Here is a 72,089-nt window from a genome sequence, read left to right as displayed (position 1 = left end):
TTATCTTCTCTTAACACAAAATTACATGGTTCATAAAATGGCATCAATTAATTCAAAATACCTTGTATCCAATGTTGAGAAGAATAAACAGGACCACTCTTTCCTTTAAATTCATCCTGTACTGGAGTACTTGGAGTCCATAAAATAAGTCAAATTTTTTATGACTCCAAATAATTCTAAGCATTAAATCATGCCAGAACTTTATATAAAAGCAGATCTAAACTCACTGCCCAGGCCACGTTTCATACAAATAATTTTATTTTTTTGTGTACAATTTCCCCCTTGCTTATTTACCTTGGCAATGGTCCATATTTTATCCATCTATCTTGTTTTGCAGCATGTTTAGGAAATAGTTAAATTTACTGAATAAGCTTCCACTTTTTTGTTTCATTTATTTAATTTGTTTAATTGTGTTTTAATTGTATTTTCTTCTAAGTTGAAATATCCCTACATCTGTTTGTATCTCTCCTTTAATAGCCTCTCGATGCCTTATCTACATACTAATCTGTATAATAAACCATTTTATAAACCCTTATACTTTTGACTTTGACACACTTCTTTATTCTACTAATTTAACCACAAATGAGAGCTAAGGTGTCCATCCCCAACTCTTTTCATTTTCGTGGCTTCCTTTTTTTAAATCTTTACATTAAAGTCTTAAGGCAAATTAAAAATGTATAAAAACGGGCTTTAATTCTCATTTAAATCCATCCTAGAAAAAAAAAGCAATTAGAAAACTATGTTTTATCATAAACATTCTTATCTTAATAACGGAAGAACAATGACTCACATCAATTTCTAAACAGAATGGCTCTAACACTTATAACTAGCCAAAACAGTGGACATAACAGAATTCTGGATGTTGATGTAAGATCCCTGTGTGATTTTGGACAATCACTTCTGCATCCGATGAACTAATTCAGGCTGTGGCAAAGCTGTTGAAAAGGGGCAGAAAGTTAGGACAGTTTGCTCTAATTGCCGACTGCTGCTCTTGTGGTATCCCTCATTATTAAGTGGCCATATTCTAGCTTTGTGCATTATATAAAAATATGTCCAACACCACTAAGTAAGCAACACTGATCTACATAGGAGAGGTTTAGTTTGCAAGATTGTGCATTACTAATCCAACCAGATTGTCATGTTAATAGCATAGTGAACAAATAAATCACTCGTGAGAGTATGTTTGATACCTGAATTAGGTTAATTTAAATCTCCCCAAATTTTCCATTATATTTAGTAAAGCAAATACTGATTTCAGATTGAATTTAAAAACCTTAAAGATTTATAAAATGATTACTATAATACAAGGATGCGTGTCTCAAGTTTTTGAAAAATAGATGAAAAACCAAACAAGCATAATTGTGTAAATTAATGTGTCTATAAGGCAGTATTTAATTTTGTATTGTTGTGGCATGTTCAAATCTAAGACCCGCGGAACCAATTGAGATTAATTATGAGCCTTTATTAGCCAGCCAGTGACTGATTCCCTCCACCACGCAGGGTCGGAGAATCAGCCCTGAGCCTCCAGAGGAGGCAGCTTATGAAGTCCGAAACTATGTCCTGGTTGGCCTTGATCAAGCAAGCAAGCAGATTACAAAAGCAAAAGTTAGCTGTTAGCATCTAGCACAAAGAAATATGGTTTCTGGTGGACAGCTTTGTTATCTGTACTCCGGCTACAACATTGTTTTATTTTTCTTCTTGGGAGCCTTGAGAGCTATTTTCTCCTAGGCAGCTGGTGCCTGGAGATATCACTCTCTTCCCTGCCCTTGGGACTAACTTACTGAGGAATTGATACCAATAACCCATACCGACATATTTTCAACAGTGGTCATGGCCGGAATAATGAGGAGAGATGTGAACAAGAAAGATGTTATTGAAATGCACTTTAACATTTTTACAGTGTTAGAATATGAGGTGCATAATACAAGTGCTAGTGAAATTAAGAAACATAAAGAGTTATGAAGACACTACTAAAAAGTTGAAACTAAAGCTTTACTGGGCAAAGAAAAAAATGTATTCTGAAAAAAATTTAAGGTTTAGGCTTAATAACAATTAAATTTTGTCTGACTAGAGCAAAGGGTTTTTGCTAGTCATAGCGAGAGATAGGATGGGCAGGTTAGTGTATTAAGGGCTTTGAATACTAGACCAAGAAATATGGTCTTAATGTAATAAGTGATAAAGCAAATAAATACAGTCAAGCACCACATATAAACTTTTTGGTCAACAATTGACCACATATACAACAATAATCCCATAAAATTATTAAAAAGTTGAAAAATTCCTATCACCTAGTGACATTGTAACATCATAGCACAATTTATTACTCATATTTTTATCATGATGCTAGTGTAAACACACCTACTGCACTGGCAGTCATATAAAAAGATAGCACCTAGAATTAATACTTGATAATGAAAATATATTACTACATCACTGGTTTACGTATTTACTATACTCTACTTTTATCATTATCTGAGAGTATACTCTAATTACAAAAAATAAAGTTTTCTGTAAAACAATATACTGTGTTTTACCAGCAGAACCTTTGCACATCTTGTGTTTAACACATCCATTGATTTCATCATTTTTTTCTTGTGGGTTTGATTTGCATTTCCCTAAACTAAAGATGCCGAGCATCTTTTCTTATATTTGTTGGCCATATATTTGTATGTCTTCTAGGAAGAAATGTCTGTTCAGGTCCTCAGCCCATTTTTTGATTGCGCTGTTTGTTTTTTTGTTATTATAAAGTCATACGAGTTCTTTGTATATTTTGGATATTAGGCCTTAACAGAGGTGTTGCTAGTTAATATATGTGGATACTTGTCTCTTTACCTTGTTAAGAGTTCCTTTTGGTGAGCAGAAGCTTTTTAGTTTGATGTAGCCCCATTTGTTTATTTTGCTTTTACTTCCCTTGTCTTTGAGGTCAAATTCATAAAATCTTCTTTAAGTCCAAGGTCCTTGAGTTTAGTTCCTATGTTTCTTCTGTGCATTTTATTGTTTTAGTTTTTATATTCTGGTCCTTTATCCATTTTGAGTTAATTTTGGTGTGTGGTGAAAGATGACAGTGTAGTTTCATTCTTTTGCAGGTGGCTTTCCAGTTTTCCCAGCACCATTTATTGAAGAGGCTTTCGTTTCTCCACTCTTTGTTTTTGGCTTTTTGTTGAAAATAATGTGCCCATATAAATATGGGTTTGCTTCTGGACTTTTGATTCTATTTTAGTAATCCATATGTCTGTTTCGCTGGCAACACCATGCTGTTTTGATTACTCTTACTTTGTAGAATAATTTGAAGTCAGGTAAAGTGATGCCTCCAGCCTTGTACTTTTTTCTCAGGATGGCTTTGGCAATTCAGGGTCTTTTGTGCTTACATACAAATCTGATGATTTTTTGTTCTATTTCTTTAAAAAATGGAATTTTGATGGGGATAGCATTAAATCTGTATAATGCTTTAGGTAATATGGTCCTTTTAACTATGTTGATTCTTTCAACACAAGAACACTTAATATCTTTCTATTTCTTTGTATCTTCTTTGATTTTTTTTAGTTTTCATTATATAGGTCCTTCACATGTTTTATTAAATTTATTCCTAGATATTTTATTATTTTTTGTTGCTATTGCAAAACGAATTATTTTTTCCAATTATTTTTCTGACACTTCATTATTAAAGTATAGGAACACTATGGATTTTTGAATGTTGATTTTCAATCCAGAGATTTTGTTGATTTGCTTATTGTTTGTAGTAGTGTTCTTGTGGAGTCTTTAGGGTTTTATATATACAGAATCATGTCATCCACAAATAGTGACAGTTTGACGTCTTTGTTTCCTTTTTGGATGCCTTTGATATCTTTCTCTTGCATGATTGCACTCGCTAAGATCTCCAATGTTATATTGAATAACAGTGGCGATAGTGCACAGCCTTGCTTTGTTCATGATCTTAGAGAGAAGGTTTTTAGTTTTTCACCATTAAGTATAATGTTGGCTGAGGGCTTGTCATACATGACCTTTATTATATTAAGGTATTTTCCTTCTATACTAATTTTGTTAAGTGTTTTGATCATAAATGTGTGCTGTATCTTGTTGAAGGTTTTTTCTGCATCTGTTGATATGATCATATGGTTCTTGTTTTTTAATTTGTTTATGTAGTGTATCACATTAAATGATTTGCATATGTTGAACTATCCCTGTGCCTCCGGGATGAAGCCCACTTGATTATGGTGTATAATCTTTTTAATATGTTGCTATTTTCAGTTAGCTAGTATCTTACTTAGGATTTTTGCTTCTGTTTTCATGAGAGATATTGGTCTGTAGTTTTCTTTTTGCGTGTGTTATCTTTACTAGGTTTTGATATCAGGGTGATATTGGCCTCACAAAATGAGTTGGAAGTTTTGCCTCCTCTTTGATTTTTTGGAAGTGTTTGAGGAGAATACATATTAAATCTTTTTTGAATATTTGGTAGAATTCACTGGTGAAACCATCTGAGCCTGGACTTTGACTTTTTGGTAGGTTTTTGATGATTGTTTTAATTTCCATACTGCTGATCGGTTTATTTAGATGTTCCAATTCTTTCTGATTCAGTCTAGGAAGGTTGTATTTTACTAAGTAATGGTCCATTTCTTCTAGGTTATTCAATTTGGTGTTATATATTTTTCATAGTATTCTTGTATGATCCTTTATATTTCTGTAGTGTCTGTCATCATTTCTGATCTTTCACTCCTGATTTCATTTTCTTGTGTTCTTTCTCTTTTTTCTTTAGCGTGTCTAGCTAGGGGTTTGTCAATTTCATTAACCTTCTCAAAGAACCAGCCCTTTGTTGCATTCATTTTTTTCTATTGTTTTTTTTGTTTTGTTTTCAATTTCATTTATTTCTGCTATAATGTTGATTATTTCTTTCCTTTTACTATAGACTTAATTTGTTCTTCCTTTTCTAGTTTTTTTTAAGATGAAGTGTTAGATTGTTTATTTGGGCTCATTCTTGTTTTTTGAGATAGGCCTGTAATGACATAAACTTTCCTCTTATTACCACCTTTGCCGAGTCCAGAAAGTTTTGATATGTTGTATTATCATTATCATTCATTTCTATGTATCTCTTGATCTCTCTTTTTACTTCTTCTCTGACCCAGTTATTCTTCAGTAACATGTTGTTTAATCTCCAAGTGTTTTTAGTTCTTCCCACTTTCTTTTTACAGTTGATCTTTAGTTTCAGAGCATTATGATCAGAAACTATGGTTTGTATGATTTCAATCCTCATATTTGTTGAGGCTATCTCTGTGTCCCAGTGTGTGGCCAATCCTTGAGAATATTCAATGTGCACTAGAGAAGAATATATAAGCAGCTGTTTTGGGATGAAAGGCTCATTAAATGGCAATTATGTCTAGTTGGTCTCATTGTCATTTAAGGATGCTATTTTCTTATTGATTTCCTGTTTGGATGATTTGTTCATCTCTGATAGTGGAGTGTTTAGGTCCCCTACTATGATAGTGCTTTGATGTATTTCTCCCTTTAGTTCTTTTGTAATTGCTTTATATATTTCCGGGTTCCCTGATTGGAGGCATAGATATTAATAATGTTATGTCTTCTTGGTGCATAATTCCCTTTATTATTATGAAGTGTCCCTCAGTATCTTTCTTTACATTTTTTATTTTGAAATTTATTTCTTCTGATATTAGTTCCATTACTCCCACTTTTCTCTGAATGCCATTTGCTTGAAAGATCATTTTCCACCCTTTCACTCTGAGTCTATTTTTGTCTTTGGAACCGAGATGTGTCTCCTGGAGGCAGCATATGGTTGGGTTTTATTTTTTGATCCATTCTGAAAATCTATGCTTTTTTATTGGTAAGTTCAGTCCATTTACATTTAGGGTGATTATTGAAATATGAGGTCTTCGTATAGCCATTTTATCTTTTGCTTTCTGGTAGGTTAGTGTTTCCATTGCTTCCCTGTCTTTGTGTGTCTGTTTTTATTATTATTATTATTATCATTATTGTTGTTGTTGTTGTTGTTGTTGTTGTTGTTGTTGAAGTTTGTGGATTTTCTATCTGGTCCTTCTCATTTTATGTTATATACTTCGGTTCTGGATCATTGGCATGTGATTACTATTATGAATATGTAAAAGATAGTTACACACACACACACACACACACACACACAGTCATCCATTTTCTTCCATGTGTGTCTTATCTCATGATTGGCTCCTGGCTGGCCAATCTTCATAGTCAAGTAGCTTAAGGTTAAATGCTTCCCATTAACATGCAAACAGCAACCAAGGCTAACTACAATAGAAGGACACAAACAGCACACATGAGTGACATAGTTTGAGCTCTTGGATCAAGTACAAGGGAAGATGACACCACTGGACAACATAGGACACCTACTACATAAGGCCGTTCTACTAAACTGGGAGACTTAGGAGACCTTCCTAATACATAGAAAAAAAACTAAGGAGGGAGCTAAAATGGGGAGACAAAGAAACATGTCTCAAATGAGAGAACAGAACAAAGCTCCAGAAAAAAAAATAACAAAATGAAGATGAACAATCTACCAGATGCAGTGTACAAAAGAAATGGTTGTAAGGATGTTCAATAAACTTAGAGTAAGCGTACATAAACTCAATGAGAACTTTAATAAAGAGATACAAAACATAAAATTAGAGATGGAAAACATAAAAAGTAATAAATAAAGAATACAATATCTGAAATGAAGAGTACATTAAAAGGAATCAAAAGATTAGATGAAGCAGAGGATTGATCAGTGATTTAGAAGACAAGATAGCAGCAAACACTCAGACAGTACATCAACGACAACAAAAAAAGAATTTAAAAAAATGAGGATAATTTAAAGTGCCTTTGGAATAACAACATTCACATCATAAGGGTGCTAGAAGGAGAAGAGAAAGAATGAGAAATTGAAAACCTGTTCCAAGAATTAATGATGGAAGACTTTCCTAACCTGGTGAAGAAATTAGACATACAACCCCAGGAGCTCAGAGAGTCCTGAACAAGATGAATTCAAAGAGGTCCATATCAAGACATGTCATAATTAAAATGCCAAAAGTTAAAGATAAAGAAGAAAATTTAAAAGCTGTTAGTTCCTTACAAAGGAATTCCCTTAAGACTGTCAGTTCATTGCTCACCAGAAACTTTGCAGGCCAGAAGAGACCAACAGGAAATATTCAAAGTAATGAAAATCAAAAACTTACAACTACTCTACTCAGCAAAGCTATCATTTAGAATTGAAGAACAGACAGATAAGGACCTTCTCAGACAAGAAAAAGCCAAAGGAGGTCATCACCAGAAAACAAAAGATAAAATGGCTATAGTAAAACCTCATATTTCAATAATTGCCCTAAATGTAAATGGACTGAATTCACCAAAAACAGCACAGAGTAGCAGATTAGATCAAAAAAAAAAAAAGAAAGAAAGGAAAAGAAAAGGAAAAAGAAATCATAGAACCATATGCTTCCTTCAAGAGACACATCTCAGCTACAAAGACAAATATAGATTCAAAGTGAAGGGATCGAAAATGATACTTCAAGCAAATGGCATCTAGAGAAAAGCAGATGTAGCTGTACTTATATCTTACAAAATAAACTAAAAGATTCAAAAGGTAAAGAGAGACAATAATGGACACTTCACAATGATAAAAGGGACAAAACATCAATACACAATACTTGTCAATATATATGTTCCCAATCAGAGAGCACCAAAATATATAAAACAACTACTAGCAGAACTAAAGGGAGAAACTGACAAAAACACAATTTTAGTAGAGAACCTAAATTTTCCACTTTCAGTGTGGATAGATCATCCAAGAAGAAAACCAATAAGAAAATACTAACTTTAAATAACACATTAGGCTAATTGGATATAATCAACATTTACAGAGCCATTCATCCCCAAACACCGGATTTTACATTCTTCTCTAGTTCACATGGGGGCATTCTCTAGAATAAACCATATGTCGGAAAACAAAATGAGCCTAAACAAATTTAAGAAGATTGAATTTGTGCCAAATGCATTCTCTGACCACAAGATTTGAAACTGAAGATCAACTGGATAAAGTGGAAAAAAAACACACATTTGTGGACATTAAACAATTTGTTTCTAAAGAATGACAGATCAAAAAGAAACAAAAGGAGAGATAAAAAAATACACAAAAAAAAATTAAATGAAAGTACAACATATCAAAACTTTCCTATACAAGAAAAGCAGTACTAAGAGGAAAGTTTATATTATTTCAGGCCTTTCTCAAGAAATATGAAAAATTTTAAATAAATAATAAAATTAGAACAGAATTAAATAAAATTGAGAACAAAAACAATTGAAAAAAATTAATACTACAAACAGCTGGTTATCTGAGAAAATTAATAAAATTGACAAACCCTTGGCTAGATTCCCTAAGGAAAAAGGAAAAGAAACATAAGTAAAGAAAATAAAAAATGTGTGTTGAGAAATTCTGATACATACTACCAATAAAAAGATCATACAAGAATACTATGAAAGATTATATGCCACCAAAATCAACAACCTACAAGAAATGCACAAGTTCTTAGAAATAGACAACCTTCCTAGACTGAATCACAAAGAACAAAAAAATATAAATAGATCTATCAACAGTAAGGAAATTATTGAAGCAGTCATAGAAAACCTCCCCAAAAATAATAGTCCAGGATCAGATGGCTTCGCTATACCAAAAATATTCAAAAGTGATTTAATATCTGTTCTTCTTAAACTTCTCCAAAAAATTGTAGAAGAGTCAATACTTTCTAAATAATTTTATGAGACCAACATTACTGTGATAACAAAACAAGGTAAAGATAACACACAAACAAAATAAACTATAGACCAACATCTCTGATAAATACAGATACAAAAATCCTAAATAAAATATCAGCAAATATATATACAACAATACATCAAAAAAAAATCATGTTCAAATGAGGGTCATTATAGGGCACGAGGATGGTTCCACATATGCAAATTGTTCAATGTGATACACCACATAAATAAAATAAAGAATAAAAATCATACAATCATATCAATAGATGCAAAAAAAGTATTTGACAAGATACATCTATTTATCATTAACACATTTAATCAAATGGGTATAGAACTAAAGTATCTCAAAATAATAAAGGTCATATACAGCAAATCTTCAGCGAATCTCATATTCAATTGTGAGAAACTAAAAGCCTTTCCTCTGAGATCAGGAAAAAACAAAGTTGTCCTCTGTCAACACTCTTACTCAATATATTAGAAGTCCTATCTAGAGCAATCAGGCAAGAGAAATAAATAAAAAGCAATCAAATTGAAAATAAAGAAGACAATTTGTCACTTTTTGAAGATATCATTATTCTCCATAAGAAATCCCTAAAGACTCCACCAAAAAAAACCTCTTAGAAATAATAAACAAATATATTAAAGTTGCAGGATACAAAAATCAACATAAACATGCATAGCATTTATACACACTAACAAAATTTCGAGAAAAATTAAAAAAAAAATTTCCAATTGCAAAAAAAGAATAAAATACCTAGGAATAAACTTAATGAAGCATGTGAAGGACCCATACATTAAAAACTAAATGATATTATTAAAAGAAGTTGAGGAAGACAAAAAGAAATGGAAAGATATTCTGTGCTATTGGATTGGAATAATAACGATAGTTAAAATGGTTTTATTACCCAAAATAATGTATAGATTTAATGTAATTCCCATCAAAATACCAATGGCATTTTTTAACGAAATAGAACAAAAAAATCATCGAATTTGTATGGAAGCAAAAAAGTTTCTAAATAGCCACAATAATCTTTAGAAAAAAAGAATAAGCCTGGAGGTATCATATTGTGTGAGCTCAAATTATAATACAAAAGTGACAATAATCAAAACAGCCTAGTATTAAATTAACAGACACACAAACAAATGAAATAGAATTGAAAACCCAGAAAGAAACTCTTGCCTGTATGAGCAAATAATTTTTGACAAAGAGCCAAAAACATGCAATGAAGAAAAGAAAACCTCTTCAAAAACTAGTGCTGGGAAAATTAAAAGGACACATGTAAAAGAATGAAACTAGACTGTTATCTGTCACCATACAAAAAAATTAACTCAAAATGCATCAAAGACCTAAAGATAAGACCTGAAACAATAAATCACATAGAAGAAAACATGGGTACTAAATTCATGGACTTTGAATTGGGCAAGATTTTATGAATTTGACCTCAGAGTCAAGGAAAGTAAAAGCAAAAATGAACGGGACTACATCAAACTAAAAAGATTCTTCATGGCAAAAAAAAAGTTCTTCAACAAACAGAAAGGCGACCAACTAAATGGGAGAAGATATTTGCACACAGCACCTCTAGAATGTCTAATTCCAAAATATATAAAGATCTCATACAACAGAACAACAAAAACTCAAAAAATCCAATTAAAAATGGGCAGAAACCCTAAACAGATACATCTTTCAAAAAGACATCCAAACAGCCTATAGACGTATGAAAAGATTCTCAACTTCACTAGTTATTAGGAAAATGCAAATCAAAACCACAATGAGATATCACCTCACACCTCTTCGAAAGGCTATCATCAACAGGACAAGTAATAACAAGTGTTGAAGAAGTTTAAGGGTGAGGAAATCCTCATATACTACTGGTGAGAGTGTAAATTAATACAGCTACTATGGAAAACAGTATGGAGGTTCCTCGAAAAACTTAGAATTGAATTACCATATGATCCAGCAATCCCTCTTCTGGGTATTTACACAAAACTAAAAACATTTATGTGCAAAGCTTTATGCACCCCAATGTTCATAGCAGCATTATTCATGGTAGCCACAACATAGAGACAACTGAAGTACCCTTCAGTAGATGACTGCATAAAGAAAAGGTGGAAGCTATATATGTAATGGAATATTACTCAGCCATAAGAAAAGAAACACTGTCATTTATGACAACTTGAATAGATCTTGAGATCATGATGAAAAGCAAAATAAGTCAGACAGAAAAAGTCGAGAACTGTATGATTTTACTCAGATATGGAATATAAAACTAAAAACAACAAATGAGCAAGACAAACATACAAAGACTCATGAAAGGCAACAGTTTAAGGAACGGGGGTAGTGGGAGAAGTAGAAAAGGATAAAGGAGGTCAAATATATGGTGTTGGAAGTACATTTAATTTTGGGTGATGAACGAACAATGTAATATATATATAACATATTATTGAATTGTCCATTTGAAACCTATATAATTGTATTAACCAATGTCACCCCAATAAATTTAATTTAAAAAATGTTAGTCTTATTCTCTATGACATCACTTACATTTTAATTTTAAACATTTGTGTGAGGTAGAAGGCAAGGAACTTACAAGAGATGTAATCTTTAAAATGCTAAACTCTATTTAATACAACTGGCCCTGAGAGTAAACTAAGAAAAGTTGGCAGACTGACTTAGAGATGTTACTCCTACTTGAAAGAAATTTTTACGTTTAAAATTACCCCTTTTCTTTTCGGCTTAAGGTATTGGGAAAAAGACATTAATTTTTTTAAAAAAAATTTGTAGCAATTATATACAACAGTTTTTCCTATCCATGAATTTTATCATACCTTGTTATCATAAATTGAAATACAGGATTATTTGGGTAGAAGTGTCTGTCCAGGTTCTCTGCCTATTTTTTAATTAGATTATTGTTGTTGTTGTCGTTGTTGAATTGTATGAGTTTTTTTTTTTAATTTTGCATATTAGCCCCTTATCGCTGGCATTGTTTGTAAATATCTCGCATTCAGATGGTTGCCTCTCTGTATTGTCAATGGTTTCTTTTGCTGTGCAGAGGTTGTTTAGTCCCATTCATTTATTTTTGCTTTTACTTCCCTTGACTTTGAGGTCAAATTCATAAAATTGTCTCTAAATACAAGGTCCATGAGTTTGGTACCTATCTTTTCTTCTATGCAATTTATAACATATCTGGATCTTGAAATTATCATGCTAAGCAGAATAAGTCAGACAGAGGAGTTGAGGATCATACGATTTTACTTACATATGGGATATAAAACTTAAAATAAGAAACAAACAAGAAAAACAAAGAAAACTCACAGACACAGATAATAGTTTATTGATTACAAGAGGGAAAGGTGAAAGGGACGATTTAGATAAGGGTAAAGGGGTCAAATATATAGTGACAAAAGGAAATATAACATTTAGTTGTGAATACATAATGTAATTTGCATATGATATATTATTGGATTTTACACTTGAAACCTATTTAATTGTATTAACCAATGTGACCCCAACAAATTTAATTAAAAAAATACAAGTTCTTTTCACTTAAATAAGTAATTAAACATCAATAGAGAAGTTAAAATACTTCTAGCAAAATAAAGGAAATTATTCACATTTAAAATGGTGTACTTTTCATTTATTAGCAGAACTTGTTTCTACCAGGACATACAGAGACAATGAAAAAGTCATATTGCTCTAAAATAGCTTTTTTACAAGAGAAATGCAAGGATATGTTTTTTGTTGTTGTTGTTGTTTTCTTTTTTTTTTTGTTTTTTGTTTTACAATAAGTCAGAGGGTATCCTTAATTAGGCAGCTTCAAACATTTCCCGATCTAGTCTTATATGTTTTCTTGTAATGATTTCAGAAGAAGACGATTAATGTTTACCAAAAGCAGTAGATGTTAAGTTAAACAATACCAAATAAAGGGCTTTAGGCCAAGGCAAATTAAAGATTCAACGAGTTTACCAACTGAGTTTTCGCAATCTCATTTTTTTTTTCTACAAAGCAAAAGGACAAGACGGTAAATGCAATGGAAATGCTTAAACGTTGGTCAAATTTTCTGTAGCTGGTATAGACTTTGTCTTGTAAAGTGGATTTCCCAATCCCTATGGGATTTTGTGGGGATTTTTCAAGCAGGGAAACGCTTTCCGAATGTATTTTAGTAACTATTGTGACCATAGCCTTTAGATATGGGAGAGCTTCTATTCATTGAGAATACATAGAAATCATCACTAGTATATTTTTATCCTTGAAAAGGGAACAATTAGATAAAAATCTTTCAAAACCTTAAATAAGCCTAATTAGTTTTATCTCACTCTTGTAAAAAGAAATTTTCTTACTTTAGCTATCTATTTAATCATGCTAACAATTAAAAATAATGACAAGCAATTATAGAAATTTAAATAGAAGAAAAATATAACTTTTTTAATATCAAGAATATTTAGTTTACCTGAGCAATTAAAGACCTGATGATACAGATCATAAGAAATAATTTTAACAAAATATGAAATTTTTAGTTTTTGTTTATAGTCTCTTATTACGAGCATACCAATAGTACAAGGAAAACTGTCCTTTTAACAGAGAAAGAACCAAACTCTAATTTTGCATCAGCTTACTTTTTAAATTCAAATTCACTTAATAAAATTCTTTTTAACCTTATGTAGCTTGACCTTATGTGAAATTAATTTCTCAAGATTCCTTTTATCAAATCTTCTATAATTTTTTGTTCCCTTTATATTTTATTCTTCTACTCACTCAGAAAACAAACCAAAAAACCTATCTTAAGACAAACCATTTTTCTCTAATTCCTTCAAAAATGAATTTCCATGCCTTATATCCTCCTTCACTTAAAACACACTTTTTCTTTTACATTAATTAGAATTCTTAACCCTTAGCAATCTTAACTTCTACTGACAACTAAAAAGTAAATAATCAGCATTCTTTAGATTGGTAAATTTATGAATGTATTTAACAAGCCCTAGAAACATAGGTTCTTTTAGTGACAGATATTGTTCATAATTTTTAAAAACATGCTTTCTTAACAAAACAGAAAATATTTTATTAACATTCAAAATTATATTTTCGCGTCTCTGTAACAAGTCAAAAGATAATAAACTTAGACATTTTAATTTTATCCTCTTTTGACTTTTTATTACAAAGAAACTGAAAGAACATTTTAAATTTTAATGTTTAGTGGTTACCAGAGGGGAGGAAAGAAGAGATAGGTAATGGTAAAGAGGGTGAAATATATGGTGACAGGAAAAAATTTAACTAAGTTTTCAAGTTACCAAAACATTATGAAAACTATTTGCTAAAAAGTTTACTTAGCAATTCTTATCTCATTCATGTCTAGTTAAACTATCGTTAACAAATATATTTAGATTACTCCTGAAGTGTTCATGAGACATTAAAGCAATTACCCATTATCTTGTTACTTTTATTACTGAAAAACTTTGAAACATAGAAAATGTGAGCTCATATGACTAATATACCCAAGAAACATGAAAGTTGCCATGTCTATATTATTTTTTTATTGCTGATAACTAAAGACATGGTTCTTTTAATTAAATCAACAATATTAAGCTAGCTTTTATTTACTAAAGATCGATCTTAGATCATGTGTACTTAAAAAGCAATGAGTTAGTTTCTGTTATTTCTCCAGTTCATATGAGTACCCATTTGTTTAAATCAATTGAATAAATCTCCTTTATAACAACAGAAAAGGAAGGATAAAAAGAATGCTCAAATAAAGGCCACAATCTTGACCAAGGAGCTGGGTTCGGATTTAGGTGGACTTACCACCCATAGCCCGAACCACCATAGAGAACAATGGTCTCCTGTTGATACCTTGCAAGAATCTGCAGCAGCACTGGGGATCAGAAAACAGTCATTGTAGAATCCCACTATTGCCACCATTGCTGTAAATGGAAGTTAATTTTAGACTATAAATAATATAAGCATTTACTTTAGCAAAAGGAGCTGCAGTATGGGAGACATAGATTCAAGTAACAACTTAAATCATCATCCACTGAGGCAAAGAGGAGACCACTTTTTAGAATGAAAGTTCCCACCCAGATTCTGAATTAAGTCTGTTTTATGTAAATGAGGTATCCAGTTGTGCAGTTCTGATTTGATGAAGCAAGTCTCAGTCTGTTGGTAGAATGATAAAACCAGGGTTTCTCTGCAGTTGTTGACTCAGGTTGCATAAACTAGCAAGGAATAGTGCAGAAATCCAAGAGTTCGGTCTAAATTTCTTCCCAGTTACAGAGTATGTGAGAAGCCTTTGTCAGCAATTGGCCATTAGACTGTTACTATTTATAAAATTTGGGCCCTTGGTTGGCCATGAAGAGTCTATCTCAGCAGATAAATTTCATTTTGGTACACATCAAATTAATCTTTCTTCTTGTGGTCCACATTATATATTTATAAATATATATTTTACATATTTTATGTATTTTATATGTTTCATATATTTATAAATATATATAAATATGAATATCTATTTAGCCAGTAGCTAGCTATCATACACTGTATATCCATTCATTTGGATATCAGGGTTTTAATGTTACAAAGTTTAAATATTTTGAAATAAATGTTTGTCGTATTAAAAGAAAAATACCCAGTGAAATGTGATATATAAACTTTTAGACTCATTTAATAATATTGATTGTATGTAGACATAGTGACCTATACTACCATGAAAGAGAAAGTTTTAATTTAATAAAATTATACAACATATTTTCTATCAAAGTGTGTGTGTGTATATATAATTAGCATTACACATATGTGCATATAATAAACATATAAAATATATATTCATAAATATATAATATGCACATTGAAATGAGTAATTCTTATGGTAGTTCAAAACCATGATGTTTAGAGTCATTATTATGGTAAATGTAATTGTGCAACATTAATACCATTATATATTAGAAATCCAGGCACATACTTTTGTATCTCTTTATCAATCTATAAGATGTTACAAAAGACTTGGTGAAAATAAAAGAGTAAAAAATATTTTATATAAGTTTATTTTAGAATATTTTGTCAGCCTTGATTATTTTATTAAGTATGTACTCTTTACGCATAAAAACCATGTAGAGTTAATTAAAAGAAACACAGATTGCTACAGTTGATATGAACTACATCATAATTTGTATACATTTAGAGTGCACCTGGAAAGAGAGTGAAAGTGAGTAAATTAATTTAGTTTTTTTTAATTAAAACCTAGAAAATGTTCAAAAATGAAAAATAACCTATTATTTTTTTTTTATCTTACTAGATTGTCTTTATAAAGGGAATTTGAAGTCAAAAGCTTTCATGCTACCAAAAAAGTCTTTCAAGTGCCTCTTTTAATCTTGTTTAAATGCAGTGAGTAGATTAACAAAATTTTGAGATCCCTTCTAGTTCCATCTTTCAATAAACATCTCTAAAAGAAGAAAAGGAGGAATAGGACAGTTTGATCTTCACTTATACATAAAATATTTTTCTAAAAATGCATGTAATATGAATAATTATATATGAAGTCATGTTTTCTCAGTTATAATTTTATATCTATGTTTTTCTGCAGAGAATATTTAGCTCTAACATATAATAAATACTGCAGTTAAAAATTCTAACATTAATTTTACATATCTTGATTTGTGTGAAGCCCACATTTTTAAATTTTAAGTCATAAAGGCATTTAAGTTGTAGATAATTTAGACCATATGTATTCTATTACTTAAATAAATTACTCCATAATTTATTCAAAAATTGGAGCTTTCATTAAATCCTAAGTTTTGCTAAGCATCATTGCTATAAGAATGTATAAGATTCAGTCACTGCCTAAGAGTGATTTCAGAAGTTAGGGGGAGTAAAGAGTCCTGAATCCTCCTTTCCCCCACAAACACATCAATTCAACAATAGTTCAGAAACAAATTATTTTTGTGAAAAATCTGGAAACTAATTGAAAGGCTCCTGCACCCTTGCATCCCATCATATTCCTGCAGGTGAATGTGAAATCAGAATCAGTGAAGCCAGTAAGAAGGTTTGGGACATGCTTTGCCATAATCCTTACCCATAACACAGTGTCTTATGATCAAGGGATCCCCTGTCAAGAAGACCAAAGGAGACCAAATATAATAAACTTAACAAAATCCACACTGTCATATTATAATCAAATTGTTGATAGTTAAAGATTGAGGTAGATTTTGATAGTAGCAAGAGAAAAGTGACTCATCACATGAAACAGAATCCCAATAAGTATATCACTGGGTATTTTTTTTTAGCAGAAACCTCTCAGGTTAGAAGACAATGAGATAAATATGTTCGAAGATTTGAAAAAAAGAATTACAATGAAGAATTCTATACTTGACAAAACTGTCCTTCAAAAATAAAAGGGAGATAAAGATTCTCCTATACAAACAAAAAAAGGAATTTATCACTACTAATCCAGCCAAGAAATGCTCAAGTGGATTTTTTAGGTTGACATCAAAATAAGTTAAACAGTAACATGATATCATGAAGAATTATGAAACTCATAGGTAAAAGTAAACATAGGCAAATGCATTATTCTGTATTATTGAATGATGGTGAGTAAAAATTTTAATTCTAGTACAAAAGTTGAAAGACAAATTTATTTAAACTATATAAAATATGTTAAATTATACAAAATAACAAGAAGTGAAAATTATGATAATAACATAAAATGTGAAGGGGACTGGTATACAGTTATTTTATGAAAATGACCATAAGTCGATATCAGTTTAAAACCGACTGTGATAACTTCAAGTCATCTTATGGAAGCTCTAAGATAACCATACAAAATGTACACATAAAACTTATACAAAAGAAAAAGAGAAATGATGAAAAACCTATCAACACACACACACACAAATTGACAAAATAAAAGACATCAAGGGAAAAAATATAAAGAAATAAAAAATGAATATAAAACCATTATAAAGTAGCAATACTAAATCATTTCCTATTAATAATTACCTCAAATACATATGGATTAAACTCTTCAGTTAAAAGACATAAAATGGCTGAATGGATAAAAAATAAGACACAACTATGTGCTGTCTATAACAAACTCACTTTAGATTTACAAACAAATATAGGCTTAAAATGAAAGGGTGAGCGAAAATATTTCATGCGAATGATAACCGAAGGAGAGCAGGAGTGGCTTTGCTTCTATCAGACAAAATGCACTTGAAGTCAAAAACTATCACAAGAGACAAAAAAAAAGGCATTATGTAATAATAAAAGTGTCAATATAAAAAAAAGTTGTAACAATTACAAATATATATGCACACAACTTTAGAACACCTAAACATATCAAGAAAACACTGACAGAAAGGAGTGGAAAAATAGATACCAATAAAATAATATTAGGGGACTTCAATATTCCACTTTCAATAATGTATACAACAACCAGACAAAACATCAATAAGAAAATAGTGGATTTGAACAACACTACAAACCAAATAGATTTAATAGATATGTACAAAACAGTCCACACAACAGCATAAATAAATATTTTCTCAGGTGCCCATGGAACTTGTCCCAAATAGATCACATGTTAAGTCACAAAACAAATCTGAAAATTTTAAAACAAAATACTATCAAATGTCTTTTCTGACCACAATGTATAATAAAACTTGAAATTAATAATAATAATAATAATAATACCTGAAAAATTCACAAATATGTGAAAATTAAACAACATACTATTGATCAACCATGGGGGGATCAAAAAAGAAAATCATAAAATCTCTTGAAACAAATGAAAATAAAAGTGCAACATATCAAAACTTATATGATAGAGCAAAAGTAGTACTATGAGAGAAATTTACTGTGATAAGCACCTACATTAAAAAGGGAAGGAAAAAGGTTCAAATGACCAACCTAACTTCATACCTTATGGACTTAGAAAGAAGGGAACAAACTGAGCCCAAAGTTACTAGAAAGAAAGAAATAGAGGTTAGAGCAGAAATTAGCAAAATTGAGAATAGAAGAAAGTGGAAAAAAATGAACAAAAGTAGAGCTGTATTTTTTGAAAATAGAAATAAAATTTATGTTTAGCTAGACTATTAGAAAAAAAAGGTAAAACTTAAATTTAAAAAAGTCTCAAAGAAGAAACATTCATTATGTCTTATGCCGCAGAAATAATAAGGATTGTAAGAGACTACTTTGAACAATTATATGTTAACAAGTAATAAAAACATCCCAATAAACAAAGCCTAACATGGTTTTACTAGTAAATTCTAACAAATATTTAAAAATAATTTAACACCAATTCTCAAAATCTTTTAAAATATGAAAAAGAGGAAATACTTTCAAACTTATTTTGCATAGCTAGCATTACACTGGTACTAAAGACAAATAAATACAAAAAGGAAAAAAAAACTATAGGCAAATATCCCTGATGAATATAGATGCAAAAATTAACAAAATATTAACAAACCAAATCCAATAGTACATAAAAAGGATTATGCACCATGACCGAGTGAGACATATCTCAGGATACAAGGATGGTGCAACATAAGAAAATCAATTAATGTGATACACCACACGAAAAGAATGAATGATAAAAATCACATTATTGTCTCAATAGATGCAGAGAAAGCATTTAACAAAATTCAATACTTTTTTGTGATAAAAATTCTCAACATACTAGAAATTGAAGGAAAGTACTTCTACATAATAAAAGCCATCAATGAAAAGGCAACAACTAATATCATAGTCAATGTTAAAAAAACTAAAAAAGTTTCCTCTGAGGAAAAAAAAAGGCAAAGATGTCCAATTTTTCACTTTTATTCAACATAAAACTGGAAGACAGAACAATTAGGCAATTAAAAAGCAGTACAATGCGTGTAAATCAGAAAGAAAGAAATATAATTGCCCAGTTTGTAGATGACATAATCATATATAGAAAACTCCAAAGACTCCATAAAAAACTATTAGAACTAATAACATTAAACTAATATTAATTCAGGAAAGTAGTGCAGGCTATAAAATCAACATACAAATTTCATTTGCTTTTTTATACATTATCAATGAACTAATAAAAAAACTAGAAAAAAAGCCAATTTGCAATAGCACCACAAAGAACAAAATAATGAGGAATGAATATAACTATAAAGGTAAAAGATTTGTATACTTAAAGTTACAAAAAACTGATGAAAAAATTAAAGAAGACATAAACAAATGGAAAGGCATCCTGTGTTCATAAATTGATATAATCTGTGTTGTTAAAATGTCCATACTACCCCAAGCAATCAATCAATTTAAGGCAATCACTATCAAAATGCCAATGATATTTTTTTACAAAAATAAAAACAAAATAAAATTAATATGGAGCCATAAAACCTCATAAATAGCCAAAGCAATCTTGAGGAAAAAAAATAAAGCTGGGGGCATCATGTATACTGATATTAAAATTTATTATAAGATTACAGTAATCAAAAGAACATTGTACTGGCATAAACATAGATATGTGTACCAATAAAACATAATAGGGATTTCAGAAATTATCCATACATATACAATTAACTGATCTTCGACAAAGTACCTAGAATTCACACTGGGGAAAGAATAGTCCTATCAGCCAGTGGTGTTGGGAAAACTGGATATCTAAATGGAAAACAATGGAAATAGACTCTTAAGCCATACACAAAAATCAGCTCAAAATTAATTAAAAACTTAAATGTAAGACCCAAAACTATAAATATTCTAAAAAAAAACAACTTAGAAGGAAATCTTCATGACATTGGGCTTGGCAATAATTTCATGGATATGATATTGAAACACAGGCAAAAAAATTAAAAATAAAGAAGTGAAACTGCATCTAACTAAAAAGTTTCTACACAGCAAATTTAACAATCAAGATCTTACAGAATGAGAAAAATTATTTGCAGTTCATATATTTGATGACGGTTAATCTTTAAAATATATAGCAAGTCTTCCAAGTCAATAGCAAAAGAAAACTAACCATGGTAAAATTTGGAATAAAGGCTTGAATAGGCATTTCTTCAAAGAAGACATGAAACTGGTGAACAGGTATATTAAACATACTAATTATCAAGAAAATGAAAATCAAAACTGTAATGAGAAATCACCTTACACCAGACAGGATAACTACTAGCAAAAAATTATTAACACTCCCGTGATCGTTGAAGTATCATTCATAATAGCCAAGATGTAGGAAAAAATCTAAATGCCCATTGATTGATGAATGGATAAAGAAAATGTTGTTTATACATTCAACAGAATAGTACTTTGCCTTAAATAAATATATCCTGCAATATGTAAAAACGTAGATGAACCTTGAGGAGATATTGATAAGTGAAATAAGCCTGTCACAGAAGTACAAATACTGCATGATTCCACTTATATTAGGTATCTAAAATAGTCAATATATTGAATCAAAGTGTAGAATTGTAGTTACTAGGTGTTGGATTTATAGGAATATAGGGAGCTTCTAATAAAATGAAATAAAGTTTCAGTTAAGCAAGATGAATAATTTCTAGAGATCTGCTGTATAACATTGTTCCTTTAGTCAAAAAAAAAAAACTCTACATTCTACACTTAAAATTTTAAGAGTGTAGATCTCATGTTTACTTTCTTTACCACAATAAAACAAATAATTTTTAAAAAGACTCAAATCACTGCCCTTGAAAAGTTCATAGTCTAATATACACTAAAATATGTCATTTTGATTATTTTTTTTGTGTTATTAGAGATCTTTCTGTTGTAGAGAAAGTTCAATTTTAATATGACTATTGTGTTTATTCCTCGTGGTAATGTAATTTTTGGAAAACATACATAGATATATTTTTCCTTTTTTTAAGATAAAATAAATTCACTTAATCATCTAATACAGATTTTTCAAGTTCTCCATATAAAATACAAGCAATTGAGAAAAATAAATGGTTATAATTAATCTCATTATATAAATGACATTCACTTTATTAAGAGCTTACTGACTTTCTCAGAAAATGTTCGAGGTCCAAAATATAATCTGGGTTTCTTCTGTAGCAGCTTTCAAATATTACTGTGACTTTAATGCAATTATTTATAGGTAAGACATTGACATTTAAACCCAATCAGTGCTTTAATTGCTTCAGTGTGTAAAAGCAAAGTATTTAAAAAGTACACATTCAGAGTGATGTTTAAAAAATAATAGACAAGACAGTGTAATGTATTAGGAAGCATATTACTTTGATAGAACTGAGTCCTGGCTTTGCGGTTCTATGGTTCCAGTTTTATTTTAAACATCTTTCAATTTTATAGTTAACCTAAATTTTTATTAATTTCAAATAAATATGGCCAGTTAAAATTTGAAACAATTTAGTGATAAAGGAATCAACATTGGATAGGGTACGAGAAGTTGTATATTTTCATCCTGTTTAGGTCATTCTAATGTCTCAGAGGATATCAATTCATTTATTTGAATCTTTTGAAAGGATTTCATGTAAGAGGCTTTGATTAGTTCTGCATTTCCCAAATAGTGTAACATGGAATACAAGACACATAAGATCTAATTACAATAAAAGCCTCCATACTCTCTGTATATCTGGGAAATGCTACACAGTATATTTCCATCTCGAAGAACCGGAAACACGATAGTTCTCTTAAAGGCTCAGAGAAGATCTGCAAGGGAAAAGTTTTTTGTTGTTGTTGTTTGTTTGTTTTTTTGTTTGTTTTTTAAAGCAAACAAGAAAACCATTTAACTTTGTCTGATTCAGAACTTTCTATATTTGACAGGATTTTTCAAGGCAAGACCCACATTAATCCAATATAAGTGTTTTAAGGAATACACATTAGAAAACTTTAGTCTAAATGATCCCCACCTTGTTTACATTTTTTATGTAGACAGATAATTATATTTTTTAAAACAATGTCACATAAAGTTACAAAGCAAACTAGATAAATATAGCATATATGACTTCATTTTCATACTTTACAAAATGTTTTATTTTCCAAATTATAATTGGCATTCAATATTATATTAGTTTCAGATGTACAGCATAGTGGTTAGATATTTATATAATTTATGAAGTAATCCCCTCAGTAAGTCTAAAACTTATCTGACACCATATATAGTTATTACAATAGTATTGATTTTATTTCCTATGGTATAGTTTACAGCCCCATGACTATTTTGCAACTACCAATTTGTACTTCTTAATCCCTTAGCTTTTTCACCTATCCCTCCAACACACTTCCCATCTGTCAGCCAACAAAATGTTTTGTGTCTATGAGTTTTTTTGTTTGATTATTTTTTCTCTGTCTATGAGTTTGTTTTGTTTATTTATTTTGTTCTTTAGATTCCTCATCTAAGCGAAATCATATGGTATTTGTCTTTCTGTGTCTGACATATATCACTTAGCATAATACCTTCTATGTACATCTATGTTGTTGCAAATGGTAAAATTTTATTTTTTAAACCTGAGTAATATTCCATTGTATATATGCGCCAAATCTTTATCCAATTATGTATTGAAGAACATATATTGTTTTCATATTTTGACTACTGTATATAATGCTGCAATGAACATAGGGTTGCGTAATGCTTTTTTAATTAATGTTTTGGATTTCTTTGGATAAATACCTGGAAATGAAATTTCTGAGTCATAAAGTAGTTTTATTTTTAAATTTTTTGAGAAACTCCAAACCATTTTCCATAGAGATCTTGCCAATTTTCAATCCCACCAACAGTTCATGAGGGCTTCTTTTTCTCCACATTCTCAAAATAAACAAATGGAATTACATCGAACTAAAAACTTTTTGCACATCAAAGGAAACAATCAAAAAATGAAAAGACAACTTACTGAATAGAAGTTATTCACGAATGATATATATAATAAAGGGTTAATATCCAAAATATGTAAATTACTCATAAACTTAACACAAAAAAGTCCCCACAAAAAATACAATTAAAAAAAATAAGCAGAAGACCTAAATAGATATTTCTCCAAAGAAGACATACAGATTGCCAATAGACATATGAAAATATGTTCAACATTAATACTCACCAGAGAAATGGACATTAAAACCACAATGAGATATCACCTCATACCTGTCAGAATGGCTATCATCAATACATCAAATAAATATATTCTTAATATTTGTGATTTTATAATTACCCTAATAATCTGTTAATTATTTTACATGGTGGAATTTTCATTATTGAATGTCTTTGACAATGTCATCACTCCATTTGAGAGGTGAAGGCAATTATTGCAAAGTTAACAAATACCCATGATTTGGGGGATTTATAAACTATAGTATTATTCAAAGATTTAAGAGAAAAAATAGCTTTTGCATGATACTTCTATTCTGTGTTAAATGTTAGATCCAAATATTTTCACTATTTAATTTCAGAGAAAGAAATATTTATGTGATTATCATAAATTCTGTTTTCATCTAATTTGATTTACAAAGTCTTAGCAATGGTTATTTCATGTGTATTGCCGACTCTGAGTTTGCAAGTATCAGTCACAGTTGTGTACTTCATAGTATGTTTGCACTATTTTGAAGAACTCAGTTCCTTGACTGTTCCAAGTACATTCTGTCCAAACTATTTTTTTTTTTGCGTATGATACTAGGTATGTTCTCAGATTTATGAGAGAAAAAAAAAAACACTCTGATTCAGAGTTTAAAGTATTAAATGAGGAAAGGTTGTTCTTTGCTAAATCACAAATTAAATTCATTATTTCCTAAATCATCCAAGGTTGCCCAGTAGCAATTTGTTTTTCAGAGTATATTAAACAATGTATGAAATGGTATAAACACTTTGAGGTTGCAAGGGTATCATTTGGGTACTGAAAGAGTAAGAAATTATAGCAGTTAATTAATTTTTCAAGAATGCTTTATTTTCTGCCAATGTATAGAATAAACACTAGAAGGACCTGGTTCAAAATTCTAAAGTTCACTCTTTTATTCTATTTGTAATTTGGGGTTCTGTAGGTATTAAGAGGCAATGACATTCAAGCAGAAAATCTTTAAAGGAAAATAAACTTCTTTAGCTCATTGACCTTTCTCTCTCATTTGATGAGCATTTGGACATCTTTGGTTCTGAAGGTCAAAAATCTCATTATGTTTATCCATAGTCTAACTAGATGACAATGCCAATAATCTATTTAAAAAATGTGTTTGGCAATTTTATTATCTACCAACGTAAAGTGTTTCTAAATATAGTAAATTCTTCTTTCCTTTAATTTTTAAAATAAAATCAATTAAAGAATCCAAATTAAAACTATTTATTTGTATCATAAGTATTTAATATTAATGATTGCTATATTGTGATAAAAGGGTATTTTCTGTATAATCTTATTTGATTTGGTGTAATAAATCATCTCGGTTGTATATTCAAGATGTAATTAATTGAAAATGTTGCCATACTATTTTAATAGACAAAACATTATTTTAATATCAATTATTAAAATAAAGTTTTGGTTGAATTCTAAAGTTCTTTTCTATATATACTTTTTCAGTTACAGTTGCCATACATATTATATTACTTTCAGGTATCCAATATGGAGATCAGACATTTATATAACTTACAAAGTGATCACCCCGATAAATTTAGTTCTGATTTAACATCATAAATAGTTATTACAATATTATTGACTGTATTACATATGCTATATGTTACATCCCCATGACTATTCTGTAACTACCAATTTACACTTCTTAATCCCTTCCCTTTTATCACCTACCCTCTCACCCCCCTTCCCATCAGGCAACCATCTAAATATTCTGTGTATGAGTTTGTTTCTATTTTGTTTGTTTATTTATTTTGTTATTTAGATTTCACATGTAAGTGAGATCATATGGCATTTGTCTTTCTCTGTCTGACTTATTCCACTCAGCACAATACTGTCTAGGTTCATCCATGTTACTGCAGATGGCAAGATTTCATTTTTCTATAGCCAAGTAATATTTCATTGTGTGTGTGTGTGTGTGTGTGTGTGTGTCACCTGTTCTCCAGCCATTCATCTATTGATAGATGTCCAAGTGGCCTCCGTATCTTGGCTATTGTAAATAATGCTGCAATGAACATATAGAGTCACATGGCTCTTTGAAGTAGTGTTTTAGATTTATGTGAATAAATACCCAGAATATGGATTACTGAGAGGGTCCTTATTTGTCTCCTCTTATAGCTATTGCTTTAAAGTTTATTCTATCTGGTATTAGTACTGCTACCCAAGTTTTTTCTTTCTTGGTTTCCATTTTCATAAAAATATATTTTTCCATTTTTTTTACTTTTAGTCTTTGTGTGTCTTTTGAACTGAAGTGAGTCTCTTGTAGGAAGCATATGTAAAGATATTGTTTTCTTATTCATTCAGCCACACTATCTTTTGATTGGATAATCTAATCCACTTATATTCAAAGTTATTGACAGATATGTAGTTATTGTCATTCTATTATTAATATTAATATTTTTATCTTTTTTTCCTTTTTTATTTCTTTTAAAGAAATCTCTCTAGCATTTTTTTTAATACTGGTTTGGTGGTGATAAATTCCTTTAGTCTTTTTCTTATCTGGAAGGTTCTTTATATACCCTTTGATTATAGATGACAGCTTTGCTATGGGGAGTAATCTCAGTTGTAGATTTTTGCTTTTCATCATTTTTAATATTTTGTGGCAATTTCTTATGGTTTGTAAAGTTTCTGTTAAGAAATCAGCTGACAGTCTTATGGGAGCTTCCTTGTAAATAACTAACTACTTTTCTCCTGCTGTGCTGAAGAATTTCTCTTTCTCTTTAAACTTCAGCAATTTTATTATGATGTGTCTTAGTGTGGGCCTCTTTGAATTCAACTTGTTTTAGACTGCACACTGTTGACTTGTATGACTATATTTCTCACTGGGTTGTAGAATTTTTTTTGTCATTATTTTTTGAAATAGGGTTGCAATTCCTTGCTCCCTTCTTTTTCTGGTACTTCTATGATGGCAATGTTGTTATGCTTCATGTTGTCTAAGAAGTTCCTTAAACTATCATCATTTTTTGTCATATTTTTATATTTTTTAAATTATTTTTTATGGTGACATTGGATAACGAGATCCAGTAAGTTGTAGGTGTACAATTTAAGAGTAAGGCATATATATTGCATTGTGTGTACACTGTCCGTAGTTAGATTTCTTTCTGTCACCATATTTTTGACCTCTTTTACACTTCCTCCTCCACCCTTCACCATACCCCTGGTAACCACTAGTTTATTTTTCATGTTCATGAGTCTCTGTTTCTCTGTCCTGTTTGTTGCTTTTATGTTTATTTCCCATATATAAGTGATATCATGTGGTTTTCAACATTTTCTGTCTGGCTTATTTTGCTTAGCATGATTATCTCATGGTCCATCCATGTTGCCTCAAATGACAGCATTTCATTTCTTCTTATGGCTGAGTAATATTCAATTGAATATATGTACCACAACTTTTTTATTCAATCATCTATCTTAGGACACTTAGACCATAATGAATAATTCTGCTATGAACAGTGGTGTGCAAATATCGTTTTAGATATGTTTTCAAGTCTTTGCTAAAAATACCCAGTAAAGGCATTCCTGGATCATAAGGTAGATCAATTCGAAGTTGTTTGAAGACTCTCCATAATGTTTTCTATAGTGGCTGTACCAATTTTCAGTCCCACCAGAAGTGTATGAGGGTTCCTTTTTGTCCGCATCCTTTCCAACATTTGTTATTACTTGTCCTGTTGATAATAGCCATTTTAACAGGTGTGAGATGGTATCTCATTGTGGTTTTGATTTAAATTTCTCTAAAAGCTAGCAATTATGAGCATATTTTGATAATTTAGTTGGTTATTTGTATGTCTTCTTGGGAAAAGTGTTCAGATCTGCTGCCCATTTTATAGTTAGATAACTAGTTTATGATTGCTATTGAGATGTATAAGTTCTTTGTATATTTTGCGTATTAGGATTTTATCAAAGGTGTTGCTAGCAAATACATTTTCTCATTTGGATGGTTGTCTCTTTACCTTGTTGATGGTTTTTTTTTTGTTAGCAGAAGCTTTCTAATTTGATGTAGTTCCATTTATTCACTTAATTTTTTAAATTAAGTTTATTGGGGTAATATTGGTTAATACAATTATATAATTTTCAGGTGTACACTATAATTTGACATCTGTATATTCTACTGTGTGTTTACCACCCAAAGTCCAGTTTCCTTCAGCTACCATATATTTGATCCCCTATACCCACTTCACCCTCCCCCTACCCACCTATATTTGAACTACTTTAACCATCAACCTAACTCTCTTCCCATACACTCTACCCTCTGGTAACCAATATTCTATAGTCCATTTCCATGAATCTCTGTTTCTTTGTCCTGTTCATTTGTTGCTTTCAGTTTTATGTCCCACAAATAAGGAATATCATGTGATTTTCAACTTTTTTTGTCTTACTTATTTTTCTTACATGATTATCTTGAGATCCATCATGTTGTCGCATATGGTAGTATTTCATCCCTTTTTCTTATGGCTGAGTAATATTTCATTATACACACACACACACACACACACACACACACACACACTACAGTTTCTTTAGCCAATCATCAATCGTAGGATACTTAGATTGTTTTCATGTCCTGGCAACAGTGAATAATGCTGCTATGAATATCTGTGTGCAAATATCGTTTTGGATAGGGGTTTTCATGTCTTTGGGTAAATGCCCAGTTGAGGGATTGCTGGATCATATGGTAGATCAATTCTTAGTTTTTTGAGGAAGCTTCATACTGTTTTCCATAGTGGTTGTACCAATTTGCAGTCCCACTAGCAGTGTATGAGGGTTCCATTTTCTCCACATTCTCTCCAACACATTTTATTACTTGTCCTGTTGATAACAGCTATTCTAACAGGTGTGAGACAGTATCTCATTGTGATTTTGATTTGCATTTCCCTAAAAGCTATCTATGTTGAGCATCTTTTCAAATATTTGTTGGCCATTTCTATGTCCTCTGGGGAGAAGTGTCTGTTCAGGTCTTCTGCCCATTTTTTGATTGGATCATTTTTGTTGTTGTTGTTGTTATGGAGTTGTATGAGTTCTTTGTATACTTTGGATATTAGGCTCTTATCAAAGGTGATGCTTGAAAATATATATGTCCATTCAGATGGCTGACTCTTTACACTGTCGATGATTTCTTTTGCTGAGCAGAAGTTTATAGTTTGATGTAGTCTCAATTATTTATTTTAGCTTTTATTCTCTTGCTTTTGAGGTTAAATTCAAAAAATTCTCTTTAAATCCATGGTCCTTGAGTTTAGTTCCTATGTTTTCTTCTATGCATTTTATTGTTTCAGGTCTTATATTTAGGTCCTTAATCCACTTAGACTTAATTTTGGTGTGAGGTGATAGACAATCTCTTTTGCAGGTTTATTTTCCCTTCATATCTAAAGGAGAGTTTAGCTGGATACATTACTCTAGGTTAGTAGTTTTTTTTTTTCACTAAATAATTTAAATATTCCATTCCATTCCTTTCTGGTTTGTAAGGTTTATGCTGAGAAATCTGAGGATAATCTAATGTTTTTTTTTTTCTTTATAAGTTACTGTTTTCTTCTCCCTGGCTGCCCTAAGAATTCTATGTTTTGTTTGGTTTTTGATAACTTTAATACAAAGTGTATTAGTGAAGGACTTTTTGGATTGAGATAATTGGAATTTCTTTTGAATTCTTGAATTCCAATCTCCAGCTCATTCCTTAGATTTGGGAAATTCTCATTAACTGTTTGCCTGAACATGCTTTCTAGTCCCTTTTTCTTTTTCAATAATGCCCATTATTCTTATTTCCTCTCCTGATGATATCAGCTAGCTCTTGAATTTCTCTTTCATTATTTTTCATTCTTTAGTTTCTCTCTTTTTCTAATTTACTTCTAGATTTCTGTCTTCGATATCACTGATTCTTTCCTCCATTTTGTTGACTTTATTTCCCAAGCTTGCAATTTTATTTTTAAACTCATGCAGTGTGTTCTTCATCTCCTGAAGTTCTATTTGGTTCTCTTTGAGGGTGGCAATCCTTGCTTTGCTCATCTAGGTGTTTTTTTCAATTCCCGAAATTGCTAATATTACTTGTTTCAGAATTCACTGAGTTTTTTTTTCAGAAATACCATTCTGAATTCTCTATCATTTAAATTACCTACTTCTATGTCTGCAAGCTTATTTTCTGGAAATTTTCTCTCTTTCTGAGATGGCTTGTCATCTTGGTTGTTCATGGTGTTTAATGAACTATTTTTCCACCTGAGCATTAATGGAAATGAATTCTGCTTTTTTTTTCAAGAAATATTTATTATATAAAGGTCCCTATTTGTCCTGCTGCAAAGAAGGCACTTTTCTTTTGGTTTTCAGTAGGTGATATGTAAGCCTCTTGAATCTCTGCTTTATATAAAGCCTTAAAAATGCCTTTTTATTTTCTGATAGATATTCAATCACACTTGCTACCTTCAATATCAATACCTGTCAGTGTTAGCACGTTTTGTTAGCATTTCCTCAGATTCCCTTGTAATTCTGCAGTGTTAGGTCTTGGACGATATGTGGGAAGGGGCCCTCTGGGTTGGGAGTTGGGCACTGTGGCTCATCCTCGGTTTTGCAACTATGGCCAGTAAAAATTAACTGTTGTTTTTCTGCCATGGATCTTCTCTGCCTTCTGCCTTGATGAATGGCACCTGCCGCCGGCCATGGGGAGCTCACAGCTTTCCCAGGTGGGTCTGTTCAGGGAATTCACCACTCCTTTTCCACTTCCCCTCCTCTTACAGGTAGCTCTGGTGAATGCAAAAGGCAGCTTCTTTATTTCTCCCAGTTCTCCACCTGACACCCAGGGATCTGACCTTTGGTAGTTCCTATGCACAGATCCCACGCTCAGATGTTCTGGTGTGCAGTTTGGGTGTTTTCTGTCAAGTTTTAGTTGTTCAGCTTATTGCTGTTTCAAGGGGAGAAATCTGTTTACATCTCTTACTCCGCCATGTTTTCCCCCATTTATTTACCTTGCTTTTACTTTCCTTGTTTTTGATGTCTAATTCAAAAAATCTTTCTTAAGTACAAGGTCCATAAGTTTATGTGCTATGTTTTCTTCTATGTAGTCTATTGTTCCAGGGCTTATATTCCGGTCCATAATCCATTTTGAGTTAATTTTGGTGAATGGTGATAGACAACTGTCTAGTTTCATTCTTTTGGAGATGGCTTTCCAGTTTTCCCAGCACCATTTATTGAAGTGGCTTTCTTTTCTCCTTTGTATGTTTTTGATATTTTTGTTGAAAGTTATTTCTCCATATAAATATGGGTTTAATTCTGGACTCTCGATTTTGTTCCACTGGTTCATGTGTCTGTTTTGCTGCCAATACCACACCATTTTGATTACGATAGCTTTGTAGTATAATTTGAGGTCAGACAGAGTGATGCCTCTAGCCTAATTCTTTTTTTCTCAGAATAGGAATTCTATTGATTTTTGAACATTGATTTTGTATCCAGAAACATATCTGTATTTGCTTATTGTTTCTAGTACTGTTTTTGTGGAGTTTTTAGGGTTTTCTGTATAGAAAATCGTGTCATCAGAAAATAGTGACAGTTTGACTTCTTCATTTCCTATTTGGATGAATTTCATATCTTTCTCTTGCCTGATTGCACTCGCTAGGACCAGTGCAATAGGACAGTGGCGATAGGACAGCCTTGTCTTGTTCCTAATCTTAGAGGGTAGGTTTTCAGTTTTTCACCATAAAGTATAGTGTTGGCTGAGGGTTTGTCATATATGGCCTTTATGATGTTAAGGTACTTTCCTTCTATATTGATTTTGTTAAGTGTTTTGATCATAAATGGATATCGTATCTTGTAGTAGACTTTTTCTGCATCTATTTATATGATCATGTGATTCTTATTCTTTGATTCGTTTATGTGCTGTATCACATTTATCGATTTGAATACGTTAAACCATCCCCATGCCCCTGGGATGAAGCCCACTTGATCATGGTGTATATTTTTAATATGGTGTTGTATTTGGTTCGCTAGTATCCTATTTAGGATTTTTGCATCTATGTTCATTAGAAATATTGGTCTGTAGTTTTCTTTGTGTGTGTGTGTGTGTGTGTGTGTGTGTGTGTGTGTGTGTTATCATTAACAGGTTTTGGTATCAGGGTGATATTGGCCTCATAAAATGAGTTAGGAAATATTGCCTCCTCTTTGTTTTCTGGAAGCATTTGAGGAGAATAGGTTTTAAATTTTCTTTGAATGTTTGATATAATTTACTCGTGAAGCCATCTAGCCCTGGACTTTTACTTTTTGATACGTTTTTGATTATTATTTCAATTTCCATAATGCAGATCAGTCTATTTATATTTTTCAGTTCTTTGTGATTCAGTCTAGGAAGGTTGCATTTTTCTAAGTACTGGTCCATTTCTTATAGGTTATTAAATTTGGAGTTATATATTTTTCATAGTATTTTTTATCCTTTTTATTTCTGTGTTGTCTGTCAAAATTTCCCCTCTTTTATCCCTGAGTTTGTTTATTTCTGTGTTTTCTCTTTCTTGTTTAGTGAGTCTAGCCAGGGGTTTGTCAATTTTATCAACCTTCTCAAAGAACCAGCTCTTTGTTGCACTTATTATTTCTATTGTTTGTTGTTGTTGTTGTTGTTGTTGTTGTTGTTGTCAGTTTCATTTAATTCTACTCTAATTTTGATTATTTCTTTCCTTCTGCTGACTTTGGCTTGATTTGTTCTTTTTTTAGTTTTTTTTAAAGATGAAGCATTAGGTTGTTTATTTGGGCTCATACTTGTTTCTTGAGATAGACCTGTAATAATATGAACTTTCCTCTTATGACTGTTTTTGCCATGTCGCAAATGTTTTGACATGTTGTACTACTATCATTTATTTCTATGTATTTATTGATCTCTCTGTTTATTTCTTCTCTGACCTAGTTATTATTCAGTAGCATGTTGTTTACCCTCCTTGTATTTGTGGTTCTTCTTGTTTTCTTTTTGCAGTTGATCTCTAGTTTCAAAACATTATGATCAGAGAATATGTTTGGTATGATTTCAACCGTCTTATATTTGTTGACGCTATCTCTGTGCCACAGTATGTGGTCAATATTTGGGAATGTTCCATGTGTACTAGAGGAGAATGAATAAGCAACTGTTTTGCAGTGAAAGGTATATGTCAGTTATGTCCAGTTGGTATTATGTGTCATTTCAAGATGTCATTTCGGTATTGATTTTCTGTTTAGATGATCTGTCCATATCCAATAGTGAAGTATTTAGGTCCCCTACTAGGATTGTGTTTTGGTCTGTTTCTCCCATTAATTCAGTTAGTAATTGCTTTATTTTGGGGCTTCCTGATTCAGAACATAGATATTAATAAGTGTTATGTCTTCTTGGTTCATGCTTCTCTTTATCATTATGAAATGTCCCTCACTAGCTTTCTTTACCTTTTTTCTTATTTTGATGTCTATTTTGTCCAATATTAGTACCCTTACTCTCACTTTTCTCTGAATGCCATTTGCTCGAAATATCATTTTCCACCTTTTCACTTAGAGTCTATATTTGTCTTTGTAGCTGAGATATGTCTCCTGGAGGCAGCATAAAGGTTGGGTTTTATTTTGTATTTTTTGATCTAATCTGCAACTCTCTGCCTTTCTATTGTTGAGTTCTTTCCATTTACATTTAGGGTGATTATTGAAATATGAGTTATTTTTATAGCCATTTTATCTTTTGTTTTCTGGTATCTCAGTGTTTCCATTGCTTCCTTGTCCTTGTGTTTCTTTTCTTGTTTTGTTTTGTTTTGTTTTGTGGGTATTCCCTTTGTCTTTCTTTTTTTACGTTATATATTTCAGTTCTGAATCTTTGGTGTGTGGTTACCATTATGAATATATAAAGGATAGTTATATATATATATGTAGTCACCCATTTTCTTCTGCATGTGCCTCATCTCCATTCCCCTTTGCGAATTGCATCTTTGAATCCTCCCCTTTTCAGTCATTATTGCCTCAGTTTGTCTCCATGTAGGCTGAACATTCATTACTGTCTGATGGAGCAAATCTCTTATTGTTTAAGCTTACAGTGCCCTTTTCTTAGTAAGGGTTGTACTCCTTTGTTTCTATCTGCCTGCTAGTTGCCTTACTCCTAATTATGTATTTTTTTTTTGTCATTTTGTTTTAGGTGAGCTTACCCCTTTCAGTGTTTCCTGCAATGCTGGCCTCGTAGTGGAGAATTCTCTCAATTTTTGTATGCATCAAAAGGTCTTTATTTGTCTTTCAAAGCTAAAGGAGAGCTTTGCTGGATACATTATTCTTGGCTGATAGATCCTTTCATTTAATAGTTTGAATATTTGATACCATTCTTTTCTCGCTTGTAAATTTTGTGCTGAGAAGTCCGATGATAATCTGATTGATTTTCCTTTGTAGGTCACCTTTTTCTTTTACTTGGCTGCCCTGTGAATTCTTTCTTTGTCATTGATTTTTGATAATTTTAATACAATATGTCTTGTAGAAGGCCTTTCTGGGTTTAGGTAATTGGATGGTCTGTGATTTCTTGAATTCCAAGTTCCAGCTCATTGCTTAGATGTGGGAAATTCTCATCAACTATTTGTCTGAAAATGCTTTCTAATCCCTCCTCCTTTTTCTCTCTTTCAAGAATGCCCATTATTCTTATGTTTCCTCTCCTGATGGTATCAGCTATTTCTTGAATTTCTCTTTCATTATTTTTCTTTCTTCGGTTTCTCTTGTCTTCCTTCTGATTTAGTTCTAGATTTCTGTCTTTGCTATCACTGATCCTTTTTTCCATTTGGTCGATTCTCTTTTCCAAGTTTGCTATTATATTTTTATGGCTTGCAGTGTGTTGTTCATCTCCAGAAGTTTTATTTGTTTTGTTTTGAGGTTTTCAATTTCTTTGCTACAGAATTTATTCTGCTCGACTAGTTTTTTGTTTGTTTGTTTCTTCAGTTTCTGAATGTGTTCATATGAATCATTTTGTATCTCATTGAGTTTTTTCAGAAACACCATCTGAAATCTCTGTCATTTAATGGCATGTTTCTAGCCTGTAAGCTTATTTTCTGGAGATTTTCTTCTTTCGTTCTTAACGGCCTCATCACCTTGGTTGTTCATGGTGTTTAATGGATCATTTCTTTGCCTGGACATTAATTGAAGTTTATTATGCCTATTTCCAGAAAGAAGATTGGTCTCTCTTTAGCATGTTGCAAATAAGGCATTTTTTTTTTTTGGTTTCTAGTAGGTGACGTTCAAGTCTTTTGGGTCCCTGCTTTATATAAAGTCTTAATAACGCCTTTTCTTTCTCATAGATAATCAGTCACGCTTGCTACCCTCAGTCTTAGTCCCTTTCAGTGTTAGAAACAGTTTTGGTAGCATTTGCTCAAATTCCCCTGGAGTTCTGTGGGATTCATTCTCAGAGGATATGGGGGAAGGACATTCTGGGTTAGGGGGTGAGGGTCATGGCTCAGTCTCACTTTTTGTAGCCACAGCTGGTAATAATCAGCTGATTTTTCTCTGCTGTCCCACTTCTCTGCTATTCCAACTTCCTTGCTTTTTGCCATAACTCCTAGACACTTTCATGGGCCATGTGGAGCTCACAGCTCTCACGGTCAGGTCTGTTCATAGAACCCGCCATACCTTCTCCCCTCCCCCTCCTCCTATAGGGATTTCTGGCTGTGAGAGGCAGCTCTTTTGTTTCTACCTGTATACCACTCTTCTCCTGGGGTTCTAACCTACGGTAGCTCTTATGCGCAGATCCCACGCTCAGATGTGCTGATGTTCAGTTTTTGTGTTTTTTGTTGAGTTTTAGATGTTCAGCTTTTTGTTGTTTCAAGGGGAGAAATCTTAGGATGTCTCTCACTCTGCCATGTTTCTCTCAATCCATATATTCTTTTTAAATACCATGAATATGACTTCGAATGTTCAGTACTGTTTAGTAGGGTTAGAATTCTGATTCTAGATCTTTGTTCTTTAAACATATACATCCCTGGTGGAAAGTAGAATAATTCATCAAGCTATAGTGGGATATTTCCTGAGAAATGCTTAACCTCCTTTGTACTAAATCTAAGCTAGAAAAATATAGTAAAAATACAATAAAATCTTCTAATCTAAAATCTGAATCCTATCCCCCTTAGTATTTATGCTCAAAAGGAGGCTTTCACATTAAGCTATTTTATTGGCTAATTTAAGGGGTATCTCCTATTTTTTAAAAAATGATGTTTTGTGTTGCCTATTAATACATAAAGAATTTGATTATTGAAAATAGTCCCCTGCAACCTGACCAACTTTAGATGTATTTATAAATCCCTAATTTTCAACAGTCACTCTCATGAATGATACAGACAATCCCCACTGAGAGGGCAAACAACCCTAGAATTTAACCATTTTTGCCTAAGTACCTTAACTTCAACGAGTTGTCTTAAATAATATATAAGTTATCTATATATGTATAAATTAATATATAGTAGTGAATTTCCCTCGTCGTCCCTTTGCAGCTTTAACCAAAAACATAATAAAATTGTATATATCATTTTAAGTTCCTAGGACTGCACTTAAATTTTTAAACGAATTGTACGAATACTCAAAACTAAGCCACTATAACCCCAGTACTTACCTATCATCTGTTTTACCTATCTTCTAACAAAAATGATCAATAAATTTTATAAAACTTAACATGACAGACAAATACATGAATACTAATAAAATTCTGGGTGGCCAGTTTCACAGAAGAATTAGCCCTAGCCTTAATCCTTAAGGTACTCAGCTCTAGTGTAGGAGAAAGACATGCTAACATACCATTATAGCATAAGACGATGTGTCATAATAGAGATATACATGAAGTATTCTAGCAGCACCAAGAAGAGAGTGACTATGTATACCTGAGAAAACTAGAAAGATTTTGTAAGGTCAGATGTTAAAAATATTCAGGAAGTATCACCTCATAACATTGTGCTCATTTTTGTGTTAAATCCCAGAAATAGGATTCAACATACTGGCAGACAAACCAAATTCTGAAAGCAACTGAATGTAGGTATATGTTTCAAGTGCAGGCCTCCTGCAGACACATTTTGTCCATCTTATTCATCATTTAAAAATAATTTTATTTGAATGTCTTTAGACATGCCATGTTCCCAAGTTTACCATATACACTTAATCACTCTCTATTGTTCTCATATGCAGCCAACTTCATTCATTAATTTTACCATTCTGACCTTTGTTTGGTTCTGCTTACCTTCAAAAAATATAAGATAGATTGGTGAGAATGTAGGAACCCCAGTGGAGAAAGTAGGTCTTGAAAATTCTATAAACAAGCTTTACTCGTAGAAGCATTTAGGATACAACCAAGAAGTATATTAAAATTGTTTGTTTTGGACAGAAATTTAGTCAAATGGCTCTAAATTACTAGGACCCACAATAGATGTTTTGTTTTTGTTTTTGTTTTTACTGAAGTTTTATATTTAAACAAAAGACTGATCACTTAATAAATTAATCACATGTATTAGGCCACTAATAGTTGTATTAGATTTGGAGGTAAGTCTCCTGATACTAACTACGATGGGCTGATTTTCCAACACCACCAAGCAACTCTTAGAAAACAGCTGGGTGTCCTACAATTCAAATCAATTCCAGCATCATCTATCATATCCCACAGGTTAAGGGCTCAGTCCTATAAGACTATCTCTACTTCAGATGTCAATTGCAAGTCCAGGTTGTTAATGGTCCTTCTGACCGACTGGTCCTCAAGATTTCCACCTTAGGTTTGATTAATTTACTAGAGCAGTTCACAAAACTTAAAGAAACATTTCACTTACTAAATTATCAGTTTATTGTAAAAGGATATAACTCAGGAAAACTTATCTGGAAGAAATGCACATGGCAAGGTATGGGGAAAGCAATGCAGAGCTTCCATGTCCTCTCAGAGCTGCCAATCTTCCCACATCTCCACTTGTTCACCAACCCTGAAACTTTCCAAACACCAACCTTCTGGGTTCTTATGAAGGCTTCGTTACTTAGGCATAATTGATTAAATCATTGGTCATTGGCGATTAATTCAACCTCTAGTCCTTACCCCTCCCCAGAAGTCAGGAGAATAGGACTGAAAGTTTCAACCCTCTAATTACATGGTTGGTTCCCTTGGAAACCAGCCTTTCTCCTTAGGTGCCTAAAGTCAACTCATTTATATATATATATATATATATATATATATATATATATATATATATGACACCTTTATTGCTAATTCTTAACTTTTAGAAAAGTATACAAGTTTTAGGAGGTCTGTGCCAGAAACAAGGATAAAGAGCAAATACAGATTTATATATTTCTTATTGTAAATTATACTATCACATGGAGTATAAACACAGGCTGCCTCTCTGGCCCCCCTAAATCTTAACATGTAGAAAGATGGCCTGTTTGCTAGAATTAAATTTGACTTTCATAACATTATATTAGTATAAATAGTTTAAAGAACATAGTCTTAAAAAGCAACACCATCTTAAGGGGAATTATCACTAATCAATATTAGCCTATAGTCACACACATAAATGTTATTTTTGAGGTCATGATTTTTTCAATTACTTTTAATGAAAAAGAAATGAGATTCACTTTGACTTTAAATGTCCACAATAAATATACCTAATAAATTTTCAGATCTCACTCTACATTTAGAATATCTTTAAACCTAGCACATAAAAAAACTTGTAGCTTACAATTCTGCACTGCCCTGGATTTTTTGAAATATAGGGGGAAAAAAGAGTTACAGTGTTATTCGCTTTTTAATATAGCTTTAGGCTGCCTTCAAATAATACCTGCATACTTGTAATTTCCTGTGAACTAAGAAATAAGGTCATTTTCCATTATCGCCAATATAGTAGTCAGCAGTTAATCAGCTCATCTGCCTTTTTCAGGGTGATAACAGAATAAATTAATCTGGACATGTATGTGCTGCTTGATGGTTTTTAATAGTACTTTGCTGATCATAGGTGACAACAACTGACCTGCTACAGAAATAATGAATCTATTAACATGGACTCATAAGCCCTAAGGGAAGCTCCGTGTATGTGTATCTGAGGGGCAGTGTTTGATCACTGGTTTAATAAAATTGTGGTCAAAATGTCTGTTGAATTTTTCTTAAAGTAAGCAGAGATCCAATTATAGCTACACCTTATTAGATGAGTATTCCTTGAGTATATAAGCTTTAGGAGTGAGAGTGGAAAGAGACAATGATGCCCTCAAACACCTTTATGGTGATTTTAAGATAGAATCAGAATTGAAGTAAGTGCTGTGGTCAAATACAGAAATTTGATGAAGAAAAAAATGACTTAAAGTATAAAAATTCTGATGCATTCAAAGAAAAGCTATTTTTCACATCAACCTTTCCCTTCTTTTCTGTTTTCCCTGGGGCAGATAAACTCTACATGACCAAAAATCCTATCAACTCATTCATGGAAAGGAATGTCTAACTCTCTACTTTGTCTTTTGCAGGGATATTTGTTATTGAAAAAAATGCCCACAAGCAATAGGTGATGCAAAAGGACAGATTTATTGATTACAACTCCAGAAATCATGGGTAGAAGAAACATTTTTTGAAAGAGGTCATGATCAGGAAAAGTGTTCCATATATGCCCTATTTCCTGCTTTAATAATGTATGTAAGTGAATTATTTCTAGAATGTCCCATACATGCTAGATAGCACCGTAGATGCTGCTTTGACATACTATATATGTAAAAGGGCTTTTATAGGTGTAAGAGTGTTTCATAACGAACTGCTAAACACTTTACAAAACAAGAGTATTATATTGTGTGTGTGTGTGTGTGTGTATGTATATATATATATATATATATATATATATATATATATATATATATATATAGTAAACTGAAACCTCATTTAAAATAAAGTAGGGAGGCCAGAAGGGGGAGCTCTTATGCCTTCTGTCAGTGACAAAGTACTACAGAGAACTGTTGGTTTGTGATAAATAGACATCCCAACTTCCTGTTTCCCTCTATAAAAGAGATTCCTTTCCTTTGTTTTAGCAGACTTGCATGCGGCCAGCCATGGCTGCATGTTCTGGATTTCAATTCTTTGTTGTTGTCGTGCAAACTCATTTTGCTAGGGAAATATCTAGCTGACTTTTTGTTTAAGGTCAATGTATTTGGTGGTTCATACAGTGATCCAGAAAAGAACTCCCTCCCCCACAACTCTGAGGCTGGTGAACAAATAGGTGAGGCACTCACAAAGGCCATTGAGCTCACTGATTTTCACTGGCACTGGAGTTCGAGAGTAAGTTTCCTACTGAATCTGAGCTTTTACTCACTTTGCATTTTAAAGTTCAGGATTTGTAAGAAGGCTTTATCTTTCTCTGGTTAAGGCCTTGTGTATCTATGTGTACTGATTTGACACTTTGGCCTGACTCTTGGGATCAAACTGTTCCCACTGGAACTGGCTGGTATTTGGCCAGCAGGTTGCTTGGGCCTTTTCTTGGGAGCAGTGGGGGGGGGGGGACTTGAAAAATGAAATCCCAGTTATCTAAATACTTTGAGGGCACCTCTCCATGGTTTTTCATTTTTAAAAGCCATGGTCCCCCCATGAACATTTCTAACTAAATTGGCTGATTTACTAAAAAGGAATTTAGAATACTAGTAGTCATTATTTTAGGGAGATAGGTAGATGGGGAATAAAGGCCCAACCCAGAGACCTCCCTTAGGACCTTCCTGAAACATCCATTTTATAGTTAAAGATCATCATTGCATCCTGAAATACAAGGAAGTAAAAACCACAAAACTAATCACTGGTTTAGTCTGGCCACAAGTGCCTGTGTAGTTAGTATATATACTGACCTTCTTTAACCTTAGCCTCATTATACCATCATTATAATATCATATATATGTCTGGAAGTTAATGAATATAATTATAACAGACTGAACCCTGGGTAACTGTATGCACAACACACAAAGGGTTATATAAGAGCCAAATATCAATCGAATGACCTCACATGCCAATTATCTAGTACCACTCTTGTAACCACCCATCAAAGGTCAGTATAAGTTTAACTTCCCGAATTCTCGGGGGCTGCTGCAATTTTTGGCTCAGCTAGTTTCTCTATTAAAATATACTTTTAATGTATCTTATTTTTCCTAAACTTTACTGATCTGTAATTCTTTACTGCATTGGTGGAAAGAACTGAGGCTCCCTCAGCACCATTGGGGCAATGACAGATTTGGATGGCCCCCAACAGATAACAATTATAGGAAACTTTTTAAATCTCTAAACTTACATTTTCTAAAACTAAATTAGACAACCATAGCTCTGAAATTGGAAAAACTGAATAGAATGACTATTTTTATTGCTATTTCGAGGCTTTCTAATGTTACCAGGAATTTAAAATTGCTTCTTTGAAAATTAAAATTTTAGGATTTACTGAGACAAACAATTGAAAGACAAATGTATTCCAAAGCCTCATGTTCCTCTTCTCCAGCACCATCATGTTCCTTTCTCTCAACTCATTTGTTTCAGGTTCTGTCTCTAGAATTACCTTCTTTCTCCTCTGAACCACTCCACTCCTTCCTTCCCTGAACTTATTAGTACCTGTCCCTTTAAAATTTAGCTTTCTGAGGATCACAAGGCTAAACTTCTAATTTCTTATATTCCTTTGACTAATGCTAAACTGCAAACTATAGTCAAAGATTTTTCCAAAGTAACTAAGGATCCCTGTAGATTTTCTGAGGAATTGAATATAGTCAAACTTATCAACCTGGTTTCTCTGACTTATATCAGCTAGTGTATATGCTTGTTGGTAAAGGCCAAGATCAGTATTGAATGAAAACCACTGATTGAAAATCCTAAAAGGTCTCTAGGATTATAACTGGGAGACTACACTGCTGACTTGTTTTATGATCAGACTTATGTAATTGCTACATACCTTCATTGGGTAATTCCTAGGGCTCTCCTGAAGCCTTTTGACTGGAATAAAATTCAGGCTTGCACACAAAAACCTGATGAATCTGTTCTGATTATTATAATTGGCTTTTGATGGTTTTCAAAGATAATTCTGGTCTTCCTTCAGATGTTAATTCCACTTGGGTAGCTTTTAACTCTGTGTTTATTAATGGGCTAAATCAGGATTTTTCCCTTTTAGCCAAAGAGACCAAAATGGGAAACTACATCTACTCCAGACTTAGTTAATTTGGCAAATCAACTCGCTCACACCCTAGATGAGTCACCTAGAAATGAGACCGTTAGAATTCTTAATTTTCAACTCTGGCAAATGAAGGTCCTTATGTGAAATCAAAAACATAATTTCTACTCTTATTACAAATATCCAGGACATTAGAAAAGATATTGTCACAAATTTAAGCACTACAGGTACCTTCAGCCTCCTAACTACCTTTTCAAAGTCCTCCTAATTCCCAATGATGAGATTCCCAAAAAATATGGGGACTTGTCCCAATCTTTCCTCTGAATCAGCTTGGAAAAACTGCTCCCCAGATTTGGAATGAAACTTTCTTTCTTTCTTTCACACTGGAGCAATATCCTTGTTGCTCAACTTTGCTGTTATGAAGTAGCCCCTGCCTCAGAGTACTAAATCATTTCAAATAGTGGGGATCTCCAATAGACCTCGACATGTTTCTATGTCTGAATCTATCCCTTTTTGTTCAGGCCATTTAAGAGATACTCATACCTGTCTCCTAATTTCCTCTGTCTCTATTCATTTATTAGGTTGAGACTTCTTAGCAAAGTCTCATGCTGAATTTTCTATCTCCCAAAAGGGGGAAATAATTACAGAATTTCATAGCAGCTATCAAAATAACCAATCAGGTGAATTAAATGACCCTTCAACATCTTTTATTTTCTCTATATCTGACAGCATTATAACTGAATCTGAGAGTACTGATCATTTGTTCTTATTGAATTAACTGCTATTCTCTTTATGGACAAAATCTTTAACTGATATTGTCCAAATCCACAGAGCATCTCCTATCATGATTGAAATATATTTCTCAAAATCGCTTCCCAGATTTAAACAATATGCCATAACTAGAGAGACCCTTGAAAGTATGAAGCCCATAACAGAAAATTGTAAAACAGAGGAACCCATTGTCCCTTGCACTAGTCCTGCAATACCTTATTTTGTCTGTGAGAAAATCCAAGGGAGGAGAGTGAAAGTTTGCCCAGGACCTCTGACAATAAACAACATTGCTACCTGTCAACACCCTATTATTCTTAACCCTTATATCAACTAACATTCATCCTAACTGAAAGTAAATTCCTTACTACAATCGATTTATGTAGTGCATTCATTAGTATTTCAGTTAATAAAGCTAGTTGATATTGTTTTGCCTTTACTTGGGAAGGAAGACAATTTACAGTAACATTTCTGTTTTACTTAGAATCCTTATTTCTCACAAATCCTAAAGGCTAATCTAGATAACACAAAGTTCTCTACTGGTTCAACCTTTGGGGGCTAGTTTGTTGTTGTCAAAATTGGATCCCAATCTCTCTCTGTTGGTTAAATCTCTGTATGCTTTACGAAAGCATAAGAACAACAATCTGTCCCAATTTGGGGGGATAAACAGGGCAGAATAGCCTTTAAAACTTTAAAAGAAAGTATCATGCACCCACATGTTCTTGGGCATTCCGATTATTAGATTCCATTTTTCTTATTTGTATATAAAAAGAAGCACCCTTGGAGTACTGCTTCAAAATCATGGGGATCACCATCAACTTACAGTGTATTATAGGCACTAACTGGACCCTGTGTCATGAGAACATCCTCTTGTCTTAGGGCCATTACTTCCACTGCCCTTTTGATTAAGGCCACACAGGAGATTTTTGTGGAATCTCTTTTAAGCATCTTTGTACCTTGTGCAATAGAATCACTCTTGAATTTTCATCACACTCAACATTTTTCAGTCACCTCACCTCATGTAAAATTCATTTGTTAACTGCTTCTCACATAACTCTTTCATGCTGTAATAATCGTACTCTGCTAATTTTCTCCCGCTGTTGCCAATGAAGCCCCTCGGGACTGCTTTACACTGACAGGTCGCCTCCTGACCTCTCATGATGATCTGCAGGAAACCCCTCTGGGTAAAGCTGATTTTTCATGGTTCACTGATTGTTATTATTTAAAAGACGAAAATGTTAAATATTGTACTGGATATGCAATAGCTATACCTTTTGATGTAATTGAAGCAGCACCTTTGTCTTTGGCTAATATGACCCAACAAGCGGAATTATGCACACTGACATGACAAAGATAAAGACAAAGACAAAGTTGCAAACATTTATACTCATAGTAGATAAGCTTTCAAGGTAGCTTACATTTTTGGAATGTCTTGGAAGCAACATGGTTTCCTTATTTCAGCAGAAATAAAATTAAAAATGGCCCTATGTTCAGAAACTATTGGATACCATATGTTTACTTGCTGCTTTAGTTATTGCTAAGATCCCCAGGATGTTTTAAACTTGACTATCTGGAAGTTAATGGAAACCACCTTGCTGACCTTTCTGCAAGGAATTCTGTTCTTAAAAGAACTAGCAGAGGTCAAACATCTGTCGTGGTCCAAAGGAATATTTTCCCAATTGATTACTTAGAAAAACTGACTAGAGAAGTCCAACAATTGGCCTCAGAAAGGAAAAAAACAAAAACGATTGGAAATCCACTATTGTTTGTTTGATAAAAAAAGAAAGCTCTGGTTCAGGCCAATTAACATTTTAGTTCTACCAAACACACTCCAAAATTTTCACTCCTAACTAATGCACATACATTAAACCACTGGTCCACTGACAAAATGAGAGCATTAATGTGTCAATATTTGCTAGAAATATTACTAAGGCTATAAAAAAACACCTATATCACTTGTCCAGTTGTCTAAACTATAACCCAGGGAAGCTCGTTCTGAAGATTTTAAATTGCTATTGAAACTAAAAAAAAATATGCCTGTTGATTGGTGATACTTTCAAAAATCTTGATCAAAAGTGAGAAACATAGAGGCTTCTGGTGAAGATGGAAGATTAGGTAAATGCTATGCTTGCCTTCTCTCAAAACTACATCAAAGTTACAACTAAACTACAGAACAGCCATCATTGGGAGTTCTCTGAAATCTTCTTGAATAGAAGTCTTAAAACTGGAGACACACAGAAGAGGCCACCTCAAGACTGGTAGGAGAGGCAGAGACATGAAATGGCTAGTCCAACACCTGTGTGTGACAGTTGAGAATTGGGAGGGATATCACAGCTGTGGAGATCCTAATGCCTCGCTCGTCCCACACCCAGGTTCCAGTGTTAGGAAGAGAAATCCCCCAAACATCTGGCTGCGAAAATAGCAAAGATTGTGTCTGAGATGCAGACACTAGAATCACAGACATTCCTCTTCATGGACCCACATGCAAATTTACTTATAGACTCACTTGCTCTGAGCTCCAGCACTGGGGTAACAGTTTGAAAGGTGCCAGGGACATATGGGGAAGAACTGAGTTGTCTTGTTTCAGGGTGAGGGCTGGAGGGGCAGCTCTCTCCCAGACAGAAGGGCTGGAAGATGCTGTTGTTGCTTTGTTGAGTCCTTCCCTACCCGGCGTGCAGTCTCGGGCAGCCCTCATATGAGTCTCCATCAACCTAGCTACCGTGCCCTGATGGTTCCCTGAAACCCTGTTCCTTCCAACTTCTGGGTCCATTCAAGCCACTTCCAGTGAATTTTCCACACAAATGGCCTGTTTTACCTCATGCTGCAGACTTTCCAAAAATCTCTCAAAGATTCACAAAACCTTAACAAGCAGCATCTGACTTTGGTGTGCCCCATACCTCTTGTTGAGCAGTCCCAAACCTGGCACTAGTGGCAGCCTACCTTGGTTCACAGCTTGGCTTCTTGAGGCATATGAAAGCCCAGCATGGGTGGTCGCCATCTGTGAATTGCTCAATAGCTTATGTTAGGTGGCCTTAGGGAGGGCACAGTCTGCAACTAAACTTGGCATGCAGCAGTGTCCTTCCTAGGACAGCAACCCAGGCTCAACTACAACAGGAGGGCACACACAACCCAAATAAGACACTTCACATTCCTGAAGTGTCTGGTTCAAACTAAGAGAAATACTGTGCCGCAGGGATCCACAGGACAACTACTACACAAGTCTACTCTCCTAAGACCAAGAGACATAGCAGCCTTACCTAATACATAGAAACAAACACAGAGAGGAAGCCAAAATGGGCACACAAAGAGACATGCCTCCCTCCCCCCTCAAAATAAAAAAAAAAAAGAAACTCAACAAAATAGAGACAAGCAATCTACCAGATTCAGAGTTCAAAACACTGGTTATAAAAATGTTCAATGAACTTAAGGGAAGAGTAGATGAAGTCAGTAAGAATTTTAACAGCTACATAAAAAACAAAACACCAAATTAAGATAGAAAACATAAAAGAACAAGTCAGAAATAAAGAATACAATAGCTGAAATAAAGAATAAGAATATCTTAGGAGGTATTGACAGTAGATTAGATGAAGGAAGGATTGGATCAGCTATTTGAAAAAAATAAAATAGCAGAAAACACCCAATCAGAACAGCAATAAGAAAAAAAAGAGTCCAAAAAAATAAAATAGTTTAAAAGGCTTCTGGGACAATCTCAAGCATGCTAACCTTCACATCATATGGGTACCAGAAGGAGAAGCAGGAGAGCAAGGTATTGAAAACCTATTTCAAGAAATAATGACTGAAAACTTCCCCAACCTGGTGAAGAAAATAGACTTACAACCCAGGCAGTGCAGAGAGTTCTAAACAAGATAAGCTCAAAGAGGCCCATACCAAGATACATCATAATGAAAATGCCAAAGATTAAAACAAAGAGAATCTTAAAAACAGCAAGTGAAAATCAGTTATCTACAAGAGAGCTCCCATAAGACTGTTAGCTGATTTCTCAATGGAAACTTTACAGTCAGAAAGTATTAAAAGTGATGAAAAGTAAGGACCCACAATCAAGATTACTCAACTCAGCAAAACTATCACTTAGAATTGAAGGACAGATAAAGAGCTTCCTAGACAGGAGAAAGCTAAAGGAGTTAATCTCCACCAAGCCGGTATTATAGGAAATGTTGGAGGGACTTTTTTTAAGAAGAAGAAGAAAAAAGAAAACAAAGATAAATGATATGAATAATAAAAAAGCAATAGCTACATATCTATGAACAATTACCTTCAATACCAGACAAAATAGACTTTAAGACAAAGTCTATAATAAGAGACAAGGAAGGATCTAGTTATTCCACTTCTTGGTATTTATTCAAAGAAATACAAAACACTCCTTTGAAGGGACATGAGAATCATATGTTCATTTGAGTATTATTTCTAATAGTCAAGATATGGCAACTACTTTGGTGTCCATCAATGGGTGAATGGATAAAGAAGACATGGTATATATACACAATAGACTATTACACAGTTATAAAAAAAATGAAATTTTGTCCTCTGCAACAACACGGATGGACCTAGAGGGTATTATGCTGAGTGGAGTAAGTCAGACAAAGGCAAATGCATATGATTTTACTTAGATGTAGACTCTAAAGATTAAAATAGACAAACAAAACAGAAACAAACTCATGGATACAGAGAACATTTTGACAGTTACCAGATGGGAGAGGAGTTTGGAGTTTGTTAAAAAAAAAAAAAAGGCTATTGGATTAAGAAATATAAATTAGTAGTTAAAGGAAATAAACAAACACACTTCCTACAAATCCCTATAGGTAACTGTCTAAAGAGTTTACCCGTGGAATCCCTTACAAAAATCTTCACCACTGTCTTGCTCTCTGACTTTCCCTAATGCTTCTTCCCCTCCTCCCCTCATACTCTCCCCCTGATCTTGCACTTTTGTTTGTTTAGATTTTTTTCTGTTCAATTACAATTGATATTCAATATTATTTTACATTAGTTTCAGGTGTACAGCTTAGTGGTGCTGGGATGATTTTGATTACTGATTCAAACTCTTTACCAGAAATTGATCTGTTTAGATTTTCTATTTCATTATAAGTAAGTCTTTGTAGGTTATATAATTCTAGGACTTTATGTATTTGTTGTAGGTTGCCCAATTTGTTTGCATATAATTAATTGTTCAGAGTAGTCTTTTTTGATCCTTTATATTTCTGTAGTGTTACTTGCAACATGTCATTTATTTCTGCTTTTATTTATTAAAGTCTTCTTTTTTTCTTGGTGAATCTAGCAAAATGCTGTCAATTATGTTTATTTTTTTTAAATATCGACTCTTTCATTGGTCTTCTCTTTTGTCTTTTTAGTCTATATTTCACTTATTTCTGCTCTAATTTTTGTTATTTTCTTTATTCTGCTAATTTTTGCCTTCGTTTTTTTTTTAGCTCTTGTGGTATAATATTAGATTAGTTATTTGACTTTTTTGTTTCTTGAGGCAGACATGTATTGATATGAACTTCTTTCTTAGAACTGCTTTAACTGAATCTCACAAATTTTGGTATGTTATATTTTCATTTTTTCTTGAAGTATCTTTATTTATTTATTTTTGATTCATTGGTTTTTCGGTAGCAAATTGTTTAATCTCCACATATTTGTGAGTTTTACAATTTTTCTTGCATAAATTACTTTCTATTTTTGTACAATTGTAAAAAAGATGCTTGATATAATCTCAATACTCTTAAATGTATTAAAACTTGTTTTGTAGCTTAACATATGATCTGTCTTAGAGAATGGTTCATGTGCATTTGAGTAGAATATATTGTGTTGCTTTTGGATGTAATGTTTTGGATATATTTTCTTTTAAAATTCTGATATAATATATTGTTTAAGGCCAATATTTTCTTATTGATTTCTGTCTGGAAGATCTATTTATTGATGTAAGAGGGTTATTAAAATCTCCTACTGTTATTGAATTGTTTTCTAATTCTCTCTTAAGGCCTGTTAAATTTTAAATAAATTTAGCTAATTTTTTAGCTTTTCTAATTTATTTCACTAGTATTTAGAAATTTATGAAGCTCAGTCATTCTAATATTGTGTAACAACTTTAAATATTATTTAAATATTATATGTTATGCTCTGTACAAGATGCTTTGAAAACAATATCTCATTTAATTCTAGCAGTGTTCACCAATTTATTTCCTTAAAGCACTGATAATGTCATGTTACCTAATTTTTAAGAAGCTCTAAATGTTTCTGTCTACAAAATAAATATTCAAACCCCCAGTCTATTATTTAATACCCTCCATAATACGATTCCTATTAACCGGTGAGTTAAACATTAAGAGAATAAGGTGTGTAATTATAGAAAATTTAAAGTTTTTCAGAGAACTTGAGTAGAAATGCTAAATTCACTCTGTACTTCTAAAGTTACAGCCATATTTTTAAAATTATTTTTCAAGAACTCTATAAGCCTAATGTGGACTTTGTTATTTTTATATGTATAAATGTAACGCTTTTAGTTGAAATAAGTCAGCTTCTATATTTTTTTTATTATGAGAGTGCATAACAAAAGGGACAAATCTAAAATCTATTATATGCAAAATCAACTGATCTCCCTTATTTCCTTTTCTTCACGATGAATTTCGTATAAATGACACTGCAAGATTAAATTAACTCTCTCCATCCAATATTTTAATCTTTCACCCATTGATGGGTCATGCATGTCACAGTTATTGAAATTTTATTTTAATGAAGCCAGTGAAAATGTTATTGAGGAGGGTACGATACTTTGGTTATAATTAAGCATTTGTTTTTCCCAAGTTTATGTCAGTAATAAATGAGCAACATAAAGTTTAACTCCACAGAACTACCTAAATTGTCTTACTTTCAACTTCCAGTGCCAGTTTCACCTTAATCAAGGAGATTTTAACAAAGTTTGTCCTTGTCTAGCTATGGGTTCAGAAAAGCAGTGAGTAAAAGACATTTAATTATATAACCGCATATGAGTGCATAACATTAAATTTCTGCTGGCCTGTATTAAAGATCTGTTTAGGAGTATAATTATTATAAACTATTCCTGCAACTGACTTGGAAAGAGAAAAATATCCTCATCCTGTGATCATGTAAATCCCTGAGGTAATATATGTGAACAATTGTTGTATATGGTAAAAGAGAACAATACTGAATATTCATAGCTATATAATAGAGCTTCAGCATACCAACACTAATTTTCTCCTCCTGATGTATAAACTGGGCAAATGTTCCCCAACTGAATGGATTCCTAGGGATTTCCATTTTTGTGCAGATTAAAAGTTTTATACTTGTAATCATCTTGGATTAATTGCTGAAGCCTTTAACATCACTAGAATATGGATGGCTATATCCTCTATAATCCATAAGTATTGACATCATCTTTGGTTATCTAAAAAGGCATGCCTTCTCAACTCTGAATCCACTATCTCACTGAAAATAAATATCCTATTGTGTGTGTGTTTATGTGTATATATGTGTGTATAAATGACTGAACTACACTAGAAGACAATGTTTGTCCAACTCATATATTGCTTTATAGTACATGGAATTTTAAATAAAAATTGTGTCTTGAAGTAAGAGCTGTTTCTTATACTTACCTGTTTATCTACAGTAGAGTCTTATTATGTGTAACTAATTGTTTTTCTAATCTTTTATCCCATAGGAAGTAAGAAAACAAATTACTCTCCTCCTTTTTGAAAACTCTTTATCTCCTCTTATTTGAAAGCTATATAAATTGTTCTGCTTCCTAACATAAGCACATTATATTTTCTTATGTTGCTATCTATTTCCAGTAGATATTTAAAATTTTACAGCATCTAATATTTTAATAACAGGTCAATCGATTGAAAGTTATATACTGGTATTCATTTTGCTATATCTGTCATTTTCATGTAACTTTAATATAAAGTGACTTTTTCTCTACTTTTATCAACATCTTGATATTTTGTATGCCTACATATCCAGAATTATCCTGATATTTTAAAATTCGTGACTATTTCGTCACTCCCTAGTCTAGACCTTGCATATTTAGAGAAACCATTCTGTCAAACACTGAGAGGACAGAGTAATTACTGATAGTTTTGCTATTTCTTATTATTTGTTTTATCAAAACCTAGAGACAATTTGTAGTAAAGTTATTTCATTCAAATTTGTCAATGCAGACAAATGTCAAACCATAAAATTGTAAAGGAAGGAGTCTTTCTTAAATTTTAAACAAAAACATAATAGCACTGAATTTTTGGAGCATTCAATATGTTTTAAATCTGTCTTGCAAGCTTTCTTCCTCTCTAACTTATTTAGCTTAATTTACAATAAGAATAAAAATTTTCTGAAAGACCTAAATTTGATCTGTCTATAAACCCCGCAGTATCTTATATACAGTAGGTGTCCAATAAATGTTTTAATGAATAAATATGAGGAATTTAAATAAGTGCCTGTGAAAGGACCTTAATGATTAGCCATCTATCACATATGCTATATCATAAGGCCTCATACTATGAGACATGTTGTAGAGAATGCAAAAAAAAAAAGTCAATAATAAATCTGGTTAGGAAAGTAAGTTCACAAAAAAGAAGTATACATAATAAAATAAAGCATGTGTCAATTTATACTGCTGGACAAAATTAATATACAAAAATCATATTTATCATCGTTCCTGAAAAAAAAAAACTAACAAAATAAAGAAAACATTTTGTAAGACTGTATATCAGGCAACAAAGGAAAAAGATCAATGAATTAGGGAACATAAAGAAAATAAAACTAAGATTGCTCCAGTTGTTGCCTCGAGTGATATTACAGGCCACAAAGTACAGAGAAGGTAAATCCAGAGAGAGCACAGCAGATTCACTGAGTTGAAGAAAGAATCCATGGAAGCTAAAGTAGCTCAATTTTTCCAGGACAAGTACTGGAGGGGAGAGCTTCAAAAAAAGAGAACTTAAAGATCTGCAGAAAGTTCTCCTTAAATAGTCGGTGGAGTACTGGCATCCATGCAAGAAAATTATCTGAAAGTGGGAAAAGAATAGCCTAAAATAAATAAAAATAAACAGTGGTAACAGTGCCCTCGTAGTCACATGTGGCCAGAAATAGTTTCTGTTTCCACCAGCCAGACAAGAAAATGTCAAGATTCATAGAGAATTATGTACCATACTCAGTAGTGTCTGTCTGTGTCATGGGAAATAACCCTAGATTGAACTATATTTGTGTCTGCCTGATATATCTTAAAAACAGGACCCAAAAGGTTCAAACCATTCATAAGCAACTTAACTGTGCCCCAGAAGAAAGCTCAAAGATATTTGTAAAAATACACAGATATTTAGCATCTGTTAAGGTAAAATTCATATTGTATAACTAGCATCCAATCAAAAATTTCTAGATATGCAAAGAAGCAAAAAAATATAATTCATAAAAAAGACAAATTAATCAATTACATCTGACCTAGATCTGACACAAATTTTAGAATTATCTGACAAGGACGCTATAAAAAGTCTTTACAAAAGCTATAGTGTTAAAGTAGGCAGATAGGTAGATATGGGCAGAAAAGAGAGAAACCCACAGGGGCACAGATGTGGTCACCATGAGCCCTGATAGGCCCTTAGAGGGACTCAAAGCCCACAACATCCTGAACCATAGACACAGGTGGTCTTTCCCACAAAGACACACACACACACAAACCAGGCCCCATTCATTTTCGGCTTAATTCTTACATTATACAGCTATTATAATAAATTATCATTGCGGTTAACACTGTACTCATCATGCATCTGACACCGCGACAGTTCTGTAAAATACAAACATGGCAAGAAAAGGAGTATCTTCCTAATTCTAAGAAAAACCACTTTCTTTCTATGAAGAGACCACCCAAGATTATAACTAACCCATTCCTTAGTTAGATAAATAGATAAAGCCCCAAACCCATGACAAAGCAGGGAAGCTCCCTCTTGAGCTTGCCTGCTCTCCTATCTGAAAGTGTACTTTCACTTTTAAAAGTGTACTATTGCTTCCAATAAACTTGAACTGTTGCTTTATTGCCTTCGCTGTTTGTGAATTCTTCTCATGACATTGACAAGATCCTGATCAACTGCCCAGTGACATAAGGACCAACATGGCAACACAGGGGGCTCCTGAACTCCCCTCTTCTTATAAACACATTGAAAGCACAACTACATACGTAGTAATTTCCTCTGAAATAAATCCAGAAATGAACTGAGTGACTCCTATACTTTGGGCAAATGAGAAAATGCCCACATATAAATGGATAGAGAAGACTGAAACAGGCATTTCCTATGAACTCTACCCAGGGCACAGTATCAAACAATTGCGAGGGAATTCTCAACTCCCAAATTTTCCCTGATGAGTGAAGAATTTGGATTTCATACTTAGTGCCCCACTTTTTAAAGACTCCCACACGATAGGTCTCCAAAACACCTAGCGTTGAAGCCCATGAGGTGTGCATAGTGATACTCGCCAGAATGTAGAAAACCAAGAAGCTGTATTTAACGGGCAAGTGTCACCCTGAAAATATCCATCTAGGATTCAGTGCAGAGAAAAGAGGCAAAAATGCCCATTTCCAAGTCTTTCCCTAAAAGAGGTTCATCTGCATATTTTTAAAGGTGATGCCCAAAGATCAGAATTCTAATTTAGCACACATTTACAAGTTGGCTAGAATTTTCCTCAGAGATGAGAAAAGTTGGAGGACACCTTGCATGTATTCTCCCACTAGTCCATTTGAAGGTATCTGTATCTCCTTGAAAGAGCTTATACACATGTCTGGTGCCTTAGCTTTTGCAGCATCTGCTGCCCAAGGCATGGGCCCCTAGATCACCTGGCTCTGTTAACGAATAGGGCTTGTGTTCACAAGTTTCACAGGATCGTAGCAAATAAAGAAGCAGTTCTTAATAGTTTCAAGTGCACCTCTCCCCCATGACAATAAACCCAGACACAGAGTAGAGGGAACAGGCAAAAATGTTTATCTCTAAATTTCTTCCTGAGTGGGGCTAAACTTAATACCTTCTCAGCTGCGGCCTGAAGATCTGACTTCCAATTAGCCTATGTGTAGATACTGAGTGAAACTCTCTCCTCCTCTTTAGGGCACTGATGGCTCTTAGCCTATCATCAACTATTGGGAGGTACTATTACAAAGAAGAAAGCCTGGAGAATCATAGATTTGAGAGAAAACATGGAGCTCAGGTCAAGATGATTGATGAGATTTATCTATTCATGACCGCTCGGTCAAAAACAAGAGAAGTGGCTAGTTTATCTATATACAGAAACCAACACAGAGAGTGAAGGAAAATAGAGAAACAAATAAATATATTCTGAACATAATAATAAGATAAATTTGTAGAAACAGATCTTAAAATGGAGATAAGTGATTTACATGTTGAGAGTTCAAAATAACAATTATAAAGATGCACATTAAGGTTAAGAAAGCAATGAAGAAACAAAGTGAGAATTTCAACAAAGAGATAAAAAATATTTTAAAAGTATCAAAGAGAAATCACAGAACTAAGGAATATAATAACTGCGGTTGCTAACATTCCATTTTATAACTTAAATTTACTAAAATACTGGAACTTAATTTTTTTATGAAGAAAGTAATTATATGAGGAGATGGTGTGTTAATTAGCTCGATGGGGGAATTCCTTTTACAATGCATATGTATATTGAGTAATCATAAATGCTTTAAATATGTTACAGATTTATTTGCCAATTATACTACAATAAAGCTAAAACGATAAAGTAGTTGTTATACTTGCATTATATACAGGCATGAGATATTTTAAAAAGATCCAAATCAAGCTTGTAGAGATAAAAAAAATATATGACTTTAATGAAAAATATACTGAATATAATGAACAGAAATTAGTTATGGCAGTAGAAAGTCATGATCATGAAGACATAGTAATTAATAGCATATAAAATAAAACAGAGGAAAAGTAAAAGAACAGAATATTAGCAAGCTTTAGGACAATTTCAAGTGGCTTACTATATATGTAATTGAAATTATCAAAGGAGGAAAATATGAAGAGGTTAGAATAAAAAATATTTGAAAATGACTGAACATTTGCCAAATTTGAGGTAAATTCTAAAACTGCTGATTCAAGGAGTTCAAAAACAACACAAAAAATTATTTAAAAAAATTATACCAAGGTATATGCATTACTAATGCCTTGCTTAATTAAAAAAATTACTCTCAAACATAGCAACTCAAAATGGAAAATATTTATTATCTCACAGTTTCTTTGGGTTAGGATTCCATGCACAGTTTACCTTCATGCCTCTGACATGATTTTTCAAAGGGTTGCAATCAAGCTATCAGCAAGGCTGCAGTAATATCATTATTCAAGGGGGGGATGGTCCCTCTCCCAAACTCATTTACATGGCTATTGGAAGGATTCAGGTCATTGCTGGCTGCTGGCCTGAAACATCAGCTCATTACTATACATGCCTCTCTACAGAGACACTCACAGCATGGCAACTGTCTTCCCTCAGGGGGAAAAAAAATGAGTGAGTCAGCAACAGAGAGAAGCACCAAAGACAGAAGTCAGTCTTTATATTACCTTTTTACAAAGGTAATATTCTATCAGTGTTGCCATATTCAGATGGTTAGAAGTGAATCACTAGGTCTAGTTTATACTCAGGAAGAGGGAATTATACAATAGCATAAATATCAGCAATAAAAATCATTGAGGATCATCCCTAGAGGCTGCCTACCACATGAGACATGAGGTCCAGGAGGCCGAATCAAATTTTTAATATGTTAGTGATAAAGTGAAAACCTTAAAGGCAGCCAGAGACAAATATTATATTACAAATACAAGGAAAAAGATAAGAATGACAATTTATTTCTTGTTATAAAAAATTAAAGCAAAAGGATTCTGGGAAAACATGACAGTGAGAGACATCCTCAGACCTCTTCCCTTAAGCCGAACATCTAAAACTGCACAAAAAACACCCAAACTGCACACCAGCATGTCTGAGCATGGGATCTACGCATAAGAGCTACCACAATTCAGAACCCAGGGTGTTGGGCGGTGGACTGGGACCAATAAAGAGGCTGCCTCTCACAGCGTCTGGAGCTCCTTGCAGGAGGAGGGCGAGGGGTGAAGGTGCAGTGACTTCCCTGATCAGCCCTTCTTGGAAGTGCCAGGACTTAAGACTGGTGACAAGGTCAAGTCATCAGGGCAAAAAGTAGAGAACCAAGACAGGACAGCAGAGAAGCAAGAGTTGATTTTTACCAGTCCCGGTTCCCAGACCAAGGCTGAGCTGCAGCCACCAACCCCCAACCCAGAGGGCCCCTCCCCACATACCCTCCAAGAACGAACACAGTGGAGCCCCAGGAGAAGCTGAGTGAACACTGCTGAGACTGAGGCTACCTCGCACAGCCTCTGGAGCTCCCTGCCAGAGTAGGGGGAGGGGAGAAAGATCAGCGAGTTCATGCTGCAAATTCTCTGAAGAGCCAAGCCTGGGAGGGTTGTGGCCTCCCTGTGGCTGGCTGGCTGCAGGGCCCAGTCATCAGCGCAGAGAGCAGAGAAGCAGCTGGGAGAGAAAAAACAGTTGATTCTTACTGACTGTGGTTGCAAAACCGAGGCTGAGTCATAATTGTCAACCTCGAACCCAGAGGGCCCCTCCCCCCATATCCTCCTAGACCTATCAGCATGGAGCCCCAGGGGAATCTGAGTAAACACTACTGAAAGTATTAGGGATTCAAGAGGCTTAGACGACACCTATTGGAAACCAAAAGAAGAGCACCTTCTTTTTAGCAAGCTAAAAAGAGACGTTTATATAATAAATCTTCTTTCTGGAAAAAAAATACACTTCCATTAATGCCCAGGCTGAGAAATAGTCCATTAATCATTATGAACAACCAAGGTGACAAGCCAGCTCAGAAAGAAAGAGAAAAATCTCCATAAAATGAGAGTCCAGACATAGAAATATGTGGCCTAAATGACATAGAATTCAGGATGGTACTTCTGAAAAAACTAAATGATATCCAAAACGATTCAAATAGAGAATTTCAGAAATTGCAAAAACAACTAGATGAGCAGAGCAAGGAGATTGAAACTCTCAAAGAGAACCAAATAGAACTTCTGGAGTTAAAAAGCACACTGCAATAGTTGAAAATGAAATAGTAAGCTTGAGAAATAGTCAACCAAATGGAGGAAAGAATCAGTGATATTGAAGACAGGAATCTAGAAATAAATCAGAAGGAAGAAGAGAGAAACCGAAGAATGAAAACCAGTAAAAGAGAAATTCAAGAACTAGCTGATACCATCAGGAGAGGAAACATAAGAATAATGGGCATTACTGAAGGCAAGGAAAAGGAGCAAGAACTAGAAAGCATTTTCGGACAAACAGTTGACGAAAATTTCCCAAATCTAAGGAATGAGCTGGAGCTTGGAATTCAAAAAGTCAACAGAACATCCAATTATCTCTACCCAAAAAGGCCTTCACCAGGACATATTGTATTTAAGTTATCAAAAATCAATGACAAAGATAGAATTCTCAGGGCAGCCAGGGACAAGAAAACAATAACATATAAAAGAAAACCCATTATACTATCATCAGACTTCTCATCGAAGACCTTACAAGCCCGAAAGGAATAGTATCAAATATTTAAACTGTTAAGTGAAAGGAACAACCAGTTTAGAATAATGTATCCAGCTAAGTTCTCCTTCAGATATGAAGGAGAAATTAAGACCTTTCCAGACATACAAAAATTTAGAGAATTCTTCACTACGAGGCCTGCACTACAGGAAGTCCTGAAAGAAGTCAGCACACCTAAAACAAAGAACAAAAAAAAATACATAATTAGGAGTAAACTGACGATCAGGCAAGTAGAAGCAAAGGAGTGCAACCTGTACTAAGAAAAGGGCATTATAAGCTTAAATAAGAAGAGAATTGCTATAGCAAGATAGTAATGAACATTTAGCATACATAGAAACAAACTAAGATAAGGGGAGGATTCAAAGATCCAAATTCACAAAGGGGAATAGAGATAAGGCACATGCGGAAGAAAATGGACAGCTGTGTGTATCTGTGTGTGTGTGTATTTATATTCGTAATAGTAACTACGTACCAGAGAGTAAGAACTGAAGTATATAATATAAAACAAGAAGAATCAGAGACAAAACGCACATATACAAAACAAAATAAAGAAAACAAAAACACAAGTACAAGAAAGCAATGGAAACACCAAGCTATCAGAAAGCAAAAGATAAAATGGCTATAAGAAGACCTCATATTTCAATAATCACCCTAAATATAAATGGATTGAACTCACTAATAAAAAGGTACACAGTTGCACATTGGATCAAAAAACAAAACCCAACAAAATGCTGCCTCTAGGAGTCACACCACAGCTCCAAAGACAAATATAGACTCAAAGTGAAAGGGTGCAGAATGATATTTCAAGCAAATGGTATTCAGAGAAAAGTGGGAGTAGTGGTACTAATATCAGATGAAATAGACTTCAAAATTTTAAAAAAGGTACAAAAAGATACTGAGGGATACTTCATTATGATAAAGAAAAGCATGCACCAAGAAGACATAACACTTATTAATCTTTGTGCTCTCAATCAGGGAGCCACAAAATATGTAAAGCAATTACTAACTACTAACAGGACTAAAGGGAGAAGCAGACCAAACCAGTATCGTAGTAGGGAACCTAAATACCCCACTGTCGTATATGGACAGATCATTCAAACAGAAAATCAATAATAAAATAACATCCTTAAATGACACATTAGACTGACTGGACATAATTGACATATACAAAGCCTTCCATCCCAAACCAGCTGTTTGCACATTCTTCTCTAGTGCACATAAAATATTCTCAAGAATGACCACATACTGGGACACGGAAATAGTCTCAATAAATATAAGAGGGCTGAAATCACATGAACCATATTCTCTTATCATAATGCTTTGAAACTAAAGATCGACTGCAGAAAGAAATCAGGAAGAACTGCAAATACATTGAGATCAAACAACATGCTACTGAAGAATAACTGAGTCAGGGAAGAAATAAAAAGATAGATCAAGAGAAACATAGAAATTAATTATAAAGATAGTAAAACATATCAAAACTTTTGGGACATGGCAACAACAGTCACAAGGGGAAAGTTCATATCATTATAGACCTATCTCCAAAAACAAGAATGAGCCCAAATAAACAACCTAACACTTCTTCAAACAACAACAACAACAACAACAACAACAACAACAACTAAACAACTACAACAGAAAACCAGAAAAAGAAGAACGAATGAAGCCTAAAGTCAGCAGAAGGAAAGAAATCGTCAAAATTAGAAGATAAATAAATGAAATCGAAAACAAACAAAAAGAATAAATAAAATAAATAAATGCAGCAAAGAACTGGTTCTCTGAGAAGGTTAATAAAATTGAGAAATCCATGGCTAGACTCACTAAAGAAAAATGAGAAAGGATAACTAAACAAAATCAGGGATGAATGAGGGGAAACTGCAACACACACTGTAGAAATACAAAGGATCATACAAGAATACTATGAAAAAGTATTTAAAGACCAAATTTAATGACCTAGAAGAAATGGACCAGTATTTAGAAAAATACAACCTTCCTACACTGAAACAAGAACTGGAAAATCTAAATAGACTGATAAGCAGTATGAAAATTGAAATGATCATCAAAAACCTACCAAAAAGTAAAAGTCCAGGACCAGATGGCTTCACCAGTGAATTCTACCAAACATTCAAAGATTTAATACGTATTCTTCTCAAACTCTTCAAAAAATCAAAGAGGAGGCAACATTTCTCAACTCATATTATGAGGCCGATATCACTGTGATATCAAAACCAGGTAAAGATAATACAAAAAAAGAAATCTACAGACCAATATCTTTCATGAACATAGATGCAAAAATCCTAAATAATATACTAGTGAACTGAATACAAAAACATAACAAAAGGATTATACACCATGGCTTCATCCCGGCAACACAGGGATGGTTCAACATATGCAAATCGATTAATGGGATACACCACGTATATAAATTAAAAAATAAGAATCATATGATAATATCGATAGATGCAGAAAATGCCTTTGACAAGATATAGCACTCATTCATGAGCAAAACACTCAACAAAATTGGTATAGAAGAAAAATACCTTAAAATAATAAAGGCCATCTATAACGAACCCTCAGGCAATATTATACTTAATGTTGAAAAACGAAAAACCTTCCCTCTAAGGTCAGGAACAAGGTAAGGCTATCCACTATCGCCACTGTTATTTAATATAACATTGGAGGTCCTAGTGAGTGCACTCAGAAAAGAGAAAAATATGAAAGGTATCCGAATAGGAAACGAAGAAGTCAAACTGTCACTATTTGTGGATGACATGATTCTCTATATAGAAAACCCTAAAGACTCCATGAGGACACTGCTAGAAACAATAAGCAAATACAGATAAGTTTCTGGATGCAAAATCAACATTCAAAATTCCATAGCGTTTCTATACTCTAATAACCAAGTGTCAGAAAAAGAAGTGGGAAATATTATTCATTTTGCAATTGCAATCAGAAGAATAAAATACCTAGGAATAAATCTAACAAAACATGTTAAAGACCTATATAATGAAAACTCTAAGAACGTATTAGAAGAAATCGAAGAAGATACAAATAAATGGAAAGATATTCTGTGTTCTTGGATAGGAAGAATCAACATAGTTAAAGTAAACTTACTACCTAAAGAATTATACAGATTAAATTCAATCCCCGTCCACATCCCATCAACATTTTTTTAAAGAAGTAGAACAACAATATCATCTGATTTGTATGAAAGCACAAAAGACCCTGAATTGCCAAAGCCATTATGAGAAAAAAAAAAAGAATGAGCCTGGAGGCATACCTCTGCCTGACTTCAAATTATACTACAAAGTGACAATAATGAAAACAGCATGGTATTGGCAGAAAAACAGACATACGGACCAGTGGAACAGAATTGAGAGACTAGAGGTAAACATATATTTATATGAGCAAATAATTTCTGACAAAAAAGCCAAAAACATATAAAGTGGAGAAAGGAAAGCCTCTTCAATAAATGGTGCTGGGAAAACTGGAAAGCCACCTGCAAAAGAATGAAACTAGAATGAGGTTTCTCACCACACAGCAAAATTAACTCAAAATGGATTAAAGACCTGACTATGAGACCTGAAACAATAAAATGCACAGAAGAAAACATAGGAACTAAACTCAAGGACCTTGGACTTAAAGACAATTGTATGAATTTGATCTCAAAAACAAGGGAAGTAAAAGCTAAAATGAATGGGATTACATCAAACTAAAAAGCTTTCTGCTCGGCAAAAGAAATTGTCAACAAGGTAAAAGGAAACCATTTGAATGGGAAAATATATTTGCAAGCAACGCCTTCAATAAGGGCCTGATATCCAAAATATACAAAGAACTTATATGACTTAACAACAACAACGAAATGATCCAATCAAAAAATGGGCAGAGGATCTGAATAGACACTTCTCCCTAGAGGACATACAAATGGCCAACAAATATATGAAAAAGATGCTCAATATCGCTAGTGAGATACCATCTCACACTTGTTAGAATAATCAACAGGATAAGTAATAACAGATGCTAGACAGAATGTGGAGAAATAGGAAACCTGATACACTGCTAGTTGGACTGCAAATTGGTGCAGCCCCTATGGAAAACAGTAAGGAGCTTCTTCAAAAAACTAAGAATTGATCTACCATATTCCAGCAATCCCACTGCTGGGTATTTACCCCAAATTCTTGGAAACTTATATCCAAAAAGATATTTGCACATCGAGATTCGTAGCAGCATTATTCACAGTGGCCAGGACAAGGAAGCAATCAAAGTGTCCTTGATAGATGATTGTCTAAAGAAGCTGCGGTACAATGGAATATTACTCAGCTATAAGAAGAGATGAGCTACTGTCATTTGTAACAACATGGATGAATCTCTAAGTAATCATACTAAGCAAAATAAGCTAAACAGAGTAAGTTGAAAATCACATGATACCACTTCTATGTGGGATGTAAACCTAAAAGCAACAAAATAACAGGACGAACAGGCACTCATGGACATGGACAATGGACTAGTGGTTACCAAAGGGTAGGGATGAGGGGGATGGGTGAGGTAGTTAGGGGGAAAAAATAAATAATTTAAATAAATAAATAAATAAATTATATAAACTTATGGTTAAATAAATTATATGAAATTAAAAAATGAAGTTCAAATGCTGGAAATACCTTGGTATATTCTGAGAAAAATATCCAAAAATATTCGGAAATTGGAAAAGTTTGAGTTGATTTATTGCGAGATTTAAATATCCAGCTGACTAAAATCCAGAGGATAAACCTTTTACTATAAATGTGAAGAATAAATTTATGAGTGGAGTATCACAATCGTTGGACAGTTCTGTGGTCACTGTAATTACTGACAGTGGTAACTGTTGTCAGTAAATGGGAAACCAAAGGCAGTAACTGGATCCTCCGGTGACAAAGGCCCAGTGGCAGTACTTGAATACCAAAGGCCAAGTGGTCATGGTTACCATAAAGGACAAAAGAGTCAAAGCAGCAATCAGGGCATTCTGATCTGCAGAAAACTATGGCAGTGGCTAGTTGATCACAATGTCTCTAGAAGTGAAATGGATAAGCAATCTAATAAATTCTTATTTTATTTGTTTAACTATTAGTGTTCCAGTTTGAATGAACAGAAATCTCTTTCCTTCTCCAAACAGAGAATCCTGGTGCTTCAACAAATTCCCAGACTTGAGCCAATTTATATGCGTAGGACCCCTTAACTGAAGGAGAGGCAAGGTCCCTTTGAAAAAGGATTTCATTACATTGCCAAAAATTTATATTTTTCATGTTTCCCGCAGGCTTCCACAGAGACTTATGACCTTTCATTATGGTTATTGTACATTGGGAGAAAAAAAAATCAGACTTTTCAGTGATTACTCTACAATGGCTCTCAATAAACACTAATTCCAAGAGGCCCAAACCATCCCTATGGTCCACCAGAGTGAAGGTTTATAGTGCTCAGATAACCACTGAAGTTTTACCTCAGGTCCATTTCAAAGTGAGTATAGTAGGTGCTAAAACATATTTTATGGATATTTTTCCAGTTCTAGAATGCCTAATTGGAATAGACATACTCAGTAACTGGTAGTCACCACACTTATTTTCTTACCTGTAAAGTGAGGGCTATTATGGAATGAAAGGCCAGGTAAAAGCCATTAGAACTTCCTCTACCTGGGAAAATAGTGAATCAAAGGAAACATTCTCATTGACAGAAAAAGTAATAGACTGAGAGAGTAGAGATACTTGTACAAGTATAAAATTAAGTTCTCACTTCATTTCTTATAGCAAAACTTCAAGCTTTGAGACATTAAGCATGAGAACATATGAAGAGCTATTATAAAAATGCCTTGCATGTAAGCACTCAACAGATACGTTACTATTATTATTTATGATAGTAGCATTAATTGGTTCAACTACTTTTCAGGGCATTTTGACAATATAAATTATAAATTATTTTATATAAATTAAATTATTTAATATAAATTAAAATGTGCATTCTCTTTGAGGCAGCCATTTCACACCTATACATATGTAACAAAACATTAGCTAGAGTGACCAAGAAAAAAAGAAAGAAGCCTTAAATTATTTGTCAAGAAACAGATCTTTACACACACACGTGCGCGCACACACACAAATATTATGTACAATTGTATGTCCATAAATTTGGTTACCCAGATTAAATGGACAAATTTCTGAGAAAATAAAAACTACTAAGTGTGAAGTAATTCTAAAAGAAATAGAAAATATAAGTTTACTTATAACAAGAGATTATATTAATAATCAAAAGATTTCCTATAAAAAAAAAGAACCCAGATGGCTTCACTGGTGAATTCAACCAAACATTTAAGGATTTGGATCAATTCTTTAGAAATCATTAATAAAGTAAAAATGTGATCACTTCCCAAACTATTTTATGAGGTCAGTATTATTTTTCTGATAACAAAACCAGAAAAAAAAATCACAAGAACATATTCCTTATGAATATAAACATAATTTTTTAAAGTATAAACTAACCAACTGATGCCAACAGCCTACAAGCAAGAGTGATTTATCCCATGCTAAGTGAAATAAGTTAGACAGAAAAAAATTTGAGAACCATGTGATTTCACTCATATATGGGATATAAAACTAAAAGTAACAAACAAGATAAAACAGAAACTTATGGACATGAATAGTGCATAAGTGGTTATCAGAGGAAACGGGGGGGCGGGGAGAAGGGAGGTAGGTATGGGTAAAAGGGATCAAATATTTGGTGACAGAAGGAAATTTAACTTTGGGTGGTAAACACACATGCAATATATATATGATGCATTATTGAATTGTACACATGAAACGTAATTTTTTAAAGCAATTTCACCTAAAAATATTTAATAAAAAATAAATTAATTTTTTTAAAAAATTAGAAGAGTACACAGGAAGCTATAGAGGCCTATTTCTTCAAGGATATAGAATTAGAATATGGACTTTTGGAGAAACTCGATTTTAATCGTACAATACAATTTTTGTTCATTGAATTTTTTCTTATAAATATTGATTATTTTTGTGATTTAAAAATGTTGTAATAAGAATAATACTTAGTTTATAATCTCATTTCTTTTTAAGATGTGCATATATGATCATGTAAGTTTGTATATGCAAAACGAATGCAATGTAATCTTTTTTTATTCAAACAGCTGCATAAAAGCTCTGACATACTTTGTGGAAGAAGGACTACATTATACTTTAACCATAGTTTCTCAAATTTGGCACTATTGACATTTTAATCTAGGTGATCCTTCTTTTTGTGTGTGCATTGAGGAAAGAGGAGTATGTTATTGTCAATGTGCATTACAGAACATTTAGCAGCATCCCTGTCCTCTACCCACTAGATATTAGTAGCTTTCTCTCCATTTTGCAGGAAAAAAAAAAAAGGGCTCCAGATATTGCCAAAAGCCCCTGGGGAAAATTCTCTACTGCTAAGAATACACCTACATAGATTTAATGATGATAAGAAAACGTGCTTTTTAGTTAAAATTACCGAGATAATTTTAAGAAGGCTAGGCAAATTCATCAGATTGTAATATGCTCCTTTATCCCATTCATCTTTAGATATCTATTATAATCTTAAAATTTAAGCTCACATTCTATTTTTTGCCCCCAGTATATTTATACCTTGCTCATGCCTTTAAACATTTCTATTAAAGAAATCCACTTTCAGAAAATGATTTACTAAATATTAAGTGTTTGCCAAATAATAATTATAGAACTTTTGACTACATAATTTCAAAGAATCCCATGATTCTCAAAACATCAATAATTGCAAATTTCTCTTCTATGAAACAGAATGGTATTAATTTAGTAGAGAAAAATCACATCTTTATTATCTTTTTTATAGAAATCACTTTTAGGTACATGTCATTAATTGCCCAATTAGAGAAAAATAACAACAAAAAATTGTTAAAAATATCTTTTTTTTATATAGCAGAAAATAAAAGCTTTATTAGAAGGGAAAATACACTTCCAGACGTGGAAGTGAGCCTGAGTGAGAGAAGCGTGGCTCAAAAAGCCTGGTAAAGCCTTTGGGGTTTTTCTCTGCGTTTGTAGGCAGTTACTTTTCTTAGAGGGGTGGGCTTCCTTGATTGACCACTAAGATTGACAGGACTTAGTGATTCATTATTTGTTTTCCGTGCATGTTTGTTCCCAGATTTCAGCCTATTATAATGATATTTCAATAATATGGGCACATGCATCAAACCATAATGATGGTATAATGAGGCTCAGGTGAATTTAAGGTTGTTGAGCTATTCATTGCTCAGGTGTGAGTGACTGGTTTAAACTAGTACTTAATTCTCTGCTTACTTGTTTCTTGTGTGAGCTAAAAAAATGCCTTCTGGTTTGCTTAATTGTGGGTGGATTAGGGTGGACTGCTTCTAGGATAGGATGACCTCAATGTCTTTGCAGACAGACCTGAAAACCCCTTTTTTGCCTTACTCTTTTCTAAGATCCATGAACTCCCTTATTACTATGGATGCTGAGGGACTGGAGGTCTCTTCCCTATCTGCTTCCTACTAAGAAGGACCGTTGTCCCTGCCTATTGGGGTTTCATGGAGCTCTTTCCCTTTCTGTCTCATATCTTTATTTAATTTTATAAAATAGTCTATCATGGAAAATGGGATGTAATATAATTGTATAATATTTATAAAATTCTATTTATTGTTCATGATTTCAAATAAAAAACCCAAACTAGAACAAAACCAAAACTTAAAAATCTTATGCATTTGTGATGTGTGCTTATATTTTTCCCAAGTAAATTTACTCTTAAACACACAATTCTACTGCTGTCTTCTTGAAACATATTGTTTCCTAATATATACTCATAGAGACATACATATGTAGGAACAGCACAATCCTTCTGTCAGTTCTTGCCATGAGCCAGTTTGACAATCTTCATAGCATTTTGGTCAAAACAGAAGCTGAATTGAGCTTTTATTCAAGTAAAACACTGATTTTGTATTGAGATAGTCCCAGAAGGCTAGTGACAAGAAGTTCCCAGCAGAAGCAAATAAATCTATACTTTAAAAAAATATATGGCTATCCTGAACCTTAAAATAATTCTACAACTTCAAAAACAATATTATCAAGAGAATCTACAGCAACCAAGCATTTGAAAAAAGAAACAACATGAATAAAAACAAGAATATAGACTATTTGAACTATCCGTAAGGAGAAGGTAGTGAAATATATGCATCGGAGTCATAAGATACAACTTTAAAATGAATGTGCTAACCATTTCAAAAAGCCTATATGACGGTAGGGGTAGAAATTGGTGAAAAAAAAAATCAGGAAGGACATTTCTTGTATGATGCTAATTTCTGTATTTTAATAGATTTATGTATGAATCAGAACTCATTGAATGATACACTTAAAATTTGTGTATTTCATTGCATATAGTATTGTCCTCAAATGAATATATATATATATATGTGTGTGTGTGTGTGTGTGTATATATATATATATATATATATGTAATTATTGAACTCTATGTAATCATAAGCATGCTAAAATATTTGGGAACAAGTGTTGTAGTGTCCTTAATTTACTTTAAAATGATTCAGAAATAAAGTAGATTGATGACTGACTACTGAGATGTATGGATAGATAGTTGCATAAGTAGCAATTTTAGCAAAATATTAATTCTAAAATGTACGTGGAGTATTAAGGTTGTTCATGGTAAAATTCTTCCAACTTTTCTGTGTGTTTAAAAATTTTTCTAATAAAATATTGGGAAAATAAAAATAAATATTTTATTAATATAATTCTTCACATTAAAAGTTCATCAGTTTTACACATAGATGTATTACAAAGCTTTTGATAAAATACACATTCATCAACTATAACAACACTTAAAAAATAAATTATTGATTTGTTAAAAATACCTACAAATAATATTTTAGCAAACAATTTGCTTATTAATAAAATGTTGAAAGCTTTCCCATAGATACCATGAATAAGACAAGGATGTATGACATCACCAGTTTTATTTATTATTTTACTAAGAAGTATGGCCAGTTCGGCCATTTTATATAAACACACACACACACACACACACACACACGTATATTGCTTACAAAACAAAATATTATTTTCAAATAACATAATTTTGTACATAAAGTATACAAAAGGTAACTTATTAAAATCGATTGTTGAATTATTAATTATCCTTGATATAAGGGTGCTGTAAAAGAATCAATTATTTCTATATCCAAAAAATTTACAATGAAAACTTTAAAAGATTTCACATATAACATGTTAGAATTATCAAATAATTAGGGAAAACTATTAAAATTGGAAAATAATAAAGTTTTGTCATTAAAAGAAATTGAGAGAGACAAATAAATAGAGGAATATATTATATTTGTGAAAGAGAAGACTAAATACTGAAAAGATGTCAATATTTTATAAAAAATCAAGACAGTCAATGCAATTTCAATCAAAATCCTTAGATTTAATTGGAACTTTGTCTACTGATTCTAAAATTTAAGTGTAATGTAGAGGGCTAAAAGCATGTAAGTTATTAAAAATACCTACATGGTGAAATGACTATTACTATCAGATATCAAGATTTAAATATATACTAATAAAGGCAGTGTAGTCTTGATGCAAGTATCAATAAATAGAAGAATGGAACAAAATCAATCACATGTAAGGATATTTATGACAAAGGTGACATTTCATGGATGTGAGAAAAAATACTCTTTAATGAATAGTGCTGGAAAAATTAGATATAACTATATAACCATAAGAAATAAATAAACATGGCCCCTATATCAAACTACATACTAACTTTAGATAGATTATAGATCAAAATTTGAATATAGGAAACTGGTCAAAATGGCAAAAGGTAGATGCTGTGCATGCCTCCTCTCACAATCACACCAAAACAATAATGAAACTACACAGCAACCATCACTGGGAGTCACCCGAGGTCTGGCTGAACAGAAGTTATATAACTGGGGGCATACTTAAGAGGTCACCTTGAGTCTGGTGAGAGGGGCAGAGATGCAGAACAACCCAGTCCCACAACCATGAGTGACGTTCATGAATCCAGAGGATTATTTTGGCTGCAGAGCCTCCTCCACCTCTGACAAGCAAGGGGTCTTAGCACCACACTGGGCTTCCCAGACCAGGGTTCCAGTGCCAGAAAGAGAAGTCTCCACAACCTCTGGCTGTGAAAACCAGTGAAGATTGTGACAGACAAAAGGCTGTGGGAGTTGCAGAAGTTCCTCTTAAAGGACCCATGCCTAGACTTACTCACTGACAAGCTCGCCGATCTAAGCTCCGGTGCTGGAGATGCTGTTTGAGGAGCACCAGGTACATATCAGGAGGTTCTGATTGTTGAGTTTCAGAGTGAGGGCTGAGGGGTGGCTTTCTCCCAAGAAGAAGTGCAGGCAGTATCCATTATTCCTTAGTTGAACCCTCCCCTACTCTCAGTATGTGGAGACAGGCAGCCACCATATCTGAGTCTCCATCAACCTGGATAATGCAGGTCACTTCACCCAGGTGATTCCCTGAGACTCTACCTCTCCAACTCACGGGGCTACCCAAGCTCCTTCCAGTGGTTTATTCCATACTAATGGCTTGTCTTGGCTTCTGCTGTGGACTTTTCTAAAATCTCTCAAAGCCTCACAAAACCTAAAGAAGCAGCATCCGGCCTCAGCATGCCCCATACCTCTTGCTGAGCAGCCCCTAGCCTGGCACTAGAGGTAGGTGGCCTCAGTTCCTACCTTAGTCTCTTGAGGCACCTCTAAGCCCAGTACAAGAAGCAGCCATCTGTAGATTGCTTGGTGACTCTTGCTAGGTGATCCCAGAAATGCACAGGTTTTGGGACCCTCCTAGGAGGCCCTTGGGCTGACATACCCACTTATCTGCTTCGACCAGCACCAGAGCCTGAGCACCACCCAGGGCTGCATCTGAACAGGACATACCTGAAGGTCAGACTGCATGCATCAGAGCCCTCCTAAAGTAAATCCTCTGTAGGATCAGCCCCTCACCAACCAATTGTCACAACAAATCATCCCAAGAGCCAATCCGTCCCACTGACATGCAAACAACAACCAAAGCTCAACTACATCAGGAGGGCACACACAACTCACACAAGGGACATACCTTGAGCATCTTGCTCAGATCAGGGGAGAGTTTCCATTGGGCTCTATAGAAAACCTACTAGAAAAAGCCATTCTACTAAGACCAGGAGACTTAGGAGCCCTACATAATACATAGAAACAAACACGTGGAATCTGCCAAAATGAGGAGGCAAAGAAACATGTCCCACATTAAAAAAAAAAGAACAAAGCTCCAGGAAAAATAACTAAATAAGGTGGAGACCAGTGATCTACAAGCTGCAGAGTTCAAAACACTGGTTATAAAAATGTTCAATGAACTTAGAGGAAGAGTAGATGAACTCAGTAAGAACTTTAACAAAGAGAGAGAAAACATAAAAAAAGGGGGGAGGGATAGAAAACATAAAAAGGAATCGGTTAGAAATGAAGAATATACTATCTGAGGTGAAGAGTACATTAGAGGGAATCAACAGAGTGGATGAAGCAGAGGAACAAATCAGTGATTTAGAGGATGGGGAGGCAAAGGACCCGATCAGAATATCATCAAAAAAATAGGATTGAAAAAAATGAGAATAGTTTAAGGGACCTCTGTGACAACATCAAGCACAACAACATTCGCATCATAGGGGGACCAGAAGGAGAAGAGAGTACAAGGAATTGAAAATCTATTTCAAGAAATAATGACTGAAAAGTTTCCTAACTTGGTGAGTTATTTCTTTGTATCTTCTTCGATTTCTTTTAATAGGTTCTTATAGTTTTCATTATATAGGTCTTTCATAAGTTTTTTTTTTTAGATTTATTCCTAGGTATTTTATTCTTTTTGTTGCAATTGCAAAAGAAATAATGTTTTCCACTTCTTTTTCTGACACTTCATTATTAGAGTACAGGAATGTTACAGAAATTTGAACATTGCTTTTGTATCCAGAAACGTATCTGTATTTGCTTATTGTTTCTAGTAGTGTTCTTGTGGAGTCTTTAGGATTTTCTGCATAGAAAATCATGTCACCCACAAAGAGTGACAGTTTGACTTCTTAGTTTCCTATTTGGATGCCTTTTATATCTTTCTCTTGTCTGATTCCACTTGCTAGGATCTCCAATGTATGGAATAATAGTGGCAATAGTCCTTGAACTTCAGAGGGAAGGTTTTTAGTTTTTCACCAGTAAGGATAATGTTGGTTGAGGAATTGTCATATATGGCCTTTATTATATTTTCTTTCCATACCAATTTTGTTAAGTGTTTTGATCATAAATGAGTGCTGCATCTTGTTGAAGGCCTATTCTGCATCTATCAATATGGTCATATAATTCTTATTTTTTAATTTGCTTATGTGGTGTATCACATTAATTGATATGTGTATGTTGAACCATTCCTGTGCCTCTGGGATGAGGCTCACTTGATCTTAGTGTATAATCTTTTTTAATATGTTACTGTATTCAGTTCACTACGATCTTATTGCATCTGTGTTTATGCATCTGTAGTTTTCTTTTTCTGGGTTATCCTTAAAAGGTTTTGGTTTCAAGGTAATATTGTTCTCAAAAAAATGATTTGGGAAGTATTGCCTCTTCTTTGATTTTTTTGTAAGAGTTTGAGGATAATAGATATTACATCTTCTTAGAATGTTTGGTAGAATGCATTGGTGAAGCCATGTGGTCCTGGACTTTTACTTTTTGGTAGGTTTTGAGGATTGTTTCAATTTTCATACCGATGATCAGTCTATTTACATTTTTCAAATCTTCTTGATTCAGTCTAGGAAGATTATATTTTTCTAAGTACTGGTCCATTTCTTCTCGGTTATTAAATGTGGTGTTATATACTTTTTCATAGTATTTTTATATGATCCTTTGTACTTCTACAATGTCAGTCATAATTTCTCCTCTTTCATCTATAATTTTGTATATTTGTGTCCCTTCTCTTTCTAGTTTAGTGAGTCTAGCCAGAGATTTGTCAATTTTATTAACCTTTTCGAAGGACCAGCTCTTTGTTGCATTTATTTTTTTCTATTGTTTTTTTGTTTGTTTGTTTTTAATTTCATTTAGTTCTACTCTAATTTTAATTATTTATTTTCTCATGCTTTCTTTAGATCTCATTTTTTCTTCCTTTTTTAGTTTTTTTTTCTTTTTTAGATGAAGCATTAGGTTGTTTATTTGGGCTCATTCTTATTTTTGGAGATAGGCCTGTAATGATATGAACTTTCCTCTTATGACTACTTTTGCCTTTTCCCAAAAGTTTTGATATGTTTTACTATCATTATCATTCTTTTATTCGTCTCTTGATGTCTCTTTTTATTTCTTCTATGACCCAGTTATTCTTTAGTAGCATGTTGTTTAATCTCCATGCATTTGATCTCCAGTCTCAAAGCATTATGATTAGAGAATATGGTTGCTATTATTTCAACCCTCTTATATTTGTTGAGGCTATCTCTGTGCCCCAGTATGTGGTTAATTCTTGAGAATGCTCCATGTGCACTAGAGAAGAATATATAGGCCATTGTTTTGTGATGAAAGGCTTTATAAATGTCAATTATGTCCAGTTGGTCTAATGTGTCATTTAAGGATGTTATTCCCTTATTGATTTTCTGTTTGGATGATCAATCTGTATCCAACAGTGGAGAATTTAGTTCCCCTAATAGGATAGTGTTTTGGTCTGTTTCTCCCTCTAGTTCTGTTAATAATTGCTTTATATGTTTTGTGGCTCCCAATTGGAAGGATAGATA

This window comes from Rousettus aegyptiacus, unplaced genomic scaffold, assembly GCF_014176215.1.
Source record: "Rousettus aegyptiacus isolate mRouAeg1 unplaced genomic scaffold, mRouAeg1.p scaffold_m13_p_9, whole genome shotgun sequence".
In the NCBI taxonomy this organism is placed as follows: domain Eukaryota; kingdom Metazoa; phylum Chordata; class Mammalia; order Chiroptera; family Pteropodidae; genus Rousettus; species Rousettus aegyptiacus.
The sequence above is the reverse complement of the archived record's forward strand: the minus strand, read 5'-3'. Positions refer to the sequence as shown.